This window comes from Melitaea cinxia, chromosome 10 (assembly GCF_905220565.1).
Source record: "Melitaea cinxia chromosome 10, ilMelCinx1.1, whole genome shotgun sequence".
NCBI lineage: Eukaryota > Metazoa > Arthropoda > Insecta > Lepidoptera > Nymphalidae > Melitaea > Melitaea cinxia.
The window spans coordinates 5,118,271-5,179,218 of record NC_059403.1 but is presented as its reverse complement, the minus strand read 5'-3'; the positions used below and the strand labels follow the sequence as shown (position 1 = coordinate 5,179,218).

The window sequence follows — 60,948 nt, the reverse complement described above, 5'->3', positions numbered from 1 at the left end:
TATGTAAATAACCAAAACGCGGACTAAGTCGCAGACACAGCTAGTCAGACATATATTTGTATTCTTATTTTTGCTCTATGTTTATGTTAAATAAATCAGTTTTAAAAAATTATTTAGAGTACTAGCCTATTATAAATCGGCGTTATAAAATTTAGTGTCCTGAGATTTGAAATTTTTTTTTATAGCGTTTTACCTACGTATTAGTATTTCTAACGTTACCTTTTAATATTATTCATTCCATTAAAACGAGAAAGTACCTATTAGAAAAACGTAGATTATGTTTACTTTTTTTATTTAAAAATTACTAATTAATTACCAATATTGTTATATAGTTTTAATAAAGATGATTTTATATTTTTTTGCAGTTTTTATCTTCCAAACGGATTTAGTAATTTCCGTAGTGTGGATGGGCCGTTCCATTTCCCTTTTATTAATTTATTCCAATACATATATGGAAAAATTTCTGTATTGAGATATGAAATGAAGCGACGTTCTTTACTCTGAAAAAAAAAATACATAAAATTCACTATATACTGATATAAAACACAAAAATTAATATGTGAAAAATAGATTTTTCATAAATAACCTGATCAAAAGGAAACGTTTCGTAGGGTTTCTTGTCGTACAAGAATTCAGCCAGGATACCAGTTTTGTAGGATGTGAGTACAGTACAGGCTCCGTAGCCGTCGTACTTAGCGGAGGGCTTTTTACCGTACATGGTATCCCATAGATTGACCTCCAATACTCGGCTTTGTTTTGCTGTCATTAAAAGAACACGTCAATTAGGCTGGACTTCCATTAATTTACCAGGAAAATGTCATAGAAATCACTGTTAATATAGTTCTTACTAAATAATAATTTCCAAAAGTAATTATACTAAATTAGGACCACATCGAAAAAAACCTGTGTCATCTATTACATTTAAAATTTAAGAAACTATAAACCACTTCTGGCGTAGTGACGCATGTGCCACGTACACGCCAAAACTCCGGCAGTTTGTGAGTTCGAATCCCGGTTGGGATAGATATTTCTTTTTGTACAAATATCTATTTCCGGTTTAGATGTCTTTCACTGTGGATTTTTCCACCGTACTTCGGAGACCTCGTTGAGCTGTCGGTCCCGGTTGTTTACGTAGCGATCGTTACTCATCGTAGGGAATGTATCCGCCAACCCACAGAGTAAAAGCGTGGTAGCTCTGACCCTTCTCCAGGAGAAAGAGGCCTATGCCTAGTAGTGTGATGTTACAGGATGAATTTCAATATAGTCTGCAATAATTATTGCCGAGTTAATGTTAATTCCAATATTTAAAAATGATTTGACCACGACGCATTGAGGTAGTTAACCCTTAACAGAACATTCCAAAATGTTGTAATGTAAATAAAGCATTTTTAAGTATATTTGGACTGTGTTGCGGTTGTCGCGTACGGTTAATATGGGAATTGTGTCTCACCAACAGCAGCCGCAGTTTTGCTATTGGGGGTATTCGTGCAGTCTCCCAATCCGAAAACGTTAGGGTATCGTTTGTGTTGGAGAGTCTCGCTGTCTACATCTAGGTATCCGTTCTCATCCGCCAGATGCTCACACTCGCTGAGACAGCTCGGAGGAGACATCGCTGGAGTCACGTGTAGAAACTTGTATGGTAAGGTTATGGTCTGGAGGTGAAGTACAAAAACTGCTAAACTAAAACTCCCTTAAAGTAAAACTGTGCAGAAATTATTATTAGTTACATTTAGAGCATCTTGTCATTCATGGGTTCACAGTTAGTTTTTAGTTCACAGTTTTCACCAGTTTTCTGTTATATACGACAATTTTTGTGAGCAAATCTATTAGTATTCATATTATATAAAGCTGAAAAGTTTATTTAAACGCGCTTGTCTCAGAAATTATGAGTTCAAAAAGAAAAATTATGGAACACATTTTTCGAGGAAGCCTGTAGATTATTTTTTTCGTCAAATTAATGCGGGTGAAACCGCGGGGCACACTTATTTGTTAAAATAATAAATATAATAAATAAATTATAAAGATACGCTTTTAATGCGCATTTGTTAGGTATCAATTACCTACTGCTTTTTAGGCTTAGGGCCTGTTTCACCGGTTTAAGGATTAACTTTATCCTGCACATAAGTTACGAATAGACTTAAACAGCAGGAGGAGGAATAGGCTACTACGAATAGTTTTGCTTCAACTAAGAATTACAACTTTTATATTCACAATTGCCAATAGAAGTTCTCAGAAGAAGAATTCAGTTGTGAAAAAGAAAAGTAATATATATAGCATACATTTTTATCTGTAGGATACCGTCATCTGCCGAATAGCGTTAGCGGTACCCTTTGATATAGGCCCTAAGTTTTAGGGAGTTAGTTTCTATAGATAGGTTTATTAGGAAAATATACGAATTTAAAGAAAGACGAATTGAAGGAGCTATTTATTTTCACCTTGAATTATATTAAATGAATGTTTATCTGTACATCCTTTATAGAATCGTTAACTATGCATTTGATCAAATCATGATCTTCATAAAAGTGTTATGCATGAGTCCACAAAGGTTTTTGAGTTGGTACGACCAAAAAAATTAAAAAGCGTGGCAACGCGCGCAAGGTACAGCTAGTTTATTATAAATCGAATGAAATACCTTTCCATTACAATCAAGAAATACAGCTCCATTTTTCGACACCTCTATAAGATCAAGCTGGTAGTTCACGATTATGTTTTTGGTGTTTGCTATCTTCGTTAAGGCTTCTGCATACTTTGGTACTCCGAACAAAGCGGTTCCAGCCGTATTGTACGTAATATTCGTTGAATTATTTATGCTCTAAGGATTTGATGCAAAAACTTTTAATGTTTTTTTAAACACCAAAATCATCGCAAGTGTGTTTGCGACCCTACCGGGGGGCAGGATCGAAATCCTAACTAGGAGCTCTGCTAAACTAAGTCACGACAGGAACACAACACTGTTTGAAAGCAATATTATTTAGCTGTGATCTTCTGTAAGATGGAGGTACTTCCCCAGTCCGGCTGCTCCAGACTTTTATTTAATGTAAACAATAATTTAAATCTAGACGCAAGCTATTTACAGATAAGAAGCTTAAATTGGCGCAATTACCAGTCCGATTCAAATATTTTAATTTGAAGAGATTTTATTTGTCAATGATCTCGCTGTTTTGCGTAGGGGTAGTTTCAGTATTTTTTTTTACCAACCTGTTTCCAAAAATCATGGGCAAGATACATGATTTTTTGCGCTGCGCCAGAGCATTTTCCTGCTTGTTTGGGAAATGTGAAAATGGCATGTCCGCCTTTAAAATCTTGAATACAACACCAGCATTTCTGACAGTATTTGGGTGAATATACCGTTGAGACCGGCGCAAGGGGGTCATTGAGAGCATTTTTTAAACCTAAAACCTTTAAGAAACCATTTAAAAATTGTTATTGATTATTAATTAAATAAAAAGTTAAGTACTTCCTCTGTTATTCTATTCTAATGTTGTCTTATATTGCGTACTTGTCTAAGTTAAAACACGAATTATTTTGGATACTCTACTAAAATGGGACAAACCTGATCATAATCATTTTTCAAACCCATAGCCACTACCATATGATCGTATTTTACTTGCAATCCACTAGTAGTGTGTACAACATTGGCGCAAGAATCAAAACTCTTAGCATGATCTCGAAGCCATATAACATTATGAGGCAGAACAGTTCTCAACGGCTTGTGACTCTGTGGGAAAGTCTTAATGCCTGCAGCCACGAGCGAGAACATCGGTTGATAGTAATGTTCCTGTTGGTTTAAATTCTATTCTAGTTAAATCAGTCTATTGGTTTTAATAAATAAATAATCTTCTTTGACATATGAAGATATCTATCTTACATTCTTCTACCTAGTTATTTTTCCAGGCCTGTCTGCATTTTATTTTTGCCTGGATGCGCTACTTAATGCAGAGTGTGATTGCCAGCAAACGAGGCGAGCCAAAATCCTTAAGCCAGAATAATTGCCCGACTAAAAGTTGGTATCAGTGTCGTCTTTATTTTAAAATTGTATTATTGTAATGTGTAATGGGTTGTCTGGAAGAAATGGCTAATTAGCCATAAGTCCGCCCATTGTACTTCACTGTCTGTAACTATCTTTATGCTTTGTTTGTAATATATTTGTGGTGTACAATAAAGTATAAAATAAAATAATAATTGTAACCGATTTTCATTTAACATGCCCTCTAAAGACGTGATATGAGGATTCCCCAAAAGGTAAAATACTTAGATTAAAAAAATATCCTATTAATATTATAAACGCGAAAGCTGGCGAGGATGGATGCATGTATGCTTGTTACTCTTTTGCGCAAAAACTACTGACCTATTTATAATAAAACTTGGTACGTACATAGCTGGAAATCGAGAATAGCAGATAGGCTAGTTTATATCCCGATATTGCCACGTGATCGGAAATTACGCGGGTGAAACCACGAAAATCAACTAGTATAGTGTCAAAAAAAGTTAAGAAATCGAAATCGACTTCTCACTGTTTAGCACCAACAGATTCTTCATCACCAAAATGATACTCGTAAATATTTCGACATTCCGAACCACACTATTACGCTTAAGACTTCACTACTTAAAAATTGTAAGTGTATGATTCCATTAATCAAATTTGTGAGTGATAAATTTAAAATGAAATGGATAAATTATAAAAGAGAATTTTATTTCTTACCGTATTCGGTTCTAATACGATAATATCTTTATCATTTAGTTTCTTAGAAAATCTCCAAGCAACACTACAGCCTCCTGTTCCTGCTCCGACTACCAATAATTTACACCTGTATTTTGTGGTTAGTAAGTATATTGATAAGTTTGCTTTGTAGACGTTTTATATATTTAATGTTTTGCTTTGATTCAATTGAATTTGATTGGATATATACAAGGAACATATACCAAAATAACATTTTTTACAATTTTTGTATGTCTGTCTGTTTGTTCCCGCTAATCTCTGAAACGGCAGGACCGATTTGGGTATTTCTATGATTTGGTGCAATTCGGATAAATTTGTGAGAAAATTTTCAAAAGCTTTTTTCCAACACTCAAAAGAAACTACCAAGAATATAAACTATTTATGTGATTTATACAAAATTATACGCATTAGATAAATAGATATCGACTAATGAAAATCTATATTGCTGATGGTAATGAAAACTGTGGATGTGGATGATGGAAGGAGGAGGGGGGAATCAGGTTTTATTCACGTCTAGATCGCGCAAGGTTTTAAGGACCTGTTTTTATCGTATAGAACCTTAAAACATATGAAGGGATAAATATAATATCACATAGATATAAATGAAAAATTCATTACCTTCATTTTTATTGCATTACAGTCACCTTCATAGTCATATATTCGTAATCGATGGTAATGAAAGTGAGGGTAGTAAATTTTCAAAGCTGTTTCTTATTTTACTCGGCAATTAATCGATCAACGTAAATAATAATTATAAATATTAATATACGAATTACAAACACTTCGAGACCAAAACTATAAAAAAACTATAACTACTTAACATGAACAATCTGCTGTAGGTAATGAAATCGAAATTGGTTGAAACATATAGTTGACGATCTTTTTTATCCGTCGCGAAAAAACTGACGAGCGTCCTGCTCATTTGTTGTTGCTGGCAAACTGACTGGCAAGTGAGTAGGCGGCAGGGGGCGCGAGATCCGGTTACGTTGCATATACAGTCTGATTTTCGATATACAGGCTGAAGGCAATGAAATATTTTTTCGGACAAATTGTTTTTATCACAGTGTATTTAAATAATAACAATATTACAATTAGTAAGATCATAATTAAATTCTTTATTCTGTACTTGAAGTTCCTAAAGTAACAATACGCAGCATAAATCTCTACGTATATTTAAAAATAATTTGTTTTCTAACTCGTCGCAAAAAAGACACTGAAGGTAATGAAATTTAAGCAACTAAAATATTAATTTCAGTCAATAACCCGTCATGATTATTTTAATTCCACGTGGCAGAAATTGTTAAACAGCCCGTTTATATATAAAAAATATTTGTGGGCTCCTAGGATGTTCAGATTGGCCAAAAAATTCATGGACATGGGTTTTGCATGAAATCATAGAAATACTCATTTTGACGGGACTTACAGTGGCAGATAGCTGATGTAGTAAGGAGTAACTTAGGCTACTTTTTTCTTCAATTCCACGCGAACAAATAATTTTATGGTTGCTTACTATTCATTCATTTTTTATTATTTATTTATATATTATGACTGTTCTTATAATAATAGTTCTGAAACTTACTTTAACACCTTTTTACATGCCTTTAAATCAGAGCGTAGATTTAGAGAACTTTTTCTTTTAATAAAAGGTCTAATTATTCCACTCATTATTGTGACGATAAAACGAAACGAATGCAGATATAATATTGATTATAATTTAACATTTTTACGACATTTTAATAATTTTATCTAAATATTAGCCAACTCGATTATACCTATCATTACAATTGGAAAAATTAAATTTGTAAAAAAATTATGTTCAAAAATGAATAGAAAAAAAAGTTTGTCCGAGTACCTCTAATATCACGATTAAATATTTTATTTATCTTTTAATATTTACTGTGTATTATATTATTTCATATTAAATTATTTCCGGCTTATCCGTTAGTTTCGGATATTTTCGATTACGGATAATAAAGTTTTAAGAATTTTTATACGTCTAAGTCGGCAACAAGCGTACTGCCGATTTGATAATAAGCAGTTACCGTAGCCGTACCGTACCGTTATAGACGTCTGCAACACCAGAAGCATCGCAAGCGCGTCGCCTCCTCAAGGAAATCTTGCCGCCTTACTCACCACAGAAACACAACACTATCTGAGACCAGTATTATTTAGCTGTAATCTTTTGTACAGTTGAGGTACTTCCTCAGATGGTTTGATCCAGATTTTGAGCAGGATACTCTTACTGTACCCACCTCAATAAAAAAATTATCAAAGTAAGAGTAAATAAATACAAATAATAAAATTATATCAAAAAAGTAAGGATATCTCAAAAAATCGAGATCAACAAGCACCAATTTTAGATTAATAAAAGAATCGTCAAAATCGGTAGGTAGGTAGGTAGGTAGGTAAACCTAAAAACTTATGAGGTGCCTATAAGTATTGTGGCAATGTAGGTTGACGAAAAAATAAACAATTAAATACACATTATTAGAGATAAATTCAAAAGTTAAATGGGACCACAGAGGTCATTCAAGTATTACGTAAGCAGAATTTTAGTATTTTTTAACTTCTTCAAATTCTTAACTCCTCCCCTTGTCAACGAAAGTCAGCAAAACCCTAAATCGTCCCCCCTTTGCTTACGTGAACATTGGTATATATATATATATTTTTAATCTATTTAAAAGTAATAAATAAATATTGGTGACGTCATCACCATCTAGATCCCTCGACCCCTATGTCATCAAAAATAAGTAAAACAAAGACCCATCCTCTTCAGTGCTTACGTAATACTTGAATGACCCCACATCACAAGCGCTAGCTTCCGATTAAAAAAAGATTCTTCAAAATCAGTACACCCAGTAAAAAGTTATGTGGTCACGCACAAAAAAAACAGTCTAATTGAGAACGTTCTCCTTTTTTGAAGTCAGTTAAAAATGATTTCAATTTACATTACAAGTAATAAAATGTAAACTTAGTCAATGTAATTGAAAATAATAAAATACACATGTTTAAGTAAATCACCAAAAGAATCGTCATATTTTTAGTTTCTTCAAAAAAACTTGCCACGCCCCTTTTTTAAGACTCCGCTGCTTTTCGATATTACCCAATTCTTTTTATTTTTGATATCCTACACTACTTTAGTGTCGGTTACTGTTACAGAGCTCCGTCACATCCCTAATTTACATTAGTTATTAACTTTTTACTTTCTCTACTAATTCAGTCCATTCCTAACTTCCTCTTGTCCGTCACGGATTGTTTGTATCTACTTTTGGTTTCGGAGCGTTTTGAAAACAATTTATACTAATTAACATTTTGAAAACAATTTATACAAATTTATTAACTATTAACTAACTTAATTTAAAAAAAAAAATGAAAGGCATGTAACCGATTTGAAGGCTTTAATATCTCTCGGCCCAGTGGATGACGGGAGTCCGACCAGATGCTGAGTTTGCGTCTCTTGCTTATTTTATGAATCTTATTTTATGTATCTTATTCTATGAATTTTAATCTAGGGCGGATGGAAGATTCGTAATTATAACTATCTTACCAATCGTATCAAAACGTAGACCCCTTAAAATTCAATAATAAAATAAATGAAACAAAATATTTTCTTCAAAAATATATTGTGGTATTGCACAATTATAGTATAATTATTTATATACACCGTAAACATACATTTCATAATATATTATTATACATTTAAAAATATAACTGGCTTATATAACATCAGCGTTGAGTAATCATAAGAACCAGTGAAGTATATAACGAAAATCTTATTTACATGTACCTATTTAGTAAATGAAATATTGTAAAAAGTTTTTCAAGAAATTTTTTCACACTTTTGACCATAATAATCTTAAGTATATTTTATTCAAAAAATATAATTAGAACTTTTTTTTGAAGGCGCATGAGGGTAAAAAAATTTTTACGAATGAAACGTACGAAGATGTGCAACGTTTTTTTTTTTCGAACAACAGAGCCATCTAGCGTGTACTTTAGAAACTTTAAAGGTGTTACATTAACATCGACAGTATTACATTGCAAACTAACTAGATGGCGCTGGAACGGAAATCTAAAGCTTTAGATTTGTATAAATATAATCGAGACTTAAAAATTAGTTTGCCAAAGAAGTTTCACTTCTGACATGTGTATTTTGTACGCACTCACTTTTTGTTTAAATCAATCAGATATTATTATGGTTTTCAAAAAATACGCGCATATAAAGTAAAAGACGCGCATTTATTAGTATCAAATTGAAATAACGATTTTCAAATTGACATAAAAATCGCATTTAATGAATTCAAAATGGAACAAACTCAAACATTATTACCAGCGTAATTATGAGTTAATAATAATATAATTTATGAGTTAGTAACAAAAACATGAATACATCTAATTCATTACATGACCCCAAAGTTAACATTTGAATTCTTTTTTAGGGAAAACTATATTTTTAAAACATATCTTAACTATTCTTTTATTTTCTCAGTCAGTTGACAAACATTCATATTATTAAGAACAAAGCGTATTTTTAATAAAATGTTATTTGGCAAACGGATTGATAATTTTCCTCACGAATTCCGGACCATTGTAGTTTCCTTTCAACATGAAGTTCCAGTATATGAATGGGAATAAATGCCTTTTCATGTAGTACGTTATGACGCTTTCACGGGCCTGTAGAAATTAATTTAAATTAACATTATTTGGAGATAAAAAGAAAATAATTATTAAATTAAAAATAAACATAAAAAACCTACGTAATAATTCTATTAATCCCGAAATTACCTTGCATATTTTAAAAAAATTACAACAAATGACACTGTAGATAATAAAATTAATCGTAATGGTTTCTATCGAGTTAACCTGGTCGAAGGGGAAGGTCTCGCGCGGCACGCCGTCGTACACGAACTCCGCGAGCACGCAGGTGCGGTAGGACGTGACGAGCGGGCACGCGCCGTAGCCGTCGTACGCGCTCCGCGGGCCAGCCGCGCGCATCGCCTGCCGGAGGTTCTGCTCCACCACGTAGCTTTGTTTCGCTGGTGAATTTACATTTATTGACCAAATATAGCCTCTTACATTGACTTTATTATATGGTTTTTGGGCTTTCAAAATGTAAAGCTGTTAGTAAGTTTAATAATAGATGTTATCCAAAATCAATGACAGCTGGATTTGATTTCTGGTCTGGATACACAAAAAAAAAACACAAGTATGTCCTAATTTTTTGAGATATACGTTAATTTTAACATAAACTGGCAAGAAGAAAAAAAACCGCATTAAATCTGTAAACTAGTTTGAACAAAAGTCGGTAATTATGTACATCGCCGGCAAGAAATTTATGGGGTTGGGGGGAAAGGGGAGGGAGTGTGGGTTTTTCACCCCCCCCCCCCCCGGACAAATGGCCAACTCCGAAGAAGTCTGAAGACGATAGCAAGGTAGCTGCTGCGGTATTACTGGATGGTTAAGACAACTCTCTTTTTTCTATGATAAATATAAAATTTGAAAATATGAGTTTATTGTATTGATTAGAAAATTATTAAAAGATTATGTACAAATGAAACTACTTATCAATCATAACCACAGTGTATTATTTTCGTTATCATTACTTTTGGATCACAAACTTTTAAAATATATATATATATATATATATATATGACAAGAATTTATAACCAGTTATTTACATTAGATCAGGGCAAGTTTAAGATTGCTATAGCACAAAATGTTTAAAACAGAAGTAAATTTAATTTAGTTTTATATCTTACCAATAGCAGCAGCAGTTTTACTATTGGGCGTGTTGGTGCAATCTCCGATCCCGTAGATATTTGGGTACTTGGTGTGTTGTAAAGTGAACTTGTCCACCGTGAGGAATCCAAGAGCGTCCACAAGTTGTGTACTGCGTTGCAGAAATTCTGGCGTACGCATCGGCGGAGTCACGTGAAGCAGGTTGTATGGTAACGTTATTTCCTTTAAAGTATGATTACATTATTTTAATAGCTCTTCCAGATGATTTTTGAAAATTGTGTTTTTTTTGCAAAGAACCATTTTGATTTTTTTTAAGACTGGGTAATATTTCATTTGAGGCAATTTTAATATGGGCATCCGCCAACCCGCATTGGAGCAGCGTGGTGAATTAAGTTTTGATCCTTCTCCTACATGGGGAAAGAGGCCTATGTCCAGCAGTGGGATATTACAGGCTGAAACGAAATATGAGCAAAACACATGAGTTCACACCATTTTTGACGCGAACTTGTATATGGCCTATGTATAGCAGTGAATAGCTTTTTATGATTTCGAACAAAACTACTCAAGAAGAGGGGTGGGGGACGGGAATAATACACATATGAGGATGATGGGAATATCACATGTATTTACTTTTTTTGTTAAACGTGCGATTTCTAAATCAAACAAACAAACACCTGTTACCTTAATGTTGGATATCTATCACGAAATCTCCGAAACTATAACACCTACAAACTTGAAATTTGGCAAGTAGGCTCCTTATAGGACGTAGACATCCGCTAAGAACGGATTTTACGAAACTCAACCCCTAAGGGGGTAAAATGGGGGTTGGAAGTTTGTATGAGAATCCCATGTTTTTGACGTAAGAGACTTGAAATTTAAAATGTAAGCTCTATAGATAGATGGTGAAAAGGTGTCCAAATAATGTATCTTTAGAAATCAACCCCTTTTTGGGTTAAAACGGGGGATAGTAGGTCGGCTCACTGATCACGAAATCTCCGAAACTATAACAGTTACAAACTTGAAATTTGGCAGAAAGACTCCTTATAGGGCGTAGACATCCGCTAAGAACGGATTTTACAAAATTCGACCCTTAAGGGGGTAGAAAGGGGGTTGGAAGTTTGTATGAAAGTCCCATGTTTTTGAAGTAAGAGACTTGAAATTTAAAATGTATACCTTATAGATGATGAGAAGGTGTTCAAATAATGAATCTTTAGAAATCAACTCCCTTTTGGGGTTAAAACGGGGGACGGTAGGTTTACTCACTCATCACGAAATCTCCGAAACTATAACACCTACAAACTTGAAATTTGGCAGATAGGCTTTTTATAGGGCGTAGACATTCGCTAAGAACGGGTTTTACAAAACTCGACCCCTAAGGGGGTAAAACGGGGTTTGGAAGTTTGTATGAAAGTCCTATGTTTTTGAAGTAAGAGACTTGAAATTTAAAATGTATGCTCTATAGATAGTGAGAAGGTGTTCAAATAATGTATCTTTAGAAATCAACTCCCTTTTGGGGTTAAAATGGGGTATGGTAGGTTGACTCACTCATCACGAAATCTCTGAAACTATAACAGCTACAAACTTGAAATTTTGCAGATAGGTTCCTTATAGGGCGTAAACATCCACTGAGAACGGATTTTACGAAACTCGATCCATAAGGGGATAAAACGGGGGTTGGAAGTTTATATGAAAGTCATATGTTATTAAGGTAAGAGACTTGAAATTTAAAATGTATGCTCTATAGATGGCGAGGAAGTGTCCAAATAATACATCGTAATCTATATATATAAAAGAGAAAGGTCACTGATTGACATCACGAGAACTCAAAAACCGCTGGATGGTCCATCCATCCAAGATGGACAAAGATGAAATTTGGCAGGGAGGTAGATTATAGTTAGTAGACGTCCGCTAAGAACGGATTTTGCAATATTCCATCGCTAAGGGGGTTTAATTGGGGTTGATAGTTTGTATGAAACATATACAGTAGCAACAAGTTCGCCTGATAGGTTATTCATACTGCAGCCTGAAAATAAAACTAAAAATGTGGTGTATAGAGAGGTTTTATAAAAATAACTATTAAATTATACTAAATTGTGCCTTTGAAAAAGTTACTCAGAGTGATAAGCATTTCAAGTGACTGAAATAAAAAAAATAATTTGGGTTAAGCATCTTAATAGTAATGCATATCTTCATAACCATGCGGACGTAGTCGCAGGCAACAGTTAGTGTATTATAAAACAAAGTTCCCAAAAGCGTATGTGACCCATTCCCTCAAAATCTACTTAACGGATTTTCATGCGGTTTCACAAATGGAGAGAGGGCTTCAAGAGGAAGGTTTACGGAACGGCAAAGCCGATTTTGATGAAAGTTTCACTGGAAGTTTGCCGGGAAAACTTTGTGACAAACTGATTTCAACGCGGGCGAAGCCGCGGGCACAGCTAGTTTTATTATAAATATAATGAAATATATAGCTGAATTTTAAGATTTAACTATGAAAATTTAAATATACTTCGTACCAAAAAAAATACACGTGATTTATGGCTATTAGGGGGTAGTCAGAAACCTCACCATATAACACATATAGGAGGTTGAAACGTGGCTATTAACAATCACGTAATTAATGGACAAACCCGAATTACCTGACTCTTGTCTTCCGTGTTGAAGAATACCGCCTCTTTCTTATCTGCCTTTACTTCCTTGAGGACGGTCTTATAGTTCACTTTGATCTTCTTACGTTCGGCGATCTTCATGAGCGCGTCCGCGTATTTCTTGACACCGAATATCACGGGCAGGCACGTGTTGTACGTAATATTGGATTTTGATCGCACGTTCGTCTAGAATTCAATTGATTACCAGTTTTTTTAAAACTATTATTGGCTTTTAATCTCATTTGGATATGAGTAATACATTTTTATATTACATTATAATGATAAGTTTGTTATTGACGCACTGGCTTCTTTTTTTTTTCGTAAATATTGTTTAATAGGTAGGTTTTATTGAAGAGTAAACGAAAATAAATATAGGTTCTTATAATGACTGCTAATGTTCATAATGCTTTTCATATTTATGGTGGAATTAAAAAATCTTCACCATTACCCAAGATATTTGACGATCATAACTTTTTTTTAATAAGTAAATAATTATCTGTGACATACACATTTGGTCGTTTGTTCCTAGGAGGTAAGGTAAGCCACTTAATGCTTGTGTTATAGGTAACGGAAGGCTGATATGGCTACGTATTTTTTTTTTTTTGTTAAACATATACAAATAATAACAAATAATACATATATCCATAATTAAACAAATATAATATATATTACAACCAGACTCGAGGCGAGAATCGAACCTACAACCCCCGGAGCAGGAAACCGCGTAAATAATAATAATAAAGGCTTCACACTCAACGGGCCCCAGTAGGCCCGCATATAGTAGGGCGCAGAATAATTAGTTTTCTTAATGTAAGCTGCAGTAGTGTACTATAAGCCTGTGGACATAACTTTATATATATAAAAAAGTAGGCCCGCATATACACACAAGACACAAGCACAAACGTCGAAACCACGACAAACATCTATTTGGCCAATACAAATATGTTTGTAATGTGCGGTGATCGAACCCACGACCGCAAGCGCAACAGCCGGTGCTGTGGCCGCTGCACCATTGCACCATGGTCACTATAAACTTTACTAACGCGTTAGTCAATTGTCATAACATTATTTTCTCTATGATAATCATGGGATGAAAAATTACATACTTGGCTAAAATACGAGTCGGCCAAATAAGCGATCTTCTGCGGCGCTCCGGGACACTTGATGGGCGTGTCCGGGTAAGTGAACACTGCTTCACCGCCTTTGAAGTTTTTGAAGTCATTCCATGTCTTCTCGCAGTAGTCGGGCGAGTATATTGTTGACACGCCGCTGTTTTTGTCTTTTAACGCCTCGGTTAGACCGGGTACCTAGAGCAACGCCATTCGTTAAAAAGACGGGATGAAGTTTTATTATCATAATTTAATTTTTTTTCATCAACTCTATCATCTTTCATCATCATCATTACAACCTACACAGTCCACTGCTGAACATAGGCCTCCACAAGCCCACGCCAAAAATAGCGTGAACTCATGTGTTTTGCCCATACTCACCACGCTGGGCAGGCGGGTTGGTGACCGCAGTACTGGCTTTGTCGCACCGAAGACGCTGCTGCCCGTCTTCGGCCTGTGTATTTCAAAGCCAGCAGTTGGATGGTGATCCCGCCATCGGTCGGCTTTTTAAATTCTAATGTGGTAATGGAACCTTGTTATCCCTTAGTCGCCTCTTACGACACCCACGGGAAGAGAGGGGGTGGCTATATTCTTTAGTACCGTAGCCACACAGTACACTATCATCTACTATCATCTTTAGCTTTTCAAAAAAAGGAAAACTCCTGAGGTAATAATAATAATAAATACTCTTTATTGTACACCACAAAGAAAAATTTATTGCAGATTAGACAGTTTATTTATACAGTCCGAAATCGACACTTAAAATCAGCAATCGTCAACCATAAACATTTGCAGCTTCAGTGGAAAGGATAACCATATGTTGTTAGTCAAAGAAGTGAGTGAGCGTAGACAAAATTAAAGGATAAGAAAGTAGAAGAGAAAATCATTTTAAGGCTTTTTCGCTGCTGTATTAGCAACTTAATGCTGATATTCTAGGATTGTGGTAATGTCCCGGTCGAACTTGCCATATTCTCGTAGGAGCTTTAGTCAATTATTTGTTGCTGAGACCACTAGAAAAATGTTGATTTAATTTTTAATTCAACAGTTTTGACTCACCTTACCATAGTCATTGACCACACCAACTGCGACAACTAAATATTCGTAATTAATAGAATCTCCACTAGCCGTTTTGACTACGTTCTTTTCAGGATCTATACTTTCCGCGGAATCTTGTATCCACTTCGCTGCAAGGGGGAGGACGCTGCGGGCGTCTCTACGAGTCGTGGCCACTGGGGTGACACCGGCACCAACCAGCGTGAACAGAGGCTGGTAATAGTGATCCTAGGAGAGAAGCATCGATTTTTTTACATTACAATAGTATAAAGTACCCACATAATTACTAGTAATATTATATTGATAATCATGTGTGGATTTATATACAATAGTTAATAAATATCCATGACCTGATTCTCTTTTGGATACTTAATTTTATATCTATACTAGTTGACCTGGCGAACTTCATACCACAACATTTTTTTTTAATTTTTGAATAAAAAATATCGCGGTCATGAATCGAAATAAAATATAGCCTATATTTCAAGCTAGATAAAGTTACATAAAAATAATTAGGTAATGTCAGATATCTGCTATGTAACTTTAGTTGTAATAAACTTATTTTTTAAATCTTGCTTCGAACAAAGCGCAATTCAATAGATATCTTACAGCCTGTTTTTATTCGCTATCTGTGAAACCAAAAGTTGTTATTTATCAGGTCTTCCGCTATTTATTATTTTACAAATCATTTTAATCTGAATAAAATATATAATATGTTTTCGAAAAGAACACTTCTATTATGGACATTTTTGAATATCATATCAATAATTGACCGCTCCAGCGGGATTCGAACCCGCGTCTCCGACTGACCGTGTCGGCGCTCTAGCCAATTAAGCTATGGAACGATGTACCCGCTAGAGCGAAACTTTTGATATGATGATTTTTATTTTCGGTTTAAGCGAACCGTGGCGCCGTCTATAGTGAGTTCTTTACAGAGACCCGTAACTATTCAAAGTTTCATATTACAATGAAAATCTATATTATAATATAAATAATAAGATATGATATTCAAAAATGTTTAGAATTCCTAATGTGAGGGTAACACAAAAATAAAATCGTACTTCTATTATGGCCCCGAATTTATGGGGAAGCAAACCGAGACAGCCATCCTGGACATTGTTTTCGGAGTGTATCAAAATCATAATAAGTATTACATAGTTAAAAAAAAGTAGATATATTTGTACATATTTTAAAACAAATAATCTCAATAATAGCAACAAAAACGTATTAGATATAAAACGCGACTTCAGTGTCTGTCTGTTACTTATCGTTTACTCATATCATTGACATTGATTGACTCATACATTGATACTCGCAATAACAGTATTTTAAAAAGAGAGTATATTGTATTCTAGGCTTGCCTTCCTAGGAGCTCTGGCTACCTTTATCACAACAGAAACACAACAATTCTAGATTTTAAGCAAGATATTTCCTGATGTGCCCTATTTCAATAATATTGTCTGTGATATTACATATCAAAATGTATGAAAATTATATAGTCATAAAAATAAACGTATATTATACATATTTGGCATATAAATTTGTTAAATAATTATTTACAGATAATTACAAATCATGTCCATATGAAACGGTGGCACGAAAGCTGACAAGTATTTCGCCGTTGAATCGTAATACAGATTTTCTAGAAAAAGTTTAATCAACCTCTTATCAACTGTGTATATACAATATGACCTATATTAGCTTGTCGATAAATTTAATTCGACAAAAAAATATGTAAATATTTTATCAGTTATCAATCATTTAAACACATAAACAGGTAAGGAGGATCGTGTGTGTATATAGAAAACATAGCCAAATATATTTGACTAATTATTAAAATGGATTAAATTGAATATAATTATGTTATATGTCAGACATTAGTAGTCCTATATCCAACACAGACATAAATTTCCAATCCACAAATTAATGATAGACCACGTGATCATAAAGCCAAAGTTATTACGGATCACCGTGCAAAATCGTCATAATTATTAATAACATATCAAGAGTTAATCTCCATGATATAAATTTTTTATACAATTATCATTATTGATAATTAATAATCAGAATGTAATAATATATTCTGTTGTTATCGTATCAATAAATTATTATGTAACATTTAATATATATTGCCGTGTGGCGTCGGCCTAATAGACTTTATTTTCTTCCCGTGGGGGTCGTGAACGGCGACCGAGGGATAAAGGTGGCCCAAAATTATCAGGGTCCTGGAGAAGGAAAACTTCATTTGAAACCCGGAATGGGGTCTCCGTCAAGCATTCGTGGCATATCTCTAAAATGCAAAAGACTCCTGCAGCCGAACTGGCTCCACACGTTTCGACTCGTCGTTCCTGTGGGCCTAGCCAGTAAGGTCGAGGGGGTGGCGCAGAGCTTAGGCAACTCTGCGTTTTCCTGAAGAGTGTCCTAGGCGACACAGTGTCTGTCTGACACTGTCTAAATCGTCTACAATAGAAGGACTAAGGCCAATGATTTTGATCTAATATAATAAAACGGAAGTAATTTTTTTTTTAATAAATTTCATACTGTACTATTCAACCACTAAAAATATATTATAGCATAAAAATGATAAACATATATTCAGTTAATTGAGAAATTGTATGGTACAGACTATAATTTTGTTACTTTTGGATGTTTGAACTCGATGGTAGCATTAAAATAATTGTGTTTGCTCGCAAAGGAAAAAAACTGACTTCAACGTGTTCAACTATACCTACGGTCGAATTGAGTAACCTCCTCCTTTTTTGAACTCGGTTAAAAATACAAGGCAAGTCAAACCGTATGCCAGTGTTTATAAAACACAACAGGTTATCAACACTGTACTTAAAAACATATTTTTTTCTCTTAGTTAAAATACACAATCAAAACAATAAATATTATAATGTTATATTATATACCGAACACTTTTGGGCAACTTCTGTGGGTCGTAGAGAGACTATTTTATAGCCTATGATATTGCTTATTCTATGGGCATTTCAATTCAAAAAAATGAAATTGTACCACTACATTTCAAGATAAAACAGGTTTAAATAAATTTAATTAAAAACATATTATTTTATGAGAATAAATATGACCTTCACTGCTCGTCGTGCGAGTAGACGAGGTGTGGTCACCGCTAGTGTTTATGTTTTATAATCCATTGTTCTATTAATGCTATGAGATAACATTCTGCAACCACTGCGACAAACATTACATTACTGTGTAAGTTATGTTCACATTTATTGGCTTGTAATGTATTTATCTATACCTACCCATAAAATTATACCTACTTCAGAAAGACTGCATCAAATTGTACAATCTTTTTTTGTATTCGTTATTTTCAGAACAGGTTGTTAATACTTGTACTATAAAGGTTGTAAAAATACAAGCTTACAATAGTTTAATACCTAATAATAAATCGTAAGTCAATATAGACAGCGGTCATCAGTTAACAAGGTAGGCAAATTTTAAGGAAACAGCTGGCTGATATATTTGAGTTGAATGTACATATAAGTAGTACCTAAATATATATATTACGGCCAGACTCGAGTGCAAGAATCAAACCCACAACTCCCTGACTAAAAGCTAGGTCAATGAGGCTAGGCAAATGAACAAACTCTCAAGATGACCCTCTGAATGGCTGAATATTTTTTTTTTTTGCAATACGATTATGATGCTTAGTAGCGTATAACTCATTAAACAGACTTTATAAAGCAATGAGAATTTTAAATCTAACTGGGATATTCTAAAATTAGTGTTTAATCAAGCAAAAAACTTGATTTTTGATTATAAGCAGTAAGAAGTAAAGTAGGAACAAGTGTTTTTTCCTATAAGTATAAAAATATATGCAGGTAAATTACCTGTATAAAATCTATAATTATATACATTATGTACGTATAATACAATAAGGATAAAATGTAAAATATCTTTATAATGTGTAGGCAAGTATAACTAAATAAATAAATATTACTTCTAGTGTTTATTCTATAACAGTATGGGTATAGCTTATTTAACTGCTTAGCAAATATATAATTATCTCCTGTACATAATGCAATTTTTTTTTATAAAAATGTACATATTTCTAAATGTTTTTAGAGTACTGGAGTTACATGTATGGGATTCATGGGATTTCACGGATTTAGACTTCAATTGATTAGAAATGAGTTACTATATATATATTTAACAAAAAAAGAGTGTACTTTAGACCACACGATTGAAGTAAAACTTTTAGACAATATAGGCCTTTTTTTACGTGTAACCGTCTCCTTGCCCCCGTACGTCTGCGCCGGAGTGGGTCAGCGGAGATGTCACTCTCCCTGGCCCGCTCTGAGGCCTCCTTCTGCGTAATTACCTCTTCGCAGAAGGAGACCACCGCGCCGCCTGCCACGATCTCTCACTGTCAAGCATGGCTTTTACGACTCTCGGCAGTGAGAGATCCCGCCCGACGACCGCCAAAAGCGCGCGTCGCTGCAAGTCCCACGCGGCGCACACCTCCGGCGTATGGAGCGCCGTATCCTCTGGCGCCCCACACTTGTGGCAGACTCGAGTCGCCTCCCGTCTCGCGATTTGGTGCAGGGACTTACCGAAGCGCCCGTGTCCGGAAAATACCTGCACCAAACGGAAGGTCAGCAACCCGAACCGCCGCCTCACCCAGTACGGAAGGACCGGCCTCATCGCGTCCACCGTCCACTGCCCGGGGACTGGCGGAGCCAGATCCTCCGTCCACCGCCGCAATAGGGTGTCCTGCTCCTGCTTTCGCATGCGTGCGACCTCCTCCAACGTCGGGGGCTCCTCCCGGGATCTCCTCGCTGCCACGAAGCCGTAAATTTCAGCGAGGATCTCCGCCTGCAATTCCCAGGGGGGATCGCCGGCCAGCCCGCACGCCGCCGTCCAGGACACCGTCCGGTAACTGCGTATCGCCGTCGTCGCAATGACCCGCTGCGGACATCGCAGCAGGGTCTTGTTGGAGCGACCGAGGACGTCCGCCCAAACGGATGCCCCGTACATTGCCATATTCCGGATGACCCCGGAGTACAGCCTACGGCAATGGACACTCGGACCACCCACGTTCGGCACCAGCCTTTCCAGTGAGGCGGCGCCTTTCACGACTCTTGGGGCTAGCTCTACAAAATGAGCCCCAAAAGCCCACCTCCCGTCCAGGGTGAGACCCAGGTACCTCATCTGGGTCCCCACCCGGGCCGAAACCCCATCCAAAGTCACCCGCGTACCTGGACGGGGTCCCCCTCGAGGCCCATGGAATAGTAGTGCCTCGGTCTTCGTCAGGGCGACTTCCAGCCCCAGGGCTCGTATACGGCCGACCACAAGTGTCGGGCCAGCCGTGGCCAACCGCATTACTTCTGCGAGGTCCCTTCTTTTAGCCACGACTAGGGTGTCGTCGGCGTAGCCGCGAGACGAGACCCGCACACTTGCGGGCAACGTGCCCCGAAGCACCCAGTCATAGGCAACGTTCCACAGGAGCAGTCCCAGCACTGACCCCTGTGGAACTCCGCACGAGACGCGACGTCACCGCTGACCGTTCCGCTGACCGCAGCTTCCGCAGATACAGAGGCACCCGGTGGTAGCGGAGTGCCTCCTGTATCGTCGCGTGTGGTAGGCTGTTGAAGGCGTTGGCGATGTCCAGCGAGACAGCCAACGCCTTCACTCCATCGCGGACCGCCCCTACGTCCATCCTTTGAGCCAGAGCAGGGCGTGTAATGTGGACCGCCCCGCTCTGAACCCGTACTGGGCCTCGGATAACCCGGGCCCAGTTCCCTCCAGGTGCCGGATTGGACAATAGGCCTGCACTGTGTGTTATATTTATACGAAATGTAACTGGCTATGAGTCAAAGTATGAGTCAGCATGTGAAGTTTTACTTCAATAGTAGTTTTAGTTCAGTTCTGGTCGGCAATCAGTTCAGTTCTGGTCGGCAATCGTGTCGGATGCGCTAACGTTCAATCGCTAATTTTTTTTTTTTTTTTTTCCAAATACCTACGTTCATACCAACAATGGCCCCTAAGAAGTGTTTTTGCTGTAATAAAAATATAACACAAAAATCTCCAGGTCTAGAATGCAGTAGGTGTAATAAGTCTGTTCATGCATCAACTGTCTGTTCTAAATTAACCAGCAAACAACTAGCTGCCCTACGGAATTCTGAGGGACTCGAATGGAGCTGTGAAGACTGCCTCAATAACGTTTCCAGGCGCTCATCTCTATTCGTTCCAAATGATGATAGCTCTGATGATGAAGACCGCATTTCTGGCATCAATCAAAGCCAGTTAATCGAAAACATCACAAGAGAGACGCAAAAGATAATGAGAACAGAGTTAAGTGAACTAACAAAGGCCTTGGATCATATGAGTGGCCAAATAGCTGATTTAGAGAACATTGTTAAAAAGCAAGATACCACGATAAAAAATCTTGTAAATAAAAATACGGAGTTAATTAATAAGAACAAAAATTTGGAGCTCCGCGTATTAGCCATGGAACAACGCGTTAATGAATGGGAGCAAAAAATGCTGTCCTGCACAATGGAAGTAGCTGGAATCCCTGAAACTCCTACCATAAACCTCAATCAAATATTAGCAAAAATCGCAGATAATCTGAAAGTCAACATTGAGGACGTTGTGAGTACGCGCCGAATGCCAAAGCCCAAAGACAGGCCACAGCCGGGGCATATACTAGTTGAAGTTAAATCTAATGATGTGCGTAATCAGTGGGTGAACGCTGCGAAAATTAATGAATTGACGGTAGGAAATATCCTTAGTCAGCCACTACTCACTGAACAAAAAAGTCGTGTATATGTGCGTGAAGCTTTGACACATCACACCAAGACCCTACTATATAATGCTCAACAAAAACTCAAGCCGTCATATAAGTTCGTATGGTGCAAGTCGGGAGTCATATATGTGAAGAAGAACGAAGACAAGAGTCGTCCCCACATAGTGCGTTCCTTGTCTGATATTGATACATTAATCACTAAACAACAAAAAGTATAAAAAATAATCGCTCAGTGAATACATCTTATAATTTTTTTTTTTTTTTTTTTTTTTCGTAAATTATAATGGCTAGTGATATAATTGACGATTACTTGCATACACATGAAATATTTGATTGTCTTTCAGTTAACTCTTTTATAAAGCAAATACCGTTTAATAAACAAAATATTGATTTGTTCTGTATTCACGTAAATATCCGATCAATAATAAAAAACTTTAATAAACTTCTCATTGTGATAGAATCCTCGAAGGTTCCTATAGAAGTCATAGTTCTAACAGAGGTGAATATAAGCGATGATATTAGTGGTTTATATAACATACCGGGTTATAGAATGCACATTAAGTTACGTTCCAAACAAAAAGGAGGCGGTATAATAATTTATGTTCAGAATTATCTCAAGTTTACTCCCGTAATCACCAAAACGATGCATTTTGAGACGATCCAAGGTACACTCAAAACCGCGAACCAAAATACCATAACTTTGTGTGCAATCTATAGACCTCCGTCTTCTAGCAGAACTGGATTTATTTCCGAACTCTCGCAGTTGATAAATAAATATTTAATAAATGATTCAATCATACTCGGAGACGCCAACATAGACCTTAAGTCAAATGATACTATAAAGAATAAATATATAGACATGCTCTCTGGGCACGGATTCATAGCTGGTATAACAGATTATACTCGCATAGAATTAAGACTTAATAAAATATCTAAATCATGTATTGATCACGTGTTTACGCGATTGACGAGTATGAATCCGTGCACAGCGGCGGTCGATACGGTACTGGCCGATCATCGTATCGTATTGACAGTGTGCGAGGGAATTCGTTCGACGCGCACACAGGATGTTGTTAAAACTTCTAAAATTAAATATTTTAACAGAAAAATTCTAAGTGAGGAGTTAAATAGCACTGACTGGGCAAAGACAACAGATATGTCGTGTCCAAATAAAATTTATAAATTTATTAAATCAGCTTTTGAATCTGCGTACGATAAATCGTTAAAAAATAAAAACCAACATACAGAAAAAAATATTAAGCAACCATGGGTTAAAACATTTATGTTAAAACTAGCAGATCAGAGAGATAATATATACAATAAGATGAAAAAAGATCCCACAAATAAAATACTCCGATTAAAATATATAAAGATACGTAATAAATTACATAAAATTTTGGAAAATAGTAAAAATAATTATTATCAAAATAAAATTAATGAAAACAAAAAAAACCCCCGTCTTTTATGGCAAATAATTAATAAAATAAGTGGTAGGGTGACAAAATCAATTGACGACATAATTCTAAAAGCTTTCGATGCAAATAACCAAAATAACACTGAAATTGCTAATAAATTCGCTTCAGCATTTAAGGATGCTGTTAAAAATGTTTTACCAACGTGCTCAACCAAGCTCCTGAATAAGAACGATTACAGTAAATCAGCAGATATGACTTTTTATCTAAAAAGAGCAGAGCCCACAAATATTGAAAATATTATAAAAAACCTTAAAAATAAAAAAGCACCCGGTAACGATGGAATCAGTGTAATAGATATTAAATTAGTTGCCAAAAAAATATCAGTAAGTATCGCCCAATTAATTAATGTCAGTATTAAATCAGGAACTTATCCAAATGACCTTAAACAAAGCTGTGTTCGCCCTGTTCACAAAAAGGGTAAACAAGACGACATTAGTAATTATCGTCCTATCTCCCTCTTACCCTCTCTTGATAAAATAATTGAAAAATACTTCAGCGCACAAATTTATACCTTTTACGGCGACCATAAAATAATTAGTAAAAATCAGTACGGTTTCCAGCCAACAAAAAGTACCACGTCTCTTTTATCTAGGTTTGCGGATGAAGTAAATGGGCATTTACATAGAAGAAGACACGTTCTGGCTCTTTTTATAGATTTTTCTCGAGCATTTGACACTCTTAATCATGACACCTTAATAGAAAAGCTCAATAATACAGGTATTAGAGGTCCCGTTTTAAAATGGTGCAGAGAGTACTTAAGAAACAGGTCCTATTTTGTAAGAATAGGAAATATCAAAAGTGACGTAATATCTGTTTCTGAAGGCACAGCTCAAGGATCTGTGCTCGGCCCATTGCACTTCATAGCGTACGTAAATGATATGAATAATATATTTAAATTTTGCTCATCGTATCAGTACGCTGATGACACTTGCCTCTTAATAGCACATTCAAACGTAAACAGAGCACTGGAAAAAATGCAGCATGATTTCGATTTACTAAATAAGTGGTGTCATGACAATGGGCTTGTACTTAACGCATCCAAGACAAAACTAGTCCACATACGCTCACCATACACTAAGACGTTCTTCGAAACAAATAATAGATTAAAAGCCCATAATCATAATTGTATTCATCTATACATCAACCAATGCAAGTGCCCAGTCATAGAAACCGTTGAAAAGCATACTTATCTTGGCTTGGTGGTGGACTGTTATTTTAATTGGAAACCTCATATAAGTACTATATGTGACAAACTCAGAGCCTTCTTGGCTAATGTAGTTATAATTAAGAAGAAAATACCATTTAAAATTCTAATTATGCTTTACAATGCTTTGGCTGATTCGATCATAAGCTACGGTATCACGACCTATGGTAGAACCTTTAAAACTTATCTTAATACTATACAAAGTTTACAAGTAAGGATCCTAAAACAAATCGTAACTCCTAAAATAAAAGAACAATATAAAAATGATGACGATAAACTTTTTAAGCACTGCAACGTATTACCGGTTGAATATAAATTTCAATACAACGTATTAAAAGAAAACTTTTTTAATATGGACATACAGCACAAAATTCACCATAAAATTAATACACGACAAATAACAAAACAAAAACTTATAACAACTACTGCAAAAAATAACGTATATGGTGAAAGGACCACTGAATATTTGACTCCTCGCTTGTTGAATGGATTAGATGTGGCATTTAAGAAAAAAATCACTACAAAAAATTTAAGAAATGAATTGAAGTCGTATTATCTGAACATCCTGTAACTGTTTGTAACAAACCGGTATTGCGTCTCGATCGCCTTCCCCGCGTACGCATTTACACCTAATTAAAAGATACCTACTTACGTTAATTTGTAGAACTACCCACCTTATTTTTAATTGCCTAAATGAACTGTATTCAAACTTAACACTCCGGACAAATCTCTGCGATTTTTGGAGTGTATTACTGTAATTTTCTTTAATGTAAAATGAGTTTAAATAAATTAAAAAAAAAAAAAAAAAAATAAGTATTACAGAGTTGTCTTTATTTTCAAATTAAAAAAAAAAAAAATTTTTAACAGGTATTAATAATTGATGTAAGTAAAGTCAAATTCAATCAGCAAAAGACTGACTTACTGAACTAGGTTCCAATACAATAACTGAATCTTTTTTTAATTTCCTTGCAAACTTGGCTGCCATTGTGCAACCCCCGGAACCGCCTCCCACCACCAGCAACTTGCATCTGTAATAAGTAACATACTTAAAACCTATTTAACTTATAAGTAATTTAACATAGGGAAGATCAATTCAAATTAAAAATTTATTTATTCTCACCATCATTCATATTACAAATGGCATTTTTTTTTAAATAAAAATTACTTACAATAAATTAATAACATAATGTTGATCTATATGTGATATATCTAATTTATACAATTTAAAACATTGTCACTAAATCATTCAGTAAATTACAATGCGGAAACCTCTTGTCCCTTTACTTTCAATAAAAAATAACTAAAAGTCAATTGGATGGATGGTGGATTAAGCTCTGATCTATCTCCTACATGGGGACAGAGGTCTATGCCCAACAGTGGGATATTACATGCTGAAGCGTATTATTAAAATGAATAGTAGGTGTGTAAAACTTTTCGAATACATATATATCCATAACTAGATACAGGATTGTGCATTAAACACAAGTTATTAAGTAGACAAGAGTAATAAGTTTTAACTTGTTTCCAAATCCAATACTGTATAAAATCTAATACACCTAAGATGACTGGTTACTAATGAGATGAGATATAGACTAAAACTAGCCAAAATGACACTAAAAATTAGCCTCTAATCATTAAAAAATTTGTTTCATTATAATAGAATTGAATTATTGAATATTATTGCATAAACAAAAAAATTAAAAAAAAAATTATTTTAACATTCAACATTTTTTTAAATACTAGAATATATTGCACTTCCCAAAACATTTTAAAATATTATTATTTGGAAGTTATAGATGCGATAAATCTTTAAAATGCTTTTCAAAGCTGAATACTTACGAGTAATTTGCATTTTTAGCCGCCGACACAGAGAATTTTCGAATTATTCCTGTGGTTGCACTTACATTACTAAGTTTATATAAAATATTAATCATATTTAGTTTACAAATTAAGCTTTATTTGTACACAAAGTTGTTTTTTTATTCATATATTCACGTCAGGATCTATCACAACCATTACGCAAGATACAATAAACGTTTTTGGTCGATGTCGCTGCTGCTAATCATTTCGTGTTTTAGATTTGTTGATGTTTTACTGCAATTTTGCTGATAGACGATAATGACAATGACAGAATTAAGACAATTGACTTCTGTCTTCTAGGGAGATCTAGACGGTAATTCAAAGATGGTAAGATTTTTTTCCTTTACGTAAATATTTTATAACACAAAAAGAAAAATATACATAACATGATAAATAGTTTAGGAGTTAGACCTTATATACTCTTTGAGTTAGACAAGGAGTATATAAGTTAGCGCTTAGAAACGGTGAACGTACTACACAGATAATGGCTTAAAAAACATGTCAAATTCATTTTCAGGGTAGTATTTTTTAATCTGTATTTTAAAAACTCGCTTATTATATATAATATATTTATACTTTATAAGTTTGTAAAAATGGCGGACGAAGACGAAATCGACATACTTGGAGATTTTTCTTTTAATTCCTGTTTGGCACAAAATAGTCAAGGCATGTAAGTATCTTATGTTGAATCATATTCCTATTGTCCATAACAAAATAATATAATCATGTCACATACATAATACATTTTTTTTACCCCAATTGTTATTATATTTTGACAATAGTGACCAAAACAAACAAATAAGAAAATATACATTTAAAACATTTCAATATGATTAGTTTATTCCTAGAATTGTTAAAAGTGTGACACATACGGTATCATATAATAAAGCATTGTTTGTAAACAAGTCTTACTATTTTTCTTATGTTATTATTTCGTTTTCAACTTCGTAGCCCATCTTGTTCAGACAGAGAAGATACAGTTCATCCTCAGTGGCTACTCGATTCACCGGCAACCAATTGGTATGATACACAGAATATAGATAAGAATAGGTGAGCTTTAGTAATGTAGATAGAGTAAACCAAGCATTAAAGGCGAGTGAAATTGAGTTTTAAAGCAAGTATCTGCGTCTTATTTGCTCATTACATTTATTAACGTAATGTATAAATTACTACAAAAATTCCATCTCATAAACTTCACGTAACACTAATATTAATATAGATTTTTACTTCATATTAATATGTTCGTATTCTATGAGTTTAATCTCCATTTCAGGACAAAGCATGGGCCATTCAGGAAACTTTCAGGAAATAATACAACAATTAAGCACGACACAGAGCAACATACTATATGGAGTCAAGAGGAAAAAGATTTATTGAAAAATGAAATGGTATATATGTTTCCTCACTAGTAGTTATAACTTTTTTATGCATACAAGTTTTGATATAAACAACAAATTGTTTTGTGTTGTCAGAGATATTATACATTGATAAAACTTCATTTTTATTGAAGGTAATTGTTTCAGATAAAGTACGGCAGAAATGTACATAAAATATCACAAGTATTAAAAACAAAGAGTGAAGCAGAAATACAGGCGTTAATCGAAGCTGAACATGGAATCCTCCTCGAAACACCTTCAATGGAACTTGAAAAGCATGGAGATGAAGATATACTAGTAGTCCAAGAAGAAATTGTTACAGATGATCTCGTGAACATGAATGATGTTTTAAGTATGGTCACTACTGGAGCTCCAACTATACCTGTATCAAAAAAACGAATTAAAAAGAAAATTACCAATATGAGTACTAAAAATAGGCCCATAAAAACTAAAGTCCATATTCACCCCAGTATAATAGATTCAACAGAATTGTATTATGAAGACGATTTAATGATTGGTTCTACTGAATCTGTAGGACTAGAAGCCAATGTAAACGAGGTACCATCAAAGAGCACCTTTAAACAACAAAAAGAAAAAGTAAAAACTATGAAAAAGATTGGAAATCATAGGAGAAAAGTATCAAGGAATCATGATAAAGGTAGAACAAGAAATAAAAGCAAAGATAATTTGAAATCGCCTCAGAGGAGACAAAAAAAGGACTCTAGCATGTCTAATGATATTGTAAAGAGTCCACAAATGCAAATAGTTCTTGGCTCCGGACTAGCTTTGCCTGTTTCAGAAGGAGAACAAATAGTATGTTTACAATTACTAAACTATATTGTTATCTAGTAATATTCCAAAACCTATTTGCATCATCAGTCATTAAATGTAAACAAGAATAATTCTAACTGGATTAATAACATTAGTTTCAAACATACATTTGACCACCACATTAAACCATGAAGAATTTATATTTCCCTTGGAATATTCCATCTGGCATATATACACTAGCTAAATTGCATGATTTAATAAATGAATAGTTAATAATTTACGCTTCAGCCGGTAATATCCCACTACTAGGCCTTAGGCACATAGACCTCTTTCCACATGTAGGAGAAGGATCAGTAATCCACCACTCTGCTCCAATGTGAGTTGGCGGATATATTCCCTACTATGAGTAACGATTGCTCTCAGGTGTATATGATAACAACCGGAACTGATGGCTCAATGTGCTTTCCGAGACACGGTGGGGAGACCCACAAGGACTGCACAATCACCCAGACCACGGCAAACACCTGTATGGCCAATACAAATGTTTGTCATGTGCGGGGATCGAACCCGCAACCGCCAGCGCAACAGTTACAATCCACGGCTGTAATCGTTGCGCCAACTCGGCGTCGCTAATAATTTATATATTTTGTAATGTCTAGTTTGATCTGAAAACTTTGAACTGTTTTACTACAATGGTCTTAGAGTGATATTGCACAGCCTGTTTTTTATGGATAATTTAGTTTTATAATGGTGAAATCATTATTTAATATCTTATCAATTACTGATAAATAAAAACTTTTTCCATTCCCTGCTACTATAATTAAGTCCAAGCAAAAAGTAGGCGTATTAAAATTGTTATACTTAAATTTTTTTCACATTTATAGATAAAAATAGAAAAGAAGAATTCAGACTGTGAGAGTGATATAGAAATAGATATCGATAGTGACACGGAGGGCTCGCCGACTAAAGTAGAGAAGAAAGAGAAGGAGCATGATGAAGCTCCTGTCGCAGTTCCACTGAGAAAGTTTGAGCCTATGCCGAAAAGGAACCGTAAGATTAATCTGGTAATTGTGTTACCTACCAAACTTACCTTGTGTTGCCTACTTAGTAGCTAAATCCAAACTCATTTGTAATAGCGTTTTTAAGCATAATAGTTATAATAATAATTTTAATGATATGATATTCAAAAATGTTTAGAATTCCTAATGTGGGTAACACAAAAATAAAAATCTTAGATATAATTATAACTTGTTATTGTATATCAGGAATAATTAATATTAGAAAAAAAGTTAAGAAGCTACTGAAATTTTGGTTTAAAAAAAATCGTTTCGATTTCGGCTAAAATTATGCCGAAACTTTCGGGTCTGCAGAAGTTCTGTATTAACTTTCGGTTAACGTAGCCGCTCGCTATTATGTTCATATTAAGAATGCAAAACAATTAAACAAATGATATCTAACAGTTTTTTATAGGTATGTGCACATAAATGCCTAAATTACACTAGATTTCAGTTTACACTGTTTTGTTTTGTCATTGACCACATGAGTTTCGGTTTCGGTCAAAGTTGAGACCAAGGCCGAAATTGCGGTTCTGTTTCGGCTTCGAGAACAAAAACTGTTTCGTTCGGACAAAACAAAAATAACAGTTAATACAAAACTAAATGCGACCTTATTGTTAAAAAGCGATCGGGTCAAGGCAAACTTAGAAAAGAAAATATGGTTTATAGGTAGATTGTACAGTTTTATTTTCTACACCAACAAAGAATGATGTAGAGATGTGATGATAAAATATATATATAATGATTAAAGATGAATCAATGGAATAAAATTGTATTTTATATTATATAGGGTGTTCGAACCCTAACTGCGTTCCTTCTAATGGGGGTTCAGTGTCAGGTCTGAGGTGTTATAGATCACTTTCCGAGCGAAAAAAACCTAGTGCTTTTTTAAATTACAAGTACTTAGTCTTAATATAAGAACTACTCTGGCAAAGTAATTCTGCATAACCATACAATACTATTTTTTTTAGGGCCTGTTTCACCATCTGTGGATAACGCCATTTGATGGATGACGATACAATAGATTTTGACAGAGGCAGATAGAATAGGCCAGTAGGAGCTGTTTCTCGTCAATTAATAGACCACAACTTTAAGATTTATATATGTGAATAGAAATATCTCATAAATTAGTAGAATTCGATGGTGATACTGTCATCTGTCAAATAGCGTTATCCACAACTTGTGAAACAGGCCTTTAGGCCTAAAAACGTCGATAAAGCGAAATATTTATACGAATCGCCGCATACAACTAAATCACCTCATATGGAAACGAATACTTTTTTTTTCGTAGAATGACTTATTGTAAATTGTAGCCGTGCTTACGCGCTCGCCAAAGGTATCATGTGGAACGAGTCTATCAAAGTAGGTAGTCTCGTTTTTTTAGTCTTATGTGATCTCAGTCAGTCAGTTCAGCCTATTTGCAGTCCACTGCTGGACATAGGCCTCCCCAAGTTCGCGCCAGACATCCCGGTTTTCCGCAATCCTCATACAGCTTACACCGGCAATCTTTCGTATATCGTCGGTCCAACGGCCCGGAGGACGGTGTTTTATGTGATCTCAGTAGTTTGCTTGCACTTATTTAATTGCGTACTTATTTAACGCAATTTGCTTGTACTTATTTTAAACATTTACTAATATAATCACGCCTCTTTCCCGTAGGGGTAGGCAGAGACCTTGCACTTGCTACGATCCTTACATACTTCTTTCGCTTCGTGCACTTTCGTTATTCCCTTCATACATGCTCTTCGGTTTACGGTACCCTTTAAACATTTACTAATATAATAATAAAAGTTTAATGTTCTTTTTACTACGAAAGAAATTCTCTCACGACAAATTGAAGAAATAAACAAAGGACAATGCTCATGAAGTATGAGAATAAAACCCAGACCCGGCGCAAAAGAAATGTAACTCAAAATATAGGTAAAAATAAGTAATTAAATATTACATAGGGGGCATCATCGAAATCAGTGGCTATATGTGTGAAATTGCTATTCGAATTTTAACATCTGCGCCACATTGCTACTCGAGATTTTAGAGGTAACATAATGTATTAGTAAATCGCCGACATAATAACATAATTTATTATATAAAATAATGTATTAGTTGTCGCCGACAGCAATTAGGTAGTCGTTTTTAGTACAATCGGTTTAAAATAACAGGAAAGAACGCACAGATCGCAACGAATACTGTCGATGGACTGCGCGGGCGACGCGGCACTCGCGCACGAAGTGAGAAACCTATAACTGGCTCCGACAACGTGTGAATGAGACAGAGAAGTCGCGCTTTTGACCGACGACCGATGGTTACTTGGTTACTTGTTTGTTTTTTCAGATAGCACTTTAATTAAACTATAAGTCCCAGCTGCTCATGTTACCCCTGTAAAAATTCAAATGGCAATTTCATACATATAGCCATTGATTTCGATGATGCCTCCTATGCAGTATTTCATTACTTATTATTACCTATAATTTGAGTTACTTTTCTTTTGCGCCGGGCCTGGGTTTTATTTGAGCATTGTCTTTTTCATAAGTTTATTGCTACTATATCATAAGTAAAGTTATATACTCTTGGTATTAGTCAAATGTTTGTGTACCGGGCTGTTTTGATAAGTACAATGTAACCTCATTTGTTTGTGACAGAAAAAGTTCTGGCCGTCCACGTAGTGTTTGTACGAAAAGGGCGATCAAAGCAGTCATCATCATCACATCAGCCTATCGCAGTTACTGCTGGACATAGGCCTCCAAAAGTTCACGCCAAAAATGGAACTAATGTGTTTTGCCCATAGTCACAACGTTGGGCAGGTGGGTTGGTGACCGTAGGGCTGGCTTTGTCGCACCAAAGACGCTGCTGTCTGTAGTTGGATGGTTACCCCACCATCGGTCGGCTTTTTAAGTTCCAAGGTGGTAGTGAAACTGTGTTATGTTTTCGTCGCCTCTTACGACACCCACGAGAAGGAAGGGGGTGGCTATATTCTATACTGCTGTAACCACACAGCTTAGTAAAGTCATATATTATATTCATAGTTATAAATTGTTTAAGTGTGGATCTTCAATGTAATTCAATCGATACAAACTTTCAGGGCGGTGGAGGCGGGTACACAATAATGCACACAGAGTCGGGGGACTTGTATGAGATCGGTCAAGAGCCGCGCAAGGAACGTCCGCAGAAGAAACCAGTAATCGATCTCTTTCCATGTCGCTTCTACAGTGCAGATAAACCGGTAAGTCATTTTAGTAAACGTATCATAATTATATTAACATATATCATTATAATTCGTAACGCATAATGTCTTAATGTCAAAAGTGCCTTTGAAGGTCACTTGAATAAAATCTTTAATAAAAGAACTCATCGGTACAAGTCGGGCGTTTCACGTGATTTGGTAAATATGAAGTGAGTTCAAAAATGAAGTAAAACCGCCCCAAACGTATGAATGTATCGAGCGCGGTCGTATCGCAGGCGCCTTGCGAGGTGTCGCTGCACGTGTCGGCGCTGTGCCTCATGGACGCGCACGCGCACGCGTCCACCGGCGAGGTGATGGGGCTGGTGGGCGGGCGCTGGGCGGCGCCGCGCCTGCGCCTGCGCCTGTACCGGCGCGCGCGCGCCGCGCGGCAGTCGCGCACGCACTGCGACATGGAGCCGGCGTCGCAGGCGGCGGCCGCGGCGTGGCTGCGAGCGCGCGCCGCGCCGCCCGCCGCGTGGCACCACTCGCACCCGCGCTTCCCCGCCGCGCCGTCCGCCACCGACCTGCGCACGCAGCGCGCGCTGCAGGCGCAGCTGGCCTGGCCGCTGCCCTTCCTGGCGCTCGTCACCTCGCAGCACTGGCCGCGCGGCCGCTCCGCCTCCACGCTGCGGTACCGCGCTCTTCCTTACTTCTCTTCGCTATTGTACTGATTCATTGACTCGTTCGATAGGCTTAAAACCGAACCGAAACTAAATTACATGAAAATAGAACGACACGATATACTGAAAGTATTAATGTGTACAAAATTACTATTTGTATTATTATAAAATACCAGTGTTCGCCTAGCGGCCGAAATTCGACTATAATTAAATTATGAGTTGAACATTCGTGACTATGCGTAGAAAAATAATCTGGGGTTGAATTCAACCTCGCAGTAAACAAGTCATTAAGATCGTATCAAAAATTATACTTCTATAATAATAAACAAAAGAGTATGTATGTGTAGCATGTGTATGTGTCAAGCTAGTGTCTGTTATGTTTTTTATTGATTTAATGTATTTATTAAGCATAATTAAAAAATAATATTAGCATTCTTCACTCCTTCTCTATATAAACTATAATTGTACGAAATTTCGTACACCTTCGTCCGCGCAATTTTCGTAAAAAGGAGACAAGGAGTACAAAATTTTTGCTTCACGTATTAATAAATAGATACTCGTTGCCATAAATAGATTTTTACGAAGTAAAAAATTTCGCCCTCAGATGTTTCCGAGTAGAAGACTACGACGAGGCCACGGACATGCCGATCGGTTACCAATTCAGTGTTAAGATTATTCCTGACTTCACGCGCGAGTCGATACCGGAGTTTCTGGAAGAGTTGCGCGACTTGTGGTGCAACTTCGTCGACCGAGACCATCTCAGCGTCAACTTGCCGGTGGACGTTTGCCCGCAGGCGGGCATGACGTATTTGGAGAAGGTGATAACGATTAATTTGATGACAAAACGTCGCACATAGCGACACTAAAGTATTAGTACTAAGGTCAATGAGTCATCTTTTTAATCTATACAAATAAATAAAATTAGAGTGTCTGTTTGTAATATTAAAATAACCGCTTTATACTAAATGCATATGGATGTATACACGGTATATACAGGGTGGCCCGTTTACAGTGGTCCAAAAAATTTTTTCAGCTTGAGAGCATTATTTTGTTGTTTTATTAATTCTCCAAACTTTTTATTAAGATTTAAACTAAAAACTAAATAACAACAAAAAACTCAATAAATTGACATTACAATAAAGTTAAGTTATCTTGGCTGGCAGGTTAACATTTTATTTCATTCATTTTATAGCCATGTGAATACTGATTTGTAACTATTGTTATCCCAATGAATTATTATCTAATTAATAATTGACCGTTTCAAATGATTAAAATTATGGTAAATTTCGTAATTTCTCGATTTTCATGTGTTAATGTACATGATGTTGTTTTTGAAGATGTTACAATCGAAGGACAACTATAATTTTTTGTGTAAAGAATAACACTATGTTAAGGTACTTTTTAGCAGTACCAGCAAAACCTTGGCGGTACATTTTTTTTTCACAGGATTTTTTCGAAAGTCAATGTTTTGCCGAAAAGTTAAAAAAAACTACAGAAAAAGTGAAATAAAAAAATGCAGTCTAATTATTTACACTACATGAGCCTACAGCGCGATAGGTAGGTTATTACGCTATACCTATACCAAATTTCATTCAATTCGGTCCAGTAGTTTTCATAACAGAGTGGTTTTGTGTCAAAAATATTGAAACTTCGGATTATTTTTTAAAAAAATCATAATTTCTAAACCATAAGTTTTCGCCTAACTAAAGTTTGTTTTAAATGATCACTCATGATGCTCTCAAGCTGAAAAAAATTTTTGGACCACTGTAAACGGGCCACCCTGTATAACAAAATAACATTTTTTGCAATTTTCTCTGTCTGTCTGTTTGCTCCGGCTAATCTCTGAAACGGCCGGACCGATTTTGACGGGACTTTCACTGGCAGATAGCTGATGTAATAAGGAGTAACGTAGGCTACTTTTATTTTAGATTTTTTTATTTTTATTTTGTAGCTAAGAACCGTTGTAAACTGGAAACTATATAAATTTAACTTTTATGTAGTATGTGTACGCTTTTATGAAACCTTTAAACCTATCTAAATGTTTTTTTCCAGTGCATATCGAGCATGCGCCATCACATGCATTCTGCTGGTTATGAAGACAACGATCCCCTCATAGAACAATTAATACAAGGAGTTCGGGATATATTTAGATAGGAAGAAGTTAATGTCCAGTGAGTAGAAAGCGTGCAGGTTCTGAGATTGTAATTGCTGCGTTTGTGTACAAATTGTTGCAGTATTTTAATACAATTTAGTTACATTGAATACAAACATGTTAGACTTTTACTTAGAGTGGCGAGCAGCATTGTTCTAACATTTTTTAAATATGATTTATTTGGATTCTACTAATTAATTTATTTTTATTATTTCTATAATATGTAAAAAAAAGTCTTAGTTTCATAATGAGATGTACCTGTCTTTACGTTCTTTGCAATTAAAAAGTAACATGTAATGGTAACTAATGTAGGATTATTATTTATTTTTGTTAAAGGTATAAGAACTTTTGTATATAATTGTAAAAATGGTTGTATACTCGAATATATTGCATTAAGTAAATGTGTGTTGTTTTAATTACGATACGATACGATTCGGCCTGTAACATCCCATTGCTGGGCATATGCCTCTTTTCCCCATTTAAGAGAAGGATCGAAGCTTAATCCACCACGCTGCTCCAATGCGGGTTGACCGGTTTATTCCCTACTATGAGTAACTATTGTTATCAGGCGTATATAATAAGAACCGAGACCGACAGCTTCTCCGAGAAACTGTGAGGAGACCCACAAGGACTGAAAATAAATATTTGTATCAACACAAATATCCCCAGCGAGCGAATCGAAACAGAACCGCCAGTATTTAGGGCACGGATTAGGACACTGTACACCCACAATTACACCTGAGAGGTCGTCAAGTATGATTGCATAATAATATAACAGAAAAGAAAATATATGTAAATCCATTATACGCATATAAATAGCATTAACCACAAATGGTGGGTTTTGTTATTTTATAATTGAAAATGATATAGCGCGACTTACTACTAAAGTAAGGTATGGCATGGTGGCAGGTATATGGCAGGGTGGCATATTCCGTCTATGGGGCGTAACCGTCTACTTGAAACTATGCTCGTTACAGTCGAGTTGCCGCGTTTGTAGAAGTGTAGGTGAAACAACATTTATTTTTTTTGTTAGTCGCTATAGAAATGGATAAAAACGTCTTTAAAGTTCAGTTGCTTTTTTAAAGTGTAATGTGAGTGTCTCACGCTGCTGTATTTTCGAAGGTAGGTTTAAAATTATGTAACTTACAGTGTCGAATGTATTCTATATATGCCAAAGAGCAACACGGAGGGGAGTAGCCATGTACAGGCGTTCCCCTCTGTCAAGGTATAAGGCCAAATGGCCATATGCAAACAATAAAACTAGTTGCAGCCGCACTGACCACTAGACTAAATCTAGTTGCGCGATTGAATCAACGTCCTTCAAAAAATGCCAAATTGTTCTGTTTTTTACTGCAAAAAAAGATCTGCCACGTCAAATTTACTAAAACATGGCGTTACCTTTCATACGTAAGTATTTTTTAATCACATTATTACTTGTATACTTCTTTTAAACCTTTTTTAAACTTAAAAATTACAAATATTATCGTTCGTGTTGACTCGATTTGTTTACAAACACAGGCCGCTCGCCCGCATACAATATGCGGATCGGTCGAGCGACTGATCGGAGTCTATTTCCGAGAAGTCACAGTCGCCGAGCGATAGTGTTGTTACCGGTTTGTTTGTAGATGGTTATCGATAAAAACGGCAAAGGCAAAAGAGGAGACAGACACTTTTGAGATTTTGATTTATTTAAAATATTATATTGCTAGCTTTTTTTAATAAACATAGTTATATAATAAAATTGCATTAAATTAAATATAATACACGTATTATGAGTATTAATACATTTAACTAGAATTACTTAATGTGAACTTCCACCATAATGTTTTATATAAAAATTTGGCAGGTTTTCTAAAAATCCCAATTTAAGGGATACATGGAAAAAAAATTGTAATAACAGATTAACCTGGACGCCCACAAAAAATAGTGTAATTTGTTCGGATCATATCAATACCACTAACTTTCAAGTGTTGGCGAACAATAGAAGGATTAGTCCAGGGCACCAAACCAACATTAACGCCTCACTGTTTTTATCTCGTAAGTTTATTTATTTTTTTGTCTCATGTACAAGGTAATCAAGATATGGTTCACCTTAGTCATAGTAGTGAAATGAAGCTTAGATTTATCAACTTTGGAAATTAACAATGTCCATCCTTTCAGAGTCATCAACAAATCATTTAATCTAGCAATGACAGGCTATCATCTTATGATGCCATTAGTGCTACGCTCCCTATTCCTGATTCGTTGACATCACAGTGTAATCATCAACTCCTCAAAATGTGGGTTAATTTTAAATCGTTTATTGTAGACTGGCATTGTTTGGCACAACAACGTTGCACCAAACGTATTATGACATAATTATAATAGTTAGACATATGCTGTCGCGACACTTTTTAACCGTCTTCCAAAAAGGGAGGAGGGTCTCAATTCGAGTGTATTTTTTTATGTATGTTACTTCAGAACTTTTGACTGGGTGGACCAATTTTGATGATTTTTAATTTAATAGAAAGCTGATGTTTATCATGTGGTTGCGCTTAAATTTTATCGAGATCTGATAACAACTTTTTGAGTAACCTTTGATAACGCGTATATATTACATATATTGTATTACTTGTCGATGTAATTGAAGTCAGTTTTTTTTTTCGTTTGCGAGCAAATACAATTATTGTAGATAATGATGTGTTCTACAAAGTCTTACTACATTATATATTTCTATTATCATTAGTTTTTGCAGCCCACGCAATGTAAGGAATTTTTTAGGATATTTTTTTATCCCTTGGGTTACATCATTGGAGTTTTAGTAAAGATCCCTAATATTTTTAAAAATATAGTATAACCTATGTCGCTCAAGGATAGTGTAGCTTCTCAACGATGAAATAATTTTTTTGAATCGGTCCAATAGTTTCGGAGCCTATTCAATGCTAACAAACAAACAATCAAATCTTTACTCCTTATAATCGTTTATTTTACATGAAGATGTTTGATTTGTAGTATATAATAAATTAAGTCTATTTTTATAATATAATATATCTTACCTTTGTATCACTTTAAAAACATTATTTCCCCAACAGAGTAGTTGAATTTATCGATAATGCATATCGACAGTTGTTACAACCACGGCTGTTAGCAACTTTTCAGTGTAGTTGCGGCGTGTCATTATACTGTAATAACACAGAATGTATCTATGTGTGTGTGAAAAATGTAAGTGTGATTTAAATTTAGTATGTGTGAGTTTCGTAGTGACAGACGATTATTTTTGTGTGGGATTTAGATAAAGTGTGCATGTGTGTAATTTCCCCCCGCAAAAAATGACAGAAAGTTTTGTATCGGTAACAAACGCAATGGCCACTCCCCTCCGTGTTGCTCTATGATATATGCAGTGTAAGGTCCTTGTAAAGGTTTCGTGTATTATTTTGCAAGATAAAGCTGCAAATGATTAGCTTATTCAACGTAACAAATTTGTAACCTCGAAATCGTTAAGTGCATAATTTCGTCTATTTTGAATAGGGCTAGATCGTCATATGACGAATTTTCCCCATTTCTGAGGTTGTAAACATTTTTTGTTCCAACTTTTTAAAAGAGAATCAATTTAGTATTCAGCATATGTACTTACTTGGAGTTCAAAGAAAGTTCATTTCAAAGAGAATATATATTATATAATTCTTGTAACAGTTACAGAATAATCGCCACCACGTCAATTTTAGGTACATTGCTTCTGTTTTTTTTTTTTTTTGATGATCACAAATAGTCGTATGTTTAGTGAATTTAGATAATTCGGTTGGCAATAAATTGAATTAATTAAATTGTATCAGTTCAACTAGACGTCGCCGTCATTCATTATCGTAGGTATATATAAAGGACGTACAAATAGAGGTGCTTATGATAAAAATCAACTACGTTAAGCCGTATTAGCAGTGTGTAATGGCACCTTAAGTGGTTACAAAGCTGCGCAAGTATACAAAATTCTATGAATGAGAATAATGGACCACGTACATAAAAAAGAAGCTCCAATATGATTGGGAGGAAAACCACTCTATCTTCCGAAGTTGAAATGAGTCTTGCATCCTGTCTTCATATTATGGAAACACATGGCTTTATGTTGTAAAAGTATAAAAAGGATTAAGCTACCTTTTAGGTTTTCTTTTACGTTGATTGTATTCGAGTACTAAAAAGTACTAGACTTACAGTTAATACAATTAATGTTTTTCCTATTTTTATTCATCGACAGGCTCGCGTTTGACCGCTATCTCGCTCTGATCAAGATTTTTTTGTTTTTTATATTGTTTATCTTTGATACTTCTCATTTTATGTTTAGTAGATTTTATAGACACTATAATGAGACTGATTGTTAACTTTATTAAGACTAAAATACCATTTGATTTTGATAAGTTTTAAGTTTGTTATTGAATTAAAACGATTTACAGTACCAGATGTGTATTTTTATTTTATGAAGGTACTTTAACTTTATTCAGATTATTACATATTTTTCTAAGTGCTTTTATCTTAAGTTTGCTAAATTAAAGTGTTTAGTTAAACCGCGACGTCGTCAGCATAAATTTGTTTATCTCACAAGAATATTACGGGAATTTACATCGTATATGTTAATCTAGGATGTTTTAACATGTAAGTACCAAATAACATGATTGCACCCTCATAAATCGAATCACCCAATGTTTTATACCTATAAGAAAAAAAAATTAAAATTATAATTTTTTGACCAAAATATCGATACCTATTTAAATAATAACAAGAAATAATAACAACGCTCCACTAAAATATGTTGTCCACCCCTGCTTGTTTAGGCTTGCCGAAATAGCCCCCAAAAAAGATTTTTACCTTTTTAACCTGACAGAGACTTTATTACTTCGTCTCTTACGAACGCATGTCTTTATTACGTGTTTCCTTAAAACCACTTAAAGATTTAAATACATTCTTCCACTATGACGGATTTTCCCGATTTAGAAGAAAAATCTGTCTACTAGTCAAGTTTTAAAAAAAGTTGTATATTCTAGTACTGGTAATAGTTTAATTAAATATTATCACTGTATTTGAAAGTTTACAACATTATTATTTTCATGAGACCATACCATTGATAATAAATCAAAAAATTCATCGGATACGGGCACTCCAATGTAAGTCGAAAAAAAAACTATGCCGGAATTAGCCACCCTGACCTTACATGAAAAATACGAATGACACATCTTAGTAGTCTACGACCTACAGTGCTGTGTGACTTGCAGTGTGTTTACTTCAATATACACGTCTGTCTTAGCAACTTCAGCTCGCTGGAGCCTGCGTCTGTTCAGCAATTATCCAACATAGAAAATTAAATAGAAGTATAACAGACGAGTACTGTGTGGCTACGGTACTAAAGAATTTAGCCACCCCCTCTCTTCCCGTGGGTGTCGTAAGAGGCGACTAAGGGATAACACAGTTCCACTACCACATTGGAACTTCAAAAGCCGACCGGTGGCGGGATAACCATCCAACTGCTAGCTTTGAAATACACAGGCCGGAGACGGGCAGCAGCGTCTTCGGTGCGACAAAGCCAGCACTGCGGTCACCAACCCGCCTGCCCAGCGTGGTGACTATGGGCAAAACACATGAGTTCACGCTATTTTTGGCGTAAACTTATGGAGGCCTATGTCCAGCAGTGGACTGTGATAGGCTGTAATGATGATGATGATGATAACAGACGAAAACATTGTTGAGTCAAATCTTGACATCCACCGCATTATTGGAATTAAACTTAACCTGCCACTGATGTTAACAAAAGGCATGGGCGATTTAGACCCACTGGATACTGATTATTTTAAATAAAAAACCTGCCACTGAACATTTTAGAATTTTATCGTTGGTAGAAATGGATAAGCGTATACCTTTACCAAATTTAAGAAGCTGTAACCTCAACCGTATCGACCAATCTCATTTGTAATGCAATTTCCCTCTCGCGAGATCTCGGCCTTTTTTTAGCGAGATTGACCTAGGAAGAAAAAAGGGCAAGATCTCGCGAGTTTAACGAGATTTTAGCTAGATTTTTTTTCTTTCTTTCATCTCTTCCTGAGACACGCAAGAGTATTTTATTGCATGAAGAACTTCAGGAAAGATTCACTGCTGCGTTCAAAGAACATAAGTAGAGACAGAAGGTACACACAACAAGGACAGGAAGGACAGGTAACTGAGGTAGGGCACAGCAGGAATTTCCTGCTCAAAATATGGAGCAGCCCGACTGGGGTAGTTCCTCGACCTTACAGAAGATCACAGCTAAATAATACTGTTTTCAAGCAGTATTGTGTTTCTGTTGGTGAGTAAGGTGACCAGAGCTCCTGGGGGGGGGGGGGGATTGGGTCGGCAACGCGCTTGCGATGTTTCTGGTGTTGCAGGCGTCTATAAGCTACGGTAATCGCTTTCCATCAGGTGAGCCGTACGCTTGTTTGTCGACCTAGTGGTATAAAAAAAAAAAACTAACGAGTTCTCTGGAGGCATTAATCAAATAGGAGCGAACTTTTTACAGTTCGTGGATACCTGCCTGAGATCCGTGGTTCCAACTAGCGTTGAATCCGAAAGGGCCTTAGCGGCTGGTTATCTGGCCACTGGCCAAAATAAAAAGCCGTGTTGCAGACGATTCTTTGGACATTTTGTGCTTCTTAAAGAGCTACTTTTAAAATAATTCGTAACAATGGCTTGTGATTTGAACTGAACAAATCATTCATTTGATTGGTATATTTTGTTAATTAATCTGTAATATCTAATGGATCTACTGAGTAGATATAGTTCTATTTAATTGATAATAATATTTCAGTTTAATAGTCAACTCAACTTAGTCAATAACTTTTTTTTGACTTCTCATTGTTTTGTTTGATATTAGAATAGAAGACTTTTTGTTTCTTTTATTTGTTATTTGATAGATACGTACGTCAAAGTTTACAAACTAGAAGGTAATTAAAAAAATTATAGACCTATGTCAAACAATGTTTGATGCATAAAGGTCTATTGAAAAATTCGTGAAAATAAATGTTTATCTTATAATACTTACAATTTTTATTATGTTTTCCCTAATTTATTCAAATATTGTGATTATTTTCAAAAATAAAAAATTACAAAACTGCCAACAAACAAGATCTCGCAGTATTGTTATTCATAAACTCGCGGGATCTCGCTTGAGCCCTAATCTCGCGAGATTTGCATTCCCTATTAGTAACATTATAGAAATGTCTGTGATATCTCTTCTGTATTAAATGCTATTATAGTTATGATATTAAATAAATGAATGAATTGTTACCACTATTACACGTCAAATTGGTGGAAATACAAATTTTCTGTAAAATTAAAAATCAATCACAAAATAAAAGGCAAACATATATGGCACAGTTCCAGTTTATTTTTAAATGTTACATGTGCTAGATAAAAAAATAATACAGTCCGATTAGTGAAACTCTGTTACTATTAAACGAGCGGTCGATTCCGCCATGTTTTATCATTGTTGTAGGTTATACTAATTATTTTATTATTACAAATCGATTATTTCCACATTCGTATACACTCTAAACTTGAAAAACATTATACTTTTTACAATTTTTTAACAAGCAATTTTAACTTCGACATATTTGAGCCCACGAGGACTTTTTGGTACATAACTTTTTATAAGGTACTTTTAGACGCTACAGTGTACTGAAAGTGCCTTACTGTTAAATTACAACGATATAGTTCATCTATTTATACATTTTGCGCGACCGACGGAGCCAGTCGTCGCATTTCGCTTTATACTTATATCTGGACACTGACGTCCCGAGACTCGTGTCACGCTCAAGACAGGTAGGAGTGCTATCTGCTATTCTCTTCTGTGCAAAAGACACAAATAATAATTGAATATATTACAAGAACGAGGAAGACATGGAGTAGCGGTGGCGAGTGAGTTAGAGTCAGAGTCGGTGGACACGAGCCCGGGACGCGGCGCGGCGGACCGCAGGCAATAAATTACACATTCATTAAATTATTAAAAAATAAAGTGTTCGAATCGAAGTAGCGTTACGTTCTATATTTACAAATGTTAACTTACAACTACTTAGAAGCATCAACTATGAAAAATTTTATCAACATTGAAGGCACATGATTACGCACCCTATTCTCAATATTGTGCAGTATAGGTGCACCCGTCTCGCTGGCGACCGACGTCGGACTGTGGACCGGACGTGACGAGCTAAATTAAGTCTTATTTTATGAGAAATAAGTACTACTCGGGCGACTGGCACACTCGCCGCCTCGAACTCGTAGGGAACTCAGTCTGGTTTATTAAACTCACGACGAACCGCTATGTCGATAGAATCGTCTGAGGTGTTCCGTACGAATTAACAAAATAAAATTACACGATCGACATAGCCAGCTCGTTCGACTGTACACTGACTGGCGATAAAGGTAAAATGGACTATTTATAAGACCTACTCACAGCTATAGAACGGAAACGATATTGACTGTCCACTTACACAGTATAGTTCATTAAAATATTTACTTTCACATATTTCATTGAGATCCCATTGTATGATGGAAGATTTATTTCTACATAGTTCGGACGTACAACTAGTCGAAGAAGGTACCGACGTTGTCGATTACTGTAACAAAATTAATGTAACTAATATCTCGTCCAATAACCTGCGATACTTTCTTCGACAATTTGTTCGTAATTCTTATACAATAACATTACTCCCAAATATGTAATCTTCATATATAATAGACATTGAAACAGAACACGTCATATTCTATTATATTAATTTAAAAATGTACAAACTAAGCAGTCATTCAAGTAACACTAAGAGTAAAAAAAGTTGCATACGACACGTAAAACATTTGTATTTTAAAAATATACCGTACAATAGTAAGCGTACTCAACTAGCTCAAGTAAAACGAAATATTAAAAATAAAAAGCTAAAATCGTTGAGGAACAGAATTTACATTGTATCTGCCGTTGTTTTAACATCGTCACTACTGCGACGTATACTTCCATAATAAATAATTTACAGTACGAGTTGCCGCCCTGGCTGCTCTACGAAACCTTGCCGTTTCGGACGGAGAACGAAAAATATTTTATTTTCAAATGTATATATAATTTTCATACAAATGTACGAGATTATTGTATTATAATTTTTACGTCGATTTTTATACTGGTAAATAAATTCTATCACTAAATAATTGAATTCACTGTCAATTTCAATATTCATAATTAATTATCATTGAAAAAAAAAAAAACAATAGTATTAAAAATATTAATCATTGTGAAAATATATTATATACATTTACGTGCAGAATATGGTACAATAATAATTAACTTTATTAATCATAATTAAATCATATATCTTATAACGCCAAATTACAAATATACCGCTCCGAAGTTCGCACAAAGCTAAGCAATCACATTCCATACAGCACTTGGGCAAACTTCAGAGGCGCATTTGAAGGATAGTGATCACAATATAGCGTATAAATAAGAGAGTATAAATTAGCTATACAAAAAACTGTGAATTTTCTGTCTTCGTAAAATTGTCATTTTAAAAATTAATAGAGAACCAAAGTCAACATTGCATAACAAATACAATGTAAAAATAAAACTCTGGACATCGAATAGATTTAGACACTGGATAAGTTGTCTTATTACTGGCTTTAATGTTGACGTTACTCTTTCCGTTGTAAACTACACCCAAATGATATTTTGAACTCATTCAATCTTGAGTCAAGTTTTTGTTGAATTCAGTTTAATAAATTTGGAGCGGATTGTCTCGTCGGGCGGTTATAGTCAAATGTGCGAATCGTACATAACAAAATGGCTTGCTAGAAATGCTTCTGTTAAAGTCAAGATATGTGAATTACTATTATTTAATATTGATAATCTAATTAATAATTACTGTTTAAATGATCGTCTCAGTTTTGAGAGCGAATTATAACAATGAATTTATACGAAAATAAAATTAGGTCATTTATTTTACAAAATTCATTATTATATTTGTGTTCCACCCCCGACACGTGATTGGAGTTCACTGCTTAAGAATGATTACCATATTTATAAATAGATTTACGTCGCGCGGTAAAACATCAGTCTCAGGGCAGGTCGCGTCAGTGCTCCGTGTACGTTTCATACGATTTCACCTCTCATATTTTTTGATACCACAGGCGTTATATAATTTCTTACGAAGTAAACTCCAAGCCATCCTTAATCCATCCAACATTTAACTTCACATATCAAACACTTAATTGTAATTGAAAAATTGTAATATTACAATACTAGAAATACCAGCTTTATATCCATTTTACACACAACGATTCTCTATAAAATCGATTGTTCATGTGCTTCTTTAACAAATCGATTATTGAACATTCTACATTTCAATAGTCCTATCTAAATAACTTATCAGGTAAAACTGACATGAAAAGCCGGGAAGATTACCGCCGCTATACTTGACGGACATTTAAATATGTTTTGCGCAACGCTATACTTCAATTAAACTTGAACCAAAACTTAGTTACGAATATAATTTTGTAAACAATAAGCTATGGTTACAATTTTAACCGACGCGTACGAGTAACCCACTCTTAGAACCAACTCTATCATACAGTATCATTCGGATTATTGACTGTCTCTTATCCGAGTATAACTATGGCCGATATACGATTGGTCTACAGTCATGATATAAAAAATCGTATCATTTTAACAGGTCCCTTTTAGGGTCTCTGTTCACAACTACGACCGAGCGTCTATCTAACAGCCAGGACGACGTTTCGAATTGGACCTTAGCGGCTAGTTGGGACCCCCCTCACTCCACGCTCTTGACGCGCGCCATAACCTTCCCCTCGAACATGGGCAGCGTGTCGTTGTCGTTGCTCACTTCTTCCTGGATCACGGTGTTGTCGAGGTCTGCGCACTCCGTCTTAAAGAAGTATCTGGAAAATGTTCAGGTTTCACTATTACAATCCAACTGTAACCTAATCTTATGGAAATCAATTATTCAAATGAATAAAAACTTTTAACCAAATACCTTCTATAATCATTAGTATAAAAAATTATAGTTTTATTGATCTAGAATCAGGGGTTTCAAACAATTTTTAAGAGGGTCATATATTAAATTTAGAATGTGTAGGCGGGCCAGAATCTGTGACACATTACAATTGCAGGCCGTATTGATACGGTCCGTGCGCCATTGTGTCGTCAAAATATGGATAGAGATAGATATAGGGTGCCCTCAAGTCGTTCTCATGATGAGGTAGTACAGGAGAGCGAGGGTTGGTATCTGTACGGTTCAGCCGCATATACCAATCGCTCGATCAGCATTTTACACTTGTTGCACAATTCATCACTTACATCTAATCAGTTCACGCAACATCATCATACAGCACGTTCATAAGCTCAAACATACCATTAAAATATCATTAAATAAATTTGTGCTTTTACTTTTATTTATACTTCATTGTACACCATAACTAAAGTCTGTTCAACGAGAAGCGATACCAAACGTAAACAAAGCACATCATTTTTTCGTAGCGACGACGGAACAAACAATATATATCTATTTCTATCTTATTTGTTTGCTGTCTGCTGTACGTCTCTCGGCAAGGTCAAACGATATTTTTACTGGCTTTGAAAACTTACGGACCGCGGACGGCCCTTTGATTTTGTATTATTTATTTTTATTTCGTTCTGTGTCCTGAAGCGCTCGGGACGATTTTTATATTTTGATTAGATTTTGCCCGCGGCTTCGCTCGCGTAGGAAAACTACCTAAGGAAGTACCTAAGGGTTAAGAGTATTTATGTTTTCAGTCTTTGCTGAAAGTACTTAAAATTATGGTACAAATTGTAGTAAGTATACACCAGCACAAATAAAACACTAATTAAAATTAATGTTATAATGATAGAGTATTTGAAGATTTAAAACTTGTGATTACTTATTTTTTATTAGAGTACTCCTACGAAGGTTCGAATTGAATAGTCCCCCATAGTGGTGAAACAGGAGTTCAGATCTTGTATTGAGAAACAATTCAATTAATTTTATGTCATGTCCGCCGTCTTAGACTTCGAAATAACTGCCATTTTCGCAATCAACGTCCCAAAAAACATAAATCACGACACCCATGTCGATTATTAGGTTTATTGACCCCATTTCTTAAGACGTTGATTTTCGGAAAATCACAAAAGACGTATTTGCTTATTTATTTTTGGGACTACTCCCAAGAAGTTTCGAATCGAAACTTCTATTTAATATTGTTTCGCCATATAAAATTAATTTCTTTATTTTATTATGGTAAACTAAAAATATTTGTTGTAGTAAGTAGTAAGACTTTTCAGCCTTCATACTCAATAGATTTCTTCGTTAATAATTTCCTGATATACAAAAAAAACCGCTTGTTTCGTCAAGTGGTCCTCGCGTTATTTTCCTATCATCCATAAATCCAAAATGTTGACGTCCAACATAATATTAATTTAATCGATTCTGTTTCCATAAGACTTTAAATGATATTTAATTTATAGTTTGATACGCAATCATATTGATTATATATCAATATTAATTGTTGTTGTTGTTACAACTTGTTATAAAGATATAAGAGGTTTAAGATAAGTGCTTCCCGTATTTTTTTTTTCATTTTGTGAGAGTAAAACACAGCCTCTTCGGAGCCGGGTACACGTTACACAAACTGTGAAGTACAATGGGCGGACTTATGGTTATCTAGCCATGTTTTTCAGACAATCCAAGTAAAGCGTAATTTTTACACTTTTTATTCATAATAATGAGCAGCAACTAAAATGTAACGGGCAACACGCAGTACCTGTAGTTGCCCTTCCGCGGCAGGTAGTCCTTGAAGGTGCGCAGCGTGAGCGGCGCGGCGGGCACCTTGAACCGGTAGGGCACGCTCTCGTCCAGGAAGCTCACCACCACCACCGTGTGCTCGCCGCCCGGCCGCCCGCCCGCCCTGCGGACCGCACCGTAGCCTCTCAAATAACACATTGCTATTTCATTTTAATACAAAATCTTTATTAAGTGAATTGAATAAAAAAAAATATATTTTGTATAATAAAAAATATTGTCTCACCGAGCCCTCTGCGATTGTTTCTCCCTCCTCCGGTGCTCGTCTCGGTCAGCCGACGACCCTCTCGAAGAGAGCTCTCTGTAATTCTTGCGGTCCATCCTCTCCGATCCTTCGGCTATCCACAGCAAAATGCGCGGTTCCACTCCCGCCGCACTGGTGCCTTCGCTCACTACCGACACGCCGCTGTCCGTCAACTCCGTGACCGTCTTCTTCGAGAACGACCTGTAACATAATAGTTTAGAAATACATTGTGCGTTAAAGTGTGAACGCTTGGATAAAAAAATATATTTTATTTTCATTTATTTAATTAACATAAAGCAATATAGACAACACAATATTATTATGGTAAAGCATATTCAATAAGTCATCGGAACTCGCAGCAGTCACTCAGTGTGACGTAACACTGCAACCATAAGAAGTTGTCGTTTCAAAATACTGTGAACAGCAGATATGTGTTGTCATCTCAAATAAACAGGCGTTAATTTAAGTTTTTCAAATATTTTTGGTATACATATGTATAATGAGTTCATTTTGTGACTACTTCCAACATACACGATCGTATAAAAACACACTCATGACGCCACACGTACCTCCTCGTGAGTGAATGCGGCATATGCAAGGAGTCGGGCGGCGCGTCGTAGTGGCCCGAGTCGGCCGACAGAGCCGACGGGGCGCGGCGCGACCCGTGTGTCCCATGCGACCCGTGTGACCCGTGCGACCCGTGCGACCCGTGTGACCCGTGCGACCCGTGTGACCCGTGCGTCCCGTGCCGGCCGCGTGCTCGCCGCCCTCCGGGAGGGGACGCGCCTGGCGTGCGCTCCGACCACACGCGTGATACGTGCTGGTCTGAAATTGTTAAATGGCGTGACAAAATCAACTCGTGAAATTTGGTAACGATTCGTATTATATATCTAAATATGAGAGATAATAATAAGATTTCTTAGAAGAACAAGAGATATTATAATGTGTGTATGTTTAAACATTGTTATAATATCTCCTTTTCTTCTTGCCGTAATCGTCACGTGCACCGTGTATTGTTCGTCGCGATATGTAAAGAGCGATCACGTGTACTTGAACAATTGTACTCACCGAGTATGTCTTGATCGTTGTCGTCGTCGATGTGCAGTTTCTCGCGGATGGCGGCCGCGACTAACTGCGGCGGCAACGTCTGCGCACACATTTCGTCGCCCTCGCCCTACAACATAAGAACATTAATTATGAAGTACGAATATAAACTAATTTCACTCGCATGATACAATCATTCCCAAATAATCATGTAGGATTGACACCGATCCCCTTGAGGACACAACGGCTGGTACGTCTAGGCACGCGGCGTGTCGCGAGAGCAAGTCACCTCGGCCAGCCTCCTCTCGAGGCGCTCCTTGTTGTCCAGCTCGCGCTTGACGCGCTCGAGGCGCTCGATGAGCAGCGGCGCGAACTCCGCCGGCGGCAGCACGCGCAGCTGCTCCGCCTGCACGCGCTGCGTGCGGGGAATCACCTGCGGAACGACATATTTGCAATGCATAAATCGAGCCAAATCGACACTTTTAAATTCAAAAAGTTGATGTTTATGATTCTGCCGTAGTTCATAAAAGTGTATGTAGGAATTCAATAATTATTTGTTTGTCATTTTTTGGCTTGAGACCTAATGGCACGACAATAACGAATATTTCAGCAACGCGACTCGATTAGCAGTAGTGAGGCGTGCGCGTACCATGGCGGGGTCCTGCTCCTTGTTGATGACGGCGTGCCGGTCCAGCCCGTACAGGCGCGGGCGCCGCGCCTCGCGCGACTCGCGCGCCTCGCGACAAGCGCGCGCGCACGCGCCGTCCCTGGCGACACACAGACTCTCGTTCGTTATCGGACTTTTATTTAATTATCTTATTGAATTTTTAATGTTTTATAGAAATTCGGTCGAAGTGCAAATTAAAAGATATAAAATTAGTGGGTTTTTCTAAGTAAGCGATGGGGTCAGCCTAAAGACAAAATCGCTAGGTTTATAGATACTTACCTCGGACGAGAAAACGATGAGGTGTCTTCAACGACTATAATTGCAGGAATAATCAACCTTTATCTTCTATCTTTATCTTTTATTTTTCTTATCATTTACTTACACTAAAGAAGGGTAGTCTGCACACCGCACAGTGCGCATTGTAAGCTGCGGTAAATCGGACGTTACGAAGTGTCCGTTTACGGTTCGGTAGGGTACGGGTCGCTACTCACACGCTGCTGCCAGAGAGCGACACGGCGTCACTGTCGGTGCGGCCGCTGCTGAGACTAGCGCGTTCGGAGTCCTGGCGCGAAGCGGGCGTGTAGCCGGCGTACGACACGTGCGCGCTGTACACCGAGCGCTTGCGGTGCCTGCTTACCACCCGAAGGGATACGGGGGAGGGACGGGACGAGCGTGTTCCATTTTAAAAAATTGGAACATTTCACACGTTCCATTTTTTAAATTGGTGCGTTAGGTCAGGTAGAGGGCGTGAAGGTCAGCAGGCGTCAGGTGGTAAATCAGCACGGAGCGAGTGCATCGCGACAGGGCGGCGGACATGCAGCGCGGGGATCAAACATGGGGGAGAAACAACATAACGAAAAAATGAGTGAAGCTGCTCGAAAATAAATTAAAAATAAATAAAGCATAAATGCTCGGCTATATCGCTCATGCAATGCGGGGTCACACTTTAATCAACCGAAACGCTAACGTTCTAAGGTTCACACAGTACGGTGGGATTCGGAAAAATAACTTTAAAGGTTCGTATGAATAATTAACTCGAAGCGAAAAAGAAAATAAAACTATATGATCGTTAATAGTTGTAACTTAAACTTTATTAAAATCGAATCTATCGTTTATCGTTTCACTGTGTCAGTGAACGTGAACGTCACACGACACGCACACTCGCACGCGCTGCGAGCGTGCGAGTGTGCGCGCGGGCGAGTGCAGGGCGGCGACTCACGGCGCGACGTCGCAGTGCAGCCGGCGCGACTGCGTGGCCAGCAGCGCGTCGTGCGTGAGGCGCGCGCCCACCGCCGCCGTCGGCCCGAGCTCCTGCCCCTCGTGCAGCGTCGCCAGCCCGCCCACGCTCGTCTGCGGGCGGCGGACAAACAAGCCGTTAACATGCCACTTCTAGGCGAGGATCGTCTCTCCATGCAGAGGAAGGGTTGGAGCTTAATCTATCGCGATGCCCTACTGCGGATTGATAGGCTCTACCACGAGTGCCGATCGCTACCAAGTGTGTTTGATAACAACCGGTACTGACGGTTTTACATATCGCTCATCCAGAACGACATCGTCACAATTGCAAAAATCTCTAAAATGACTTTTTCATTCCAAACGATCTCATTTCGTACATACTTTCTAGTGTAATATTGTCAGAATTATTGTTTCAATAGTTTTTGATAGATGTCGCTAATGTCGTTAGTGAATCGGCTCTTTTGAGTGCGATCCCGTAGCAAAATTGACGCATTTGACAGTCGCGCGGAGAGCCCCGCAGTGTTTAGACGTGTTGGAGTCTACAACGACGCAATCGTAAGTTATGACAATCACTTCATTTATTTTTAGTGCAACATTGACACAATTGACAATTGTGTCTTTGTCGGTTCTATAGAATGTTCGCAGCTTGACTTAATTGCAAAATTTCGTTTTATTTTGAATTTATTATTGCAAACTTTGTTATGTTTTTCATTAGTAACCACATCTTTCTTAAAAAAACTCATTTTTGATACGTCTTAATTTGGCAATTCCTTTTCTAAGTGTAAATTTTTCTATAAAGGTAACGTAAATTTTAGTTAAATACAACAAAATTATTAACACCTAATTTAATTTTTTTTTTTAAAGAAAAAACACAAATAAATCAATACGGACGCATGCGCTGAAATAGAAAAATTCATATAACTTTATTATTTAACTATTTATAAAATGAATTCTTTGTAAAAGTAACTTGATTAACAAAACTTTAGAATAACTGCTTATTTTTTTTTAATTAAATTCTTTATTTTTAATTTACTTATATAATGTATATTGTTTCAGGAAAATGCCCAAGTCAAATAGAATCCAGCAAATCGTCAAATTAGGTCAAGAAGGCCGAGTACCCTTACCATTTTCAAATAATGAAGGTATTGTGCAAACAGTTACAAATAGTAATGTTATGAAGCCTATAACAGACCAACTGACCAAAGAAGACAACTCAACCCTTAAACGTAAACGTTCTTCATCATTGTCTTCTACTGGAAATGATTCGTCATCTACAACATCAAGTGACAGTACCCATAAGTCGTCGATAAAAAAATCATTACCTATCTCTGTTGATGCATTAAGACATGTTCAGAACAGCGATTACACTGCCTTAGGCATGATGTCTGTTGGAAATGACCGTGATAACGCAAGCTCACCTTCTTTGCTTGGTGTCACTCATGAACTCTTTGTGGATAAAGAAAACCATCCTCCTCTTTCTGACAACGAACATATATCTGGTGTCGACTTTTCACCTGATAATAGTGATGATGAATACCAGCCACCTCGACCGCGTTCTGTATCTCTCAGTTCAACTTCTGACAGACCATCTTCTACCTCGAGTTCAGAAAGACCAAAAAAGGGGAAGAAGCGTAATAGAAATCCACAGAAGTGGAAAAAAAATGTATTAAAAAGGATAAAAAACTCAGGGAAGGAGTATATTTCGCGATCAGGAAAAAAAGTCGATGCAAAGGTAATGAAACCTCCATGTAATTGTAGATTGCAATGTCGTACGAAATTTAGTGATGAGATGAGAAAAGAAATATTTGAAAGTTACTGGAATTTGGCGTCACTTCAACGGCAAAGAGATTTTTTGTGGTCATGTGTACAACTTTCAAATATTTCATGCCGTCGCGTTAAGAATGTTGAAAAGCCCAGAAAACCTAATTGTTCATTTTCATTTCTCAAAAATGGTCAAAGCATAAAAATTTGTAAAAGGTTCTTAGTGAATACTTTAGATATAAGTGAAAGGACTCTTCGAACAGTTATTGAGGCATTACAGTCTAGTTCCAGCATGGCACCAGTAGACAATAGAGGTAAACATAAGAATCGTAAAACAACTGACCCAGAAATTTTGCTATCTATTGAAAATCATATTAATTCAATTCCGCGAATTGAATCTCATTATTTAAGAGCAAATACCTCTAGAGAATTCATAGATGGAGGTTTAACGATCGCTGAAATGCATCGCAATTACGTAGAACAGCGTGTTCAGCTAAATAAAGAAGCTGCTAGTTACGATACTTACGCGTACGTTTTTAACACAAAATTTAATATTTCTTTCTTCGTGCCAAAAAAGGATCAGTGCGATCTCTGTATGTCCTTTCAAAATGCTGTTGGTGAAGAAAAAGACAAACTACTTCCAGAATATAATTCTCATCAAAAAGAAAAACAACTAAGTCGCGAAGAAAAGTCAAAGGATATAAAGATCTGCAAAGAACCTGACAGTAACACTTTAGTTGCTATATATGACTTGCAAGCAGTAATGCCGGTGCCATTAGGAGAATCATCTGCATTTTTTTACAAATCAAAATTAAATTGTTTGAACTTCACTGTGACGGATGTGAAGAGTAAAAGTACTGATTGTTATTTTTGGCACGAAGGACTCGGTAACCGCGGCGCAGTAGAAATTGGGACTTGTATTTTTAAATTTTTAGAAAAGATCGCTCTGGAAAGTCCTAGCATGGATATTGTGTTTTATTCGGACAACTGCTGCGGCCAACAAAAGAACCGTTTCATATTTAGCATGTATGCATATGCAGTAAAAACGTTGCCAATAAAATCAATAACCCACAAATTCTTAGTCCGGGGACATACTCAAAACGAAGGGGATAATGCACATTCTATCATAGAAAGGGCTATAAAAAGTGCAAAAAAATCTGGTCCAATTTACGTACCCGATCAATACGTACAAATAATTAGAAATGCTAGAAAAAAGGGAAATCCTTACCTCGTTCACGAAATGGATTACACGGACTTTTACGACTGGAAAGCATTAACTGATGATTTAGGTGTAAATTTTAATAAAAACCTGGATGGCGATATCATCAAACTGTCAGAAATCCGAGTCATTAAATTTGAGAAAGGATCTAATGTTTATATATACAAAACATCTTACGACAAAGAAGCACAATGGTCCCAATGCGATATTCATTCATCTAAAAGACGCAACCAAAGACACCCATCCAGCAATATTACTCTGAAAAAAGCGTATAATGCTCGCATTTGTATTTCCGAACGCAAAAAAGAAGATTTGAGGCATTTGATTAACACTAATATAATACCTAAATACTATGAGGCATTTTATCAATCTATTTTTTAATACAGCTACAGATTCCAAATCTTTTAAACTCCTAAAAATAATAAAACAATATTTTAGACTGTAACGCCATCAAATATGCGCAAAGAGAAAAGATTATTTATATATATATTTATATACTATTTAAACTGTTACTGTTTTTATGAATAAGGAGGTTTAAGTTATTTTGCTATAATTTAAAATATTTTATTTTTCTTTTTAATGTTTATTTCATTTAAGGTAAAATTGTTTAGACTGTTTTAAAGAAATTACAATACTATTAATATTGTACGTAATTTTGATCTCTTACTTAATTTTGTTAATTTTAGAAAAGAAAAATATACTAACAAAAAAAGATTTATCTGACACTCCAAAAAAAAAACTGTTATGCTGTTTTAATCATGTTTTAACTATTCTATCTCCTATATGGTTCTGAAGAGTGTAATTTCGTTCATTTGATAGGTATTATTAGACTGTACCTTTTTTATCTCTGTACTTAATTTTGTTAAGTTTAAATAAATATTTTTGTGATTGTAAAAAATAAAGATTTACGTGAAACTTTTTAATAACTGACTTGTAAGCAAGTGTTGTATTAATAATATTTAACTATTATATTGTATTCTTTTGAAGAGGAAAGTTTAATTTCATTGATAAGTAATTTTGTTTGATCTCTTAATTTTGTTAAGTTTATAAATAAAATTTTTATGGTAAAAAGAAAAGATTTAATAAAAGTTTTTACAAGAAATTGTGTAATAAATAATTCTGATAGCAAGCATATTATGCTTGTGTTCTAATATTGCTTGAATACAATAATTTGTATTAAATTTTGATGTTTTATTATCGATTATTCCCTATTTATTTCTTCATTGACATTGTCATAATTACATACTTAAGTTTTTTTTTCAACAAAATGTCATAAGTGTAGGTCGTGCTTCTTTTATTCAGTATTTAATGTATGTTTTTTCAAATTTATAATATAATAAATAAATATGTATAAACTTACCTTATTAACTAACCTGGACAAGTATGTAAAACATAATTCGATAATATGAAGAACTTCCCTAAATTTTTAGTCCCAAACTTTCAAATACTAATACTGTAAAGTTACAAAAATGTAATTATGACACTGTCGTTCTGGATGAGCGATATGTAAAAAAAGGATAGAACGGTTGCGAGTGAGGCTATAGTCAGCGAGCATAGAATCAGCGGCGGTGGTACCTCTCTGGAGTGCGGCGGCGAGGCGTCGGGCGAGGACAGTGGCTGCGTCGCCGCGCTTACGTATGACACGTACGCTTCGGAGCGCAGGAACGCCTGGTAAGTCGACTCTGTGATCGCGCGCGTCACCTGAGGACATTTTTATTCCATAATAAATAAATATGTTTCAAATACACACGAGGATGTCCGTTCCTAAGTGCAGGCAACTTAACACTAGTTGTTTAGAATTTAGAATGGTAGTTAAGAATGGTCAGAACTCGTGAGGATAGTCGAGGGTTGGGTCGGCAACACTCTTGCGATGCTTCTGGACATCAAGTGGGTCGAACGCTTATTGCGACCTAGTCGTATAAAAAAACGCGTAGTCCTTATGAGGACGTTACATTACATAAAGACTGCAGTATTTCTTTATACACATGACCCAAATGCCTAGGAATAAAACTTGGAAGACTTGAAGTCTATCCATTAATTTTCATTTATATAAAGGTTAATTACCAAATTGAAAGAATTTAACGTGCACTATAATCGTTATAGCTTTGTTGACATACCTCTTGCTCCATGTTATCGAAGATGGTCTTCTCTATGTTACCGCCATCTTTAAGCAACTGCTTTACGCGCTGCTTTAACTCCTCGGGCATCGCTAGCTGAGACTTGCGCAGAAACCTAGAAATAGTAGATAGTAACTACACGTGGACTAGTATTTTGTATGAAAAGATTATAGTAAAATTATTATGTAAGTTACTTTAGTGTATGGGAAATATATAAAAAGTTACATTTTAATCTAACTATATACAGCACAATAAATTGCTCTTTGTGTTTAGTCAGCAAAAAAAATCATTTTAATTAAATGGAAACATAAAATAAATAAATATAATCTTTATAAGGTACCGAACCTTAAAATTTATTTATATATTATATTTAAAAAATATTTAAAAAAAACAGTTAGTGATCTGGAGTCTTTTTTTAAGAGCATAAGCATTACGTTAGAAAATACCTTTCCACTACATAAATGTAAGATCAACAACACGTACAGATATTTGTGTTTGAAATGTATGTGGTATGTACGTATGTATGTATGTATGTATAGATAGGTGGCGGTAGCGCGAGGCGAGTACGTACTTGTATATCGCGGAGACGACCTGCCGTATCTTGCTGGGCTCGCTCTCCTGGCGCAGGCCCTGCACGGCGAAGTAGAAGTTGAGCCGGTCCACGTGCAGCCCGCCCGCGCCGCACACGAACTTGCGGAACAGGCGCACGCCCTCCGCGTCCTGCTCGCGCGCACGGTGCGTAAGTAACACGCTTCAAATACTTTCAGACGCTTATACTGACTATTCAAACCGATCTCATTCATTTTACATTGAGTCTAATATAATCATCTGGAATACTTAAACATAACTAAGTGTATGTACGATTTTATTTTTGTGTTACCCACACATTAGGAATTCTAAACATTTTTGAATATCATATCAAAAATTGAACGCTCCAGCGGAGTTCGAACCCGTGTCTCCGACTGACCGTGTCGGCGCTCTAGCCAATTAAGCTATGGAACGACGTACCCGCTAGAGCAAAATTTTTGATATGATGATTTTTATTTTCGGTTTAAGTTAATTTAAGGTTTAGGTTAATTTAAGGTTTTTATATTCAAAAATGTTCATAATTAAGTGTATCCTTATTTATAAAAAAAAGTTGACTAAGATCGGGGTACACTGAAGATGATATCTTTTAAAACTTATTTATTTTACTATTAGAAAAACATATGTATGTATGAAATAAATAAATAAGTGTAACACAATTAAAATTATTTAACTAGCTAGTAGTAACGTAGGAATGCTCCATCTCGTTTGTTAGGAGTTAAGAGGTTGGTGTATTGTTTCAGACGCGTCACCTCGAGCAGGTGGTGCAGGGTGCGCGCCCAGCGGATGTAGGGCGGCGAGGCGGGCGAGCGCGCCGAGCTGCCCGACGAGCCCTCCGTCTCCTCGCGCCACGACGCCATACCCGCCCTGCGTCACACCAACACACGTTATGACACATCGTATATGATAAATGGCGGAAAAAGTTAAATGAATAATTAAATAATAATACTAATGAATGTCTAAAAGGCACAAATATTCGTCAGTTACTTTAAATTATATCTTTGTTTTGTTTACAATCGGAAAGCTTTGGATCTTAAAAATGATATCAATTATTATTTTAAGATTTACATCATAATATGTAAATTAATTGAGCAAATATGGTAGAATATGCAATTTCAGAAATTTATTTAAATGATAAAACTGAGAAGTAATCCTATTTTTAACCGACTTCCAAAAAAGGAGGAGGTTCTCAATTCGACTGTATTTTTTTTTTTTTTTTTTTTTATGTATGTTACATCAGAACTTTTGATCGGGTAGACCGATTTCGACAAATTTTGTTTTAATCGAAAGGTGGTGTGTGTCAATTGGTCCCATTTAAATTTATTTGAGATCTAACAACTACTTTTCGAGTTATATCTAATAATGCGTTTTTACTTGACGCTTTTTTCGTCGAACTACGTTGTATTATACCGCATAACTTTCTACTAGATGTACCGATTTTAATAATTCTTTTTTCGTTGGAAAGAGGATATCCCTAGTTTGGTACCATGATAAGGAAACCAGGATCTGATGATGGGATCCCAGATAAATCAAGGGAAACTCGAAAATTCACAATAACTTTTTACTGGGTACACCGATTTTGATAATTTTTGATTTAATCGAAAGCTGATGTTTATCATGTGGTCACATATAAATTTTATCGAGATCTGATAACTACTTTTTGAGTAATCTTTGATAACGCGTAGTTACTATTTTTTCGTCGATCTACGTTGTATTACTCGTCGATGTAATTGAAGTCGGTTTTTTTTTCGTTTGCAAGCAAACACAATTATTTTCTTACCGATTTCAAAAAAAGCAGGAGGTTCTCAATTCGACTGTATTTTTTATGTATGTTACCTCAGAACTTTTTAATGGGTGGACCGATTTCGATAAATTTTTTTTAATCGAGAAGTAGTGTGTGTCATGTGGTCCCATTTAAATTTAATTGAGCTCTGATAAGTACTTTTAAAGTTATGGTAAATGTTTGTATGTATGGTATGTTGTAATGTATATCACATGTACATGTATATCAGATAGATTTATCAGCAACTGCCATAAAAGGCCCTTAGTGAGTTACGATTACTATTGAAGTCTGATGTTATTTGTCAGATTTCAACTGAATTAACTATTTATGTAGATAATTTAAAATACAACTACCAGTTCAATTCAGAATTATTCGAGACATATCATTTTCCATTATTTTCTATTGAGAGCCATTTACAAATATATGCTGTTATTTTTAGGATAACCATTTTGTAAAAACTATAGTTTAGATCGAAACAAAACAGATAAAATCCGCCCTAATTTCATATTCAGCCAGTTAAATATTTGTTCATATCAATGATTACACAAACATTAATTCAATTTTTGAATTAATACGCACTTAGAGAGATGTGGCTGAGTGAACACATGTCTGGACTGAGATTTACTTTTCTCCTCCCCTGAAGCCGGCGGCAGCGACGACCTGTCTGCAAGCTTGTGCTCCCAACCTGGTGGTACATCATTTCCATGCATCACCACTTCCACATATCTTTGAATTTGTATAAAATAGCATTATTAAGTTTCTATTAAACTAAAAATCATTTCAATATAAAATTGAGGCAACATAACTGTTTGATCATTTTATAGCAACAATAATTAAGTTGAAAAAAGCCAATTCTCATGTATTTAAACAATAAATTTTAACTCTGATAACTAACGAATATTTTAACTCGAAAAGAAAAAACATACGGAAAAAACAGCTGTATTTTAAAAATATTGTAGTGATTATAATATTTTAGCTATTAATACTTATATGATTTCACCATCAAGGAGCTATGTTATTCAGAAGCAATACATGAAAAATCACAATCTGACACTGGGCTGTTATAATCTAATCAAAAATATAAAGTTACCTTGCGGGTGGCCGCCTACAGGAGTGTGGCTCATGGCGCACAGGCCCTGCTCCCACCCGCGCGCTGCATGGCGAGACAATACCTGGACAGAACACAACAGAACAAAATAACATGGGATATCTTAATATATATAAATCTTGTGTCACAATGTTTGTCCTCAATGGACTCCTAAACTAATTAACCGATTTTAATCAAATTTGCACACCGTATGCAGTTTGATCTAACTTGAAAGATAGGCTATATTTTATTTCGATATATACTCAAGTAAAAAAAAATATAAGGCGGTACGAAATTCGCCAGGTCGGCTAGTTGAAATATAAATAATTGTTAATCTTATACTATTGGAAAGGAAAAATAAATATATTTTTATAAAAATGAAAATGTAAAAAAAATAATCATGTATTAAAAAAAACTTTTCATAAAAAGAATATATAAAAGACTTATTACAATGATAATATCAAAATGTGTACATGTGGAAAAAAAATGGTGAAAGTAACATATAACTCATTTAATTGAATAGCAAAAATTATTACAGCATAAATTTATTACAAAAACAAATTTTACTTCCATTACACTAAGGTTT

At 35.8% G+C, this 60,948-nt stretch overlaps 3 protein-coding genes across 3 annotated transcripts; 1 reads left to right on the top strand and 2 right to left on the bottom strand.

Annotated features, from left to right (window-relative positions):
- Positions 1 to 363: 363 nt before the first annotated feature.
- LOC123656821 (sulfide:quinone oxidoreductase, mitochondrial) lies at positions 364 to 26,821 on the bottom strand. Its single transcript, XM_045592442.1, has 14 exons — positions 26,560 to 26,821; positions 25,643 to 25,748; positions 15,273 to 15,497; positions 14,214 to 14,414; positions 13,099 to 13,293; positions 10,480 to 10,681; positions 9,575 to 9,756; positions 4,721 to 4,810; positions 3,554 to 3,778; positions 3,199 to 3,399; positions 2,633 to 2,812; positions 1,451 to 1,652; positions 587 to 759; positions 364 to 500 (listed from the first exon to the last, which is right to left on the bottom strand). Exons 1-14 carry the CDS (start codon positions 26,652 to 26,654, stop codon positions 369 to 371), a joined length of 2,409 nt encoding a protein of 802 aa, XP_045448398.1. The 5' UTR covers positions 26,655 to 26,821; the 3' UTR covers positions 364 to 368.
- Positions 26,822 to 27,114: 293 nt separating this feature from the next.
- Positions 27,115 to 36,175, top strand: LOC123656820. Its single transcript, XM_045592441.1, has 9 exons — positions 27,115 to 27,250; positions 27,532 to 27,630; positions 27,854 to 27,968; positions 28,104 to 28,769; positions 29,612 to 29,791; positions 32,862 to 33,002; positions 33,239 to 33,633; positions 34,227 to 34,440; positions 35,675 to 36,175. Exons 1-9 carry the CDS (start codon positions 27,174 to 27,176, stop codon positions 35,774 to 35,776), a joined length of 1,989 nt encoding a protein of 662 aa, XP_045448397.1. The 5' UTR covers positions 27,115 to 27,173; the 3' UTR covers positions 35,777 to 36,175.
- A 10,401-nt stretch (positions 36,176 to 46,576) lies between these two features.
- On the bottom strand, positions 46,577 to 60,399 carry LOC123657148 (axin). The gene is made up of 15 exons (XM_045592727.1): positions 60,366 to 60,399; positions 59,855 to 59,960; positions 58,245 to 58,359; positions 57,479 to 57,627; positions 56,908 to 57,022; positions 56,366 to 56,491; positions 51,794 to 51,924; positions 51,066 to 51,203; positions 50,557 to 50,674; positions 50,197 to 50,340; positions 49,932 to 50,037; positions 49,433 to 49,688; positions 48,846 to 49,064; positions 48,582 to 48,746; positions 46,577 to 46,703 (listed from the first exon to the last, which is right to left on the bottom strand). The coding sequence occupies exons 1-15, from the start codon at positions 60,397 to 60,399 to the stop codon at positions 46,577 to 46,579; spliced, it is 2,049 nt and encodes a 682-aa protein (XP_045448683.1).
- Between the last annotated feature and the right edge of the window lie 549 nt (positions 60,400 to 60,948).

Bases quoted from the DNA above. Each gene is read 5' to 3' on its own strand.
- LOC123656821 (XM_045592442.1), bottom strand. From the start codon at position 26,654: ATGATTAATATTTTATATAAACTTAGTAATGTAAGTGCAACCACAGGA. The intron at 3,400-3,553 runs GTTTGTCCCATT...GGTTTCTTAAAG, and splicing joins TGAAAAATGATTATGATCAG to GTTTTAGGTTTAAAAAATGC. The intron at 760-1,450 runs GTGAGACACAAT...TTTTAATGACAG, and splicing joins CAAAACTGCGGCTGCTGTTG to CAAAACAAAGCCGAGTATTG.
- LOC123656820 (XM_045592441.1), top strand. From the start codon at position 27,174: ATGGCGGACGAAGACGAAATCGACATACTTGGAGATTTTTCTTTTAAT. The intron at 28,770-29,611 runs GTATGTTTACAA...TCACATTTATAG, and splicing joins TTTCAGAAGGAGAACAAATA to ATAAAAATAGAAAAGAAGAA. The intron at 29,792-32,861 runs GTAATTGTGTTA...ACAAACTTTCAG, and splicing joins GGAACCGTAAGATTAATCTG to GGCGGTGGAGGCGGGTACAC.
- LOC123657148 (XM_045592727.1), bottom strand. From the start codon at position 60,399: ATGAGCCACACTCCTGTAGGCGGCCACCCGCAAG. The intron at 59,961-60,365 runs GTAACTTTATAT...ATGTACCACCAG, and splicing joins TGTAGGCGGCCACCCGCAAG to GTTGGGAGCACAAGCTTGCA. The intron at 49,065-49,432 runs GTACGTGTGGCG...ATTATGTTACAG, and splicing joins CCGCATTCACTCACGAGGAG to GTCGTTCTCGAAGAAGACGG.